Source organism: Callorhinus ursinus, unplaced genomic scaffold (assembly GCF_003265705.2).
Source record: "Callorhinus ursinus isolate GAN/ISIS: 27379988/994484 unplaced genomic scaffold, GSC_fseal_2.0 scaffold36, whole genome shotgun sequence".
Classification (NCBI taxonomy): Eukaryota; Metazoa; Chordata; class Mammalia; order Carnivora; family Otariidae; genus Callorhinus; species Callorhinus ursinus.
In genome coordinates, this window is record NW_027397098.1 from 6,251,308 (window position 1) to 6,323,396 (window position 72,089).

Consider the following 72,089-nt stretch of genomic DNA (forward strand, 5'->3'; position numbering starts at 1 on the left):
CACGTTTGCTATTTCCTAAGTTCTCTCCATGTATTTTTTTTCTCTCCATGTATTTCTTTTTATAATCAGAGATCTATGACCTCCTCTTGTATTACTGTATCTATTTAGTAATCCTTTTGGGAGATATAGAGTAGTTTAAAAAACGTGCCTGGCCCTATTTTGAAGTTTGTCTCCGATCTTACATTTCTAGGTATGTCCACACACCTATGTGGTTGTAGATCATGTTCTTATTCATGAAATCATTACTTCTAAGCTGTCAGAAGCTTCTTCGAAAAACAGGGGTCTAAAAATTTGTCTCTCTTTTTTTTTTTTTACTCTATGTGGCTTACTCCTGTGATTTTCTGCTTAAATTCAGCTGCATTTTTCTTTTCTTCTTCAAATCACATCCAACCTTCTCAATTATAGCCAGGTGATGTTAAGCTATTTTCTAATCTAGTGGTGGAGACCTTTGATGGTAACATTTTGGCAGTTTACTGGCCAAAGTGCCTTTTATTTTTTAAATGATTAGGACATTCCATAGCTGTTTGGACAGACGTGGCTTTGGGAACAGAAAAGACAGCTTTAAGGTTTAAGTTAGCACTGCCACCTTTCTGATGGATGCTTCTCTAGACAGTCACCTCAACAAAAGGGGATTAAAAAAAGAAAAAGGAATGTAGCCAATAAGTACAGTACTCAGTCTAGGAAAAAATAGAATGTAACAGGCTCAGGCAATTGAGGGTTAGGATGAAGTAACCAGTGAAAACGACAAAGCCCTCTCTTTCTGTCGGACAAAGCATGTTTTTCACAAAGCTCAAAATGAATTAATTACGGAATTATGGCTGCACACATACGGTAAACTTTATTCGCCCCCCACCCCCTCTGGGTGTCTTCTGTTTAAAGGGTGAGGCTTCTTGGAAACAAGCTTGTTTGACCATTTCTCTTGTTTATAGAGCATGCATTTTACGAAAATTGGGAACACAGAGAAAAATCTGGATTTCATTTTTAACCAGCCATTGTTTTTCTAATTTCTCTATTTTCCTGAAAGCATATTGTATTTTTAAAGTATTAAATAAAAAGAGAAAATGAAAATTGCTCACATTATTATAGAATAAAAACAAGTGTATCCTAGCCATTAGGCTAACATTATTCGATCAGGAAATAGAGTAAGTCATTCTCAAAGAAAGGCTTGATAGAATCTTTAAAATGAGGTGTGTGTGTGTGTGTGTGTGTGTGTGTGTGTGTGTGTGTGTGATATCAAACCTTAAGGGCTTTCTTTCCACCGAAGCATTAAAAAGTGAGAATTCTGATTTCTTGTTGACAATGTTTAAATGAATATGTCAATTTATAATTACAAATGCAAAGGGAAACTTTTTCTAACTGAATATTTAACATCGATTACAGTTATAACACAAACTACATAACGTGGTTCTTGCCCCATTTTGGCCATGCTTCTTTTCGAAAAAGGAGGCCTCTCAAATCACTCACCTTAAAACTTGAAAATAGTTCTCTGAGATGGTGAGTTCTCTATGAAAATGGGGGTAGATTATTCTATGGCCTTTCCTTTAATGTCTGTGTGTGTGTTTTAATAACATAATCCTTACAGGCAAATGAAGATCAAAAGGAGTCAAAGGCAAGTATTTCCCGTAGGGGCATAGGGTGCAGAGAGGTTAAATGCACTATGTCTGTGATTTTCACTTTGTTTAATTGTAAAAGGCTTCTCGTTCCTATAGCACCTTTGACCTCCTGTGACCCCCTGAAAATAAGGCTAGGCCATTTATTTCCTGTTAACTTGATTTCCATTCTTGGAGTTGAATCACAGAGTGTTGAAAACTTGTCAGAGCAGACTGAGAAATATAGAAATATTTCAAGGGTTTTTGCTCTAACTTCCTTTTAAAAGAATTAAGCTTTTACCGTTTTTTTTTCTTTTTCCAGATGAATCACAAGCTGTGACTCAAGACTTCTCATCATCCAGATGATGTTTATTTATTTATTATTATTATCACCCCTGTTTCACAAATGAGGAAGTGCACAGCCATTACATGGCGGACCACAATCCCAGCTCATGTGTGGCTGACTCCAGAACCTATACTTTCCCAGTGGTTTTCAATCTTGGCTTGGAGCTTTCACATCTCAACGTCCAGGACATCCTCCAGATGAAATCGAAATGGAATCTCTGAGGGCGGTATCACCCAGGCATTATCAGTATTTCTAAAAACTTCCAGGTGATGCAAATGCGCAGGGTGGGTTGATACCATTGCCCTACAGGGATATTTCCTTCCTTCCCTTCTTCCTCCCTCCCTCCCTCCCTCCTTCCAAGAGAATGTGCAAGAGCACAAGCGGTGGGGGAGGGGCAGAGGCAGAGGGAGAGACAGAATCTCAAGCAGGCTCCATGCCCAGCATGTAGCCCAACACCGGGCTCAGTCTCATGACCCTGAGATCATTACCTGAACCGAAATCAAGAGTCAGACGGACTCTTAACCCACGGAGCCACCCAGACACCCCTAGGGATTTCTTTATTGATCACCACAAAAAAAACAAGAGTTGGCTGTAATTCAAACTTGAGCCACATGCATAGGGAAGTTTTATGAATCTTCATTTTATATTTGAGAGTAACCCTTCATAATGGTTTTGGCGTGCAAATACGGTGGAATTTGACTTGAAAATTTTAAACTTATATAACTAGGCACTTTCAAATTCCGCTGTAAGTATTCACGGATCCAAGCCTGCCAATATGAAATTAGGCAGTGGAGGTGAGGGTCCAAGGAGGACAGGTACCCACACATCAGCCTCCCATACAGGTGATGCGGGTCCACGTGTGTCCAGCTGGGTATAGCAAGCCATCTAAACCCCAGAAACCTCCCCAAAGGCCGCAAGTTTGAGATCATGACCTCCCATTCTTATTTTGATTGAGAACAACCCCTGCTGGGGTTGAAAAGATTCTTGCTCAGAACTTCAGCTGGAGGGCATTTCAGGTCTTCCAGAAATAATAATGTATTAGTTTCCTGGGGCTGCCATAACAAAATACCACAAACTGAGTAGCTTAAACAACAGACATTTATTGTCTCACAGTTCTGGAGGCTAGAAGTCTGAGATCAAAGTGTCAGCAGGGCTGGTTCCTTCTGAGAGCTGTGAGGGAGAGGCCTGTTCCAGGCCTCTCTCCACCTTCTGGTAGCCTCAGGCAATTCTTGGCTTATAGATGGCTGTCTTCTTTCTTTACGTGTCTCTGCCTCTGTGTTCAAATTCCCCCTTTTCATAAGGCCATAGTCATACTGGATTAGGGGCCCACCCTAATGACCTCATCTTCACTTGATCACCTACCAAGACTCTATTTCCACAGGTCCTGGGTGTTAGGAACTTCACTATCTTTCAGAGGGACACAGTTCAGCCTGCAACAAATCCTGTCTGCCAATGGAAAGAAGATATCACTAACTAGAAATTGTGAAAATCCCCAATGAGAGGAAATTTCTTAATTTTTCCGAAAGAAGATAAGAACTATACCTTAAACATGTATAGCACTTTAAAGCTTAGAAAACATATTCTTAGACACTAACTCATGACCCTCACAGACGCCCTTTAGATTTACTAAATAAATGAAAATCAGAGAATTTGATTAAACACTTTGGGGCCACACTACTAATAAGGGTGGTGGGAGAGTTGGGGGTCTATGGTTGAAGCTGTCATCCAACTCCACAATCTTCTGCTTTCCCCAAATAAATTAGGGGTCCAGCCTGACTCATCACAGACCATGAAGCATGATGGCTGAGAAACCTCACATAGACCGAGCTGATGTCACAAAGAACCTGAATGGTCTGACCATGAGAAGGCAAAAGAAGGTGAATATATTCTCCCTCATGGAGCAGAGCATTCAAGATGAGACACAGGGGAAATAAGGAAACGCAATGCTTCCCATAAATACTGGTTATTGACAAGGGGAAAAAGGACACTGAAGACTCGCTCTTTCAGTAAGTGGGTTCATTTTCACAAAATGCTTTCTTTGATGGAATGCTTGATTTCTTAGTGTTTCTGTGATGAGTCAAGATACTCATTGTTTTATCAACAATGCATGTTGCTTCTTGAAACATGCTGAGCCCCCAGTGGAAGAGTTACTCAGAGTCTATAATAACCCCAACTTAATACTCATTGACAGGGGCACCTGGGTGGCTCAGTCGTTAAGCGTCTGCTTTTGGCTCAGGTCATGATCCCAGAGTCCTGGGATCGAGCCCCACATCAGGCTCCCTGCTCTGCAGGAAGCCTGCTTCTCCCTCTCCCACTCCCACTGCTTGTGTTCCCTCTCTCGCTGTCTTTCTCTCTGTCAAATAAATAAAATCTTAAAAAAAAATCTTTTATTCTTATTCTTGACAGATATTCATATGTACAGAATTTGGGTGGGACGCGGGGAGCTCCACAAAATGGCTCTTTGGCTGTAGACTCTATATTAAAATACAACAAAACAAACAACAAACAAAAGAGCCAGAGTATTCAAATCATATCAGTATATGTGCAACGGTAGGATTTAAAAGGCACTTTTCCTTAAAGAAAGTGTGCTTTTCCCTCGTGAGAAAAACAAAACAAAGCAAAATAAAACAAAAACACAAAACCCTCTCCTATCAGAGACACCAGGACTAACCAGGTATGGAAGGGTCAGAACTTACCCCTCTCTTCCTCTCTTTGCATCTTATCTGCAACCAGCTTCCCCTCTCTTCCTCTGTAACTCCCGATCCTGACCAGAATTTTCCTCCAGGGATCCACCAATATGGGCCTTTGAGTGGGATATCAGAGACTAGAAAGTTGTCAGTTTTCTTAAAAATCGTTCAGGCCAACGACCACTTTAAGAAAACAAACAACAACAACAACAACAACAACAAAAATCTCACAAAAACCAAAACCTAATATGGAGGGACAGCCTAGATGAGTGATTCTCCACCCTGACTATACTTTAGAATTTCTTGGGGAAGCATTTGAAATACCCGTGCCTGGACTTCACGCTAGAATATTTAAATTCCAAGATCTTGAAATGAGGCCATGAGCACTGGCTTAAAAAAAGAAAAATCTCAGATGAATCTGATGAAGAGTGACATGTTGGAACCCCTGGGCTAGATGGCCTCAATTGTTCAATTTGTAGCAAGAGAGCTGGGACCAGTGCTTGCTAACAGAAAGCTTCCTACTGCCATGCTCCGTGCTGGAGCAAGGGGTCAGAGTCTAGAGAAAGGACAAGAGGAAGAGGAAGAAAAGAAGAAATCAGAAGGAGAAGGAAGGAGAGACTGGAAGTTTTGTAAAGGTGGAATGGAAGGGTCCAAAGAATAGAGGAGCCCACTGCTCCTCAGGTCAGGCCCTGGCTTGAATAAGGATTTGACATTTGCAAAGCACGTGGCCCCATTTTCTCCCTCCATACTGACCATATATAGCATTTGCTTAACTGACTGTGTAGGAAAAGATTATGGCAGAGGAAATAGGGCAAAACTAGACCCAAAATATCTGGCTCCTGAATTTCAAACCTACTTTTAACTTTAAACCTTAGCACTATTCTACAACATGGCAGAGACACGGAACACAGTTTGTGAACCCACAATACGAATGTAAGGTGCAGAGATGACACAAACATTGGTAGGTGAAAAAAAGGTGAAGGAAGAATGAACGACTCACACGTGGTCAAGTGCACACTATCCCATTACCTTTCCAAATGCCTCTTCCTAGGATCTGCACTCAGTGCCCTCCTTGATGCATCTTTACACTTTTTGTGTTGACCCTCAGTGGAAATAGTGTGTATCCAAATAATAAATGGGGGAAATGATTAGCTAGGCCTGATGCAGCACCCAACTGGTTATCAGACCTGTTGTCTACCTTTACATCTAAGCGCAAATGTCATCTCCTCCATGAAGCCTTCCTGGACCTCCAGCAAGAATTTTAGTTGTTCACTCCAGTGCTCCCATTGCCCCATATATGTATCTCCACTAGAACCCACTGCTCCATAGTTCCTTGTATCTTTGTCTCTCTCCCCAGCAGACTGAGATTCGCAGAGTTCTTAATTGTGACTCATTTTTTTAATTCTAAAACATGTGTTCATTTATTTATTCTTCTCACATATATTTATTGATCACCATTATTAGTCAGACTCTATGGTCTGAGCAAGGCATCTTATGATCTAGTTAGAGAGATAAACAAATAAATAGGTGATTACTCTTCAGAATAAGTGGAGCAATACAAATCTCAGTTCATAACTCAGATGTGGAAGAAATATGTCTTTATTTTTTCTTTAACTTGGCTCTATTTTTTTGAGTTCCTATGTCACCAGGGAAGCTTAGCTCTCAGTTAATGTATAATTTCTCCCCCCTTTCCTAGCTTTGGTTTGGGAGCTTATAATTTACTAAGGTTTTGGAGGCAGGAGGGTCACCTGATGCTTAAGCATCTGTGTAGACATGTGCTTGTTTGGACATCCATGCAGAAAGGTAACAAGACATCTCACATTGTCACCTACCTGGCCTCTCTAGGTTGTATGGCTTTTTCTCTCAGGTCATTGTAGTGCTTAAGATTCCTGTTGAATCTGCCCTGGGAACTTGACCTCACCAGGCACTATGCCCAAGAAATTAGGATAGATCCTTCATGCCCCAACACACTTGATCCCTCTCTCTTCTCATAAACTCAATCATAGTTTTGCTGCTACTATGCTGGGATATTTTCAAAAAATCGGGTCTAGTGTCCCTTTCTGCTGGACCCAGATGTGCCAACATCTACTCTCATCAGGAAGCAGATTTTTTGGGTGGTGGTCTAAATAGGGAGCGGGATGCTTTCTTCTCTATTTCACTAAAAAAAAAAAAAAAATGGTGGTTGGTGCTACAATAGGAGCATATGAGAGGGGAAAACTGGGATTGGAAGTAGGGCATAATTTGGTGAATTCTTGCAGGAGGTAATTCTAGGCTGAGACCTGAAGTTGTCAAAGAGAAAAGAGGTGTAACCCAAAGACTGGTGTGCAGGCAGAGAGAAGAGCTTTGAGTGAAGTGAGAGGAGGGTTGGCCAAGGGACTGCCAATAGTTTGTTACGATCAGGGCATGGACCTGGAGGCAGGGAGTGATAATCAATTTGGAGGAGGGTAGGCAGCAGCCAAATCATGGAGGGTTTTGAAGTCATGCTTAGGGGTATTGGTTCGTCCTCAAGGAAAAGGGGCCTGGGGTGGAGGGCCACTCACAGATTTTTAAGTAGGAGATTGTGTGATTGATTGGCATGTTAAAAATATCAGCCTGAGTGCAGTTGAGAGAAACAAGACCTAGGGAAGTGAGACTGGTTAGGTAGCATGACACTGACAGAGGCAGGAGATGAGAGAGGGTCAAATCAGGACAGTTGTGGAGCAGGTAGAGGAGAGTGGGCATAACAGAAAGATGCTATGAAGGGAGAATCAGATTGAACTGAGCCGGTCATCAGATGTTGAGGGTGATGGAGAGAGAGGAGTCAGGTATGACGTCTCTGATTCTAGCTTGAGCAACTTGTTAGATTGGGTGGTATTCTTTAAGATAGGAAGTGTAGAAGGAGGCGCTGCTTTGGAGAATGCTTACAAATTCAGTTTGGGATACGGTAAGTTTTTAGTACCTGGGGACATCCATGTGAGGATGCGAAGGGGCCGGTTGGACACATAAGCTCAGAGCCTGGAAAAAAGATCTGGGCTAAAGGCATCATTATCACAGAGTTGTATTTGAAGCATGTGCAATAGAAGATATTTTCCTGGTTGGGTGTGTAAAGTAAGGAGGAATTAGGGCCCAGAATACAATACTGAAGAATAGCAACCATTAAGAGTAAATGGAAAAGAGAATCCCACAAAAGGGACTGAGGAGTCAGGAAAGGGCAGAGACAAGGAATAAAATTCTAGAGAGAGGGTGTCATGGAACTCAAGGGAAGAGAGGATTTTTAAGGAAGAAGAGACTGGGTGATTGGGCCAAGTGCCATGGAGAAGAAGAGAAGAGAATGGGTAACCTTCGCCGTATCACTGTCAGAAGAATGATGGAAACAGCCAGAGGCCAAGGAGCAAGTGGAACAGAAAGAAGACATCATCAGATCATCTGAAGCCCCTGCTTAAAACTCTTCATTGGGCTCCCATCACATTTAGGACAAAACCTGAAATCCTCTACAGGACCTAAAAGGCCCCCATGATCTGTTCTTTGCCCATCTCTACGACTATATTGTTCCTACTTTCTCCCTTGACCACTCCTAGAGGACCCAGGCCTCCTTCCTGCCCTTCAAACACACCAAGCTCATTCCTGTTCCAGGACTTTTGCATTTTCTCCTCCTTTGCTCTAATGCGCTCCCCCAGATACTTTCAGGCTTGCCTCCTTACATTTTAGGTCTCAAGTCAAAAGTCACCTCACCCCAAGAGCTCTTCCCTGAGCAATCTAGAGGGCACGTCACCACCACCCCACTCATTGCCCCCCTTACCACACAATCCTATTTTAGCTTCTTTATATTATGTATCAATTCTCCACATTTGAATATTCATTTATTTGTCTGTATTTATTTTATGTTTCCTTCCATGAAATGTACATTCCTTAAAGTCAGGGACTCCATCTACTGTGTCTGAAATTATATTTCCAGCACTTAAAGCAGTGCTGAGTAAATATTCAATGACTATTTCTGGGTTCATTGGAAGTGTTAGTGACATATGAAGAACACTTTTAAAAAATTACCAGGCAGGAGCTCAGGAAGATAGTAGAGTGGGAGTAGGAGGACGCTGAGCTCACCTGGCCCCACATTTACAACAAGAAAGCACCCACATCCAGGTAATAAGCTAGAGAGTGATCCAAAGACTCGCAGAACAGACTCCACAACTAAATACAGAGAAGAAGCTACATCTGAAAGGTTAGGAAGTTCAAAAACCAGAGGGGCTGAATTCTCAAAGTTTGTAAAATCAGGGGGACATGGAGCCTGGAGCTTTAAAAGTCAGCTGACTCAGCACCCGATGAGACAGGAAGGCAAGTTGTAGCTGGGTTACTGCCCTTAAAGAGACAGCAGCCTGCCCAGAGAGGCAGCATAAAAACGGCAGTTTACATACACAATGCCAGAACAAATGGGTGACAGACCTGTTCATATTGATTTTGGATCATGTTGAGGGTTCTCTGAAAACAAGGGAGCTGGTAGGTGCCATTTTCTTTCTTTCTTTCTTTCTTTCTTTTAGATTTTATTTATTTATTTGACAGAGAGAGACAGTGAGAGAGGGAACACAAGCAGGGGGAGTGTGAGAGGGAGAAGCAGGCTTCCCGTGGAGCAGGGAGCCCAATGCGGGGCTCGATCCCAGGACCCTGGGATCATGACCTGAGCTGAAGGCAGACGCTTAACTGAGCCACTCAGGTGCCCCTGGTAGGTGCCACTTTCCTTCCCTGACCCCCAGCATAAACACAGAGCCACCTGCGGGAGGTGGTGCTGCCCAGATACTTGCTACCTAACGTGCTAACAGTGACCACATGCACAAGTTCTACTGAGGACTCGCCCACTCCAAGCCAGCTGGCCTCAGCGCTGGGCTCAGGCGAATTTTGTTAAGGCCACTCATGTACCCCACTCAGCCACCAGGTGAACAGTTACTACCCCACATGTTGTGCTCAGCCTCATGCCCCTGGCCACCCTGGCACACATCCCCCGGCTGCCATAGCACCTCCAGGGATCCAGCATAGGACTTGTGGCCCAGTGAAAATTTTGCTAACACCACCACCCTGCTCTCAAGTTCCCCAGTGGGCATGCCCCCTCACAACTGGCCTGCCTGGATCTCACTAACACAACAGAGAGCAAGTACAGCCCCCAACAGGTAGAGTCAGTGCAGATGACCATGCTGAAAGGAAAAGTGACTCAGACACAACACCCATAGGATACTCTCCTGAATGCCAGGTTCTGGTGAACAGGGCACACTGCACTGAAGGGCACCTCTTCTTCATAAAATCACTACTTTCAAGAGCAAAGGACACTTTCCTAACACACAGACTTCCTTAACACACAGAAACAGACACAGAGAGGCAGACAAAATGAGACGACAGAGAAATGTATGCCAAATGAAAGAACAGGACAAAGCCACAGCCAGAGATCTAAGGGAATTTAAACAATGATCATAAGGTTATTCACCAGACCTGAGAAAACAGTGGAAGGCATGAGTGTGACCCTTAACACAGAGATGAGGAGTAACAGCAGAGATAAATGGCTCAATAAATGAAATGAAAGCAGGATGGAGGAAGCACAGGAATGAATTAGTGATCTAGAAGACATACTAATGAAAGTAATCAAGCTGAACAAAAGAGAGAGAAAAGAATTATGCAAAATAAGAACAGACTTAGGAAACTCAGTGATTCCATCAAATGTAGTAACTTTCATATTATAGGAGTCCCAGAAGAAGAGAGAGAAAAGAAGGCAGAAAATTTATTTGAAGAAATAATAGCTGAAAAGTTCTCCAGTGTGGGGATATCCAGATCCAGGAGGCACAGAGAATGCCCAACAAAATCAACAAAAGCAGACCAAACCAAGACATATTGTAATTAAGTTTGCAAAATATAGTGATAAAGAAAAAAATTTAAAGCACAAGACAAAAAAGTTATTAATTTATAAGGGAAAAATCATAAGGCTAGCAGGAGATTTTTCAACAGAAACTTTGCAGGCCAGAAGGGAGTGGCATGATATATTCAAAGCACTGAATGGGAACACTCTGCTGTTAAGAATATACTCTATCCAGTTAGGTGATCATTCAGAATAGGAGGATGGAGTTTTTCAGACAAACAAGAACTGAAGGCATTCATGACCACTACACCAACTCTGTAAGAAATATTAAAAGGAACTCTCGGAGTGGAAAGGATAAACCAAAAGTGACAATATAGAAGTAGGAAACACAAAAGCAGTAAAAAAAAAATATTTCTGTAAAACACCAGTTAAGGAACTCTCAAAAAAAGGATATAAAATATAACATATATCTAAAATGTGGAGAAGAGAGAAGAGTGGATTCAAACTTAAATGACCATCAACTTAATATAGACTGCTATATATAGAAGAGATTATACACAAACACATTGGCTTTGAATGACATACTGGACCAGATGGACTTAACAGGTATATTCAGAACATTCCATCCGAAAACAGTAGATTACATAGTCTTTTCAAGCGTACATGGCACATTTTCCAGAATAGATCACATATTAGCCCACAAAACAAACCTCAACAAATTGAAGAAGATTGAAATCATACTATGCATATTTTCTGACCACAATGTTATGAAACTAGAAGTCAACCACAAGAAAAAATCTGGAAAGACCACAAATAAATTACTTACTAAACAATGAATGGGTCAACCAGGAAATAAAAAAAGAAATAAAAAAGTCTATGGAAACAAATGGAAATGAAAACACAAAGATCCAAAACCTCTGGGTTGCGGCAAAAGTGGTTCTAACAGGGAAGTTTACAGCAATACCTCAATACCTTCTTGCTACCTTACGAAGCAAGAAAAACCTCAAATAAGGAACCTAATGTAACACCTAAAGAAACTGGAATAAGAACAACAAACAAAACCTGAAACCAGCAGAAGGAAGAAAATAATAAGGATTAGAGCAGAAAGAAATGATGCAGAAACTAAAAAAACAATAGAACAGATCAATGAAATCAGGAGCTGCTTCTTTGAAAAAAATCAGTACAATTGATAAACCTCTAGTCAGACTTATCAAGAACAAAAGAGAAAGGGCTCAAATAAAATTACAAACGAGACAGAAGAAATAACAACCAACACTACAGAAATACAAACAGTCATAAGAGAATATTATATGAAACTATATGTCAGCAACTTGGACAATCTAGAAGAAATGGATAAATTCCTAGAAACATATAAACTACCAAAACTGAAACAGGAAGAAATAGAAAATTCGAGTAAAGCAAAGAAATTGAGTCAGTAGTCAAAGAACTCCCAGCAAACAAAAGTCCAGGACTAAAGGGCTTCACAGGTGAATTCTACCAAACATTCTACCAAAACCTACTCTTCTCAAACTATCCCAAAAAATAGAAAATGAAGGAAAACTTCCAAATTCATTCTATGAGGACAGCATTACCCTGACACCAAAACCAGATAAAGTCACCAGGCCAATAAATCACTGATGAGCATGGATGCCAAAATTCTCAGTAAAATACTAGTGAGCTAAATTTAACAATACATTAAAAAAATCATTTGTCACACTCAAGTGGGATTTCTTCCTGGGTTGCAAGGATGGTCCAATATTTGCAAATCAATCAATATGATACATCATATCCATAAAAAAAGGATAAGTACAATATGATCATTTCGATAGATGCAGAAAAGGCATGTGACAAAGTACAACATGTATTCATGATAAAAATCCTCGACAAAGGTTTATAGGGAACATACCTCAACATAATAAAGGCCATCTATAAAAAACCCACAGTGAACACTATCCTTAATAGGGAGAGAAAGGGAGAGCTTGTCCCCTAAGGTCAGGAATAAGGCAAGGATGTCCACTCTCACTACTTTTATTCAACATAGTACTGGAAGTCCTAGCCACAGCAATCAGACAAGAACAAGAAATAAATGGCATCCAAATCGGTGAGGAAGAAGTAAAACTTTCACTATTTGCAGATGTCATGATACTATACATAGAAATCCGGAAAAACTCCACCAAAAAACTGCCAGAACTAATAAACATGGGGTGCCTGGGTGGCTCAGTTGGTTGGGCATCTGACACTTGGTTTCATCTCAGGTCATGATCTTGTGGTTGTGGGATTAATCCCCACATTGGGCTCTGCACTCAGTGTGGAGTCTGCTTTGTATTCTTTCCCTCTGTTTCTTTCTGCCCCTCTCCCTCCCACTCATACATGGGCATGCTTTCTCTTTCTCTAAAGTAAATAAATAAATAAATAAATAAATAAATAAATAAATAAATCTATCTTAAAAAAAACCCTAATAAATGAATTCAGTAAATTATAGGACACAAAACTGATGTACAGAAATCTGTTGCATTTCTATACACTGATAATGAAATGGCAGAAAGAAAAATTAAGAAAACAATCCCATTTACAACTGCACCACAATTAATAAGATACCTAGGAATCAAACCTAACCAAGACATGCAAGACCTGTAATCTGAAAACTATAAAACACTGATGAAAGAAATTGAAGACAATGCAAAGAAATCGAAGGACATTCCACATTCATGTATTTGAAGAACAAATGTTGTTAACATGTCTATGCTACCCAAAGCAATCTATATGCTTATTGCAATCCCTATCAAAACACCAACAGCATTTTTCACAGAGCTAGAACAAACAGTCCTAAAGTTTGTATGGAAACTGAATAGCCAAAGCAAACTTGGGGGGGGGGGAGCAAAGCTAGAAGCATCACAATTCTAGACTTTAAGTTATATAACATAGCTGTAGTAATCAAAACAGTATGGTACTGGCACAACAATAGACACATAGATCAAAAGAACAGAATAGAAAATCCAGGAATAAACCCACAATTATATCATCACTTAATCTTTGACAAAGGAGGCAAGAATATTCAATGGGAAAAAGACATCCTCTTCAACAAGTGGTGTTGGGAAAACTGGACAGCAACATGCAAAGAATGAAACTGGACCACTTTCTGACATTGTACACAAAAATAAGTTCAAAATGGATTAAAGACCTAAATGTGAGAACTGAAACCATAAAAATTCTAGAGGAGAACACAGGTAGTAATTTCTCTGACATTGGCCATAGCAACTTCTTTCTAGATATGTCTCCTGAGGTATGGGAAACAAAAGCAACAATAAACTATTGAGACTACATCAAAATAAAAAGCTTCTGCATGGTGAAAGAAACAATCAACAAAACTCAAAGGCAACCTATGGAACGGGAGAAGATATTTTCAAATGACATATCCAATAAAGGGTTAGGATACAAAATATATAAGAAACCTTATACAACTCAACACTCAAAAAGCAACAAATCCAATTAATAAATGGGCAGAAGGCATGAACAGACATTTCTCCAAAGAAGACATACAAATGGCCAAAAGATACATGAAGAGATGCTCATCATCACTTATCATCAGGGAAATGCAAATCATAACTACAATGAGGTATCTCACACCTGTCAGAATGGCTAAAATCAACAACACAAGAAACAACAGGTGTTGGCAAGGATGTGGAAAAAAAGGAACCCTCATGTACTCTTGGTGGGAATGCAATGTGGAAAACAGTATGGAGGTGCCTTAAAACGTTGAAAATAGAATTACCATATGATCCAGCAATCGCACTACAGGGTATTTACCCAAAGGATACAAAAACACTAATTCAAAGGGATACCTGCATACCAATGTTTATAGCAGCATTATTTACAATAGCCAAAATATGGAATCAGCCCAAGTGTCCATCGATACACACACACACAAAACACACACAGAGGAATATTATTCAGCCATAAAAAAGCATGAAATCTTGCCATTTGCAATAACGTGGATGGAGCTAGAGAATATAATGCGAAGTGAAATAAGACAAGTACCATATGATTTCACTCATATGTAGATTTAAGAAACAAAACAAAGGGGAAAAGAAAAGAGAGAGAGAGAGACAAACCAAGGAACAGACTCTTAACTATAGAGAACAAACGGCTGGTCACCAGAGGGGAGAGGGGTGGGGGGATGGGTGAAATGAGGGGTTAAGGAGTGCACTTACTGTGATGAGCACAATGTGGTGTGTGGAATGGTTGAACTGCTATATTGCATATCCAGTGCTCACTTTGGCAGCACATATGCTATATTGCATATCCATAACTAATATAACCCTGTATGCTAACTAACTGGAATTAAAATAAAAACTTAAAAAAAAAAGTTACCAGGCAGTATTGAAGACCTGGCTTAGATTTGGGACTTTGAGTCTCTGGTAGCACCAATCTTGGCTGATTCTATGAGGGTAGAAAGTGGTGAGTATGGCACTGACCCGCAGTCGTAGTTTTACTGTGACTCTTGGGAGGAAAATGATGGAACAGATGGGGGGTGTGGTCTGGGCTACATGGGGAAGGAAGTAGAGAGAAGGGCACTCCTCTACAGGGGAAAGGTCAAAGTCAAAGATGAAGAATCACAGAATGGGGGTCCTGGGGGCTGGACTTTAAAACATATAGTGATGTCTGCACTCCCACTCAATTCTAATATACAGCCAGGGTTGAAAACCCCTGAAGGCAGAGAACAAATGTATCAGATTGACCAAATTAAAACTTGGCACGCTGCTCAAATAGTGAGCCTTAAGTTGTTCCAAAGGCTCATTTTTCTGATGCAACACACTAAGCTTTACATTGAAGGAATAAGCTCATATATGTCTAAATGCCTAAAAGAATCTTCAATGTCATAATTAAACCAAACCACCAAAAATAATGCAGGACCTGGAACTACAAAATGAAGCAAAAGGCTTTCAGGTGAAGTGCTTCAGTTTGGAAAGTTATAGGAAAATTTCTCATTTTCAGTTTTTATACCTCTATTTTATGTATTTTAATGCCCATAGCGATGGGCTCCTAGAGATTTGCTCAGGCACACACACACACACACACACACACACACACAGCGCAACAGCCCCTTGACCAAGAGCAGTCTAAAAGGTAGGGTTTTTTTCTTCCCCCTCTCTTGTTCCATATTCCTTTGAAATCTACACCATATTTGGGTTGAAAGAGATGTTCTATATATTTTTCAGTAAGCGGTAGATCCTGTTTGCTAAATAAATGCTCAATCAGCATGTGTCAGTTTAAACTTCCTCATGCTATCTCCCCGATTCAAATTTGATAATACAGATCTTTAAAGATATACCTTTTAATGAAGTGTTATCATGCTGCTAAATTTTCTTCTACTGTATAGAAATTAAAAGCAACATTTCTCTGGCCTAGAGCTAACTTTTTATGACTCCCTTGGTATTCTCTTTTTTTATCTTGATTTTTTAAGATGTTCAAATAAGTGATTTTTCTTTTTGCTTTACACATTTTCACATATGTTGCCTTGATCTTTCACATCTTTTACCCATATGGGAGACTGCCTAAGAAATAAAGGATCTGTGTTTAATTATCTCATGGGGACAATTTAAAGGGAAATCCAGAGCTTCTCCTCTGTAGTTCTACCTTAAAGAGGAATAAGAAGCAATGGTGAGTTTATAGCTTTTGGCTGTTGATAGAGATTTCTCAGAATTCCCTCTGTGAGAGTACTAATCCCACCTGTTCACTTGGGTACGTCCCAAGCTCATTGATTCAGACCTTAATTTGTGAACATTCACATCAGGGCTGGGCTGACATATATGGCATCCATTTCACAAAGGTTTGCTTAGCAAATTTGCAAGATATAAAAAAAGATAAAAGAGAGAGTTTGAATTGAGACCAAACTAATTTTATGCAACTTTGCACACTTAACAATTATGTAATATTTCTATAATTTAGCTTTAATAATTTTAAAGCTGAGTTTTTAAAAGTCTAGAATCAGAGAGTTGACATTTTACAGTTAAAACTGGACCGAGAGAGCTCAAATGGTTGACCCAAGATCATGCGTCTGGTTGGGGGAAAGCCAAGGGTAGGAGGCAAGTTCACAGACTCACTAATACACCATCTTGCCTTTGCATTTAATCACCAAAAACAGGTCCCCAGGAAACTTCCACTAGTTCGAGTTGTTTTTGTTCTTGGATATAATAATGCTTCTCATAAAACACATTCTACCATCTAGAACTTTCCCCCCCAAATCCCTTCCTGTTGGCCAGTCACATTAATGAGGGTCTACTCTATTCTGCTCTAGTATCAAATGTATCATTGTAAAAGGTTTTCTTGTCCACGTGAATAAATGAATCCAGAGAAATGAATAACAGGTTGATGTTCTTAGGAAAAATTCACCTTCCATGTATATGTATTAATCAGGTCCTTTTCTGTGGTAAGAGACTGAAATTGATATTTTTGGCTCCCATCAGTGGGGAGGATACTGGGGCAGCACACAGGATTGAAGGAAGAATTCCAGGAACCAGGGACAGGAATAGGCACTCATATGTCATTTCTGCTTACCTTTGCTTGGCTTCATTCTATAGACAGACTCCTGCCAATATCTGGGAAGATGACCGCCAGTGGCTGGAGATTTATACTGAATTAGCAACACCACTATAAATGATGGCTTCCAAATCCGTTTCTTGAAGCTCAAAAAAAGTCTCTGATGGGTTCTTCCTAGGTCATAAATCCCACTGTGTCCAGAGGAAAATGACACCAAAGTCGTCTCAGATATCGCAAGATGGATCAGAAGTGAATACAAAAGTGCAAAGAGGGGGCACGAAAAAGCTTCATAGAGAGACAGCAACGACAACCACCAAAGTCAACTATAGAACATATAGAAGGAGTTACTGATTTGAGGAGCTGGAAGAAGGCTCATCTAGTCCCTGGGCATTATTCCACTGACTTACCTCTTTAATGGAGATATTTGCAAAAATTCAGATGTTCAGTTCCCATCCCAGAGTGACTGAATCAGAATTTCTTAAGTTGGAGGCCAGGGGGAGCTAATTATTGAAATAGCACAGCAGGGGACTCTGCCACGTCTCTAGTTAAGAACCACTGTTTTTCAGTCATTATCATCAGGAGTCTATTTTCCGGGATGGATAACATATCAAGTATTCATCAGCCATCAATATCTTATCATGATTAGTTCAACAGATTAGCCTAATTCATTTAGCTGAATTTCAAAAGCATGAAATGTAGGATGAATACAATTTGATGAGGATGAAAAGAGGAACTGGGGCTGGCACTAATGGGGCTTGGCCTGGGCTACAGAGAGGTGGGATGTGGCATTACAGTGGGGCCCTGCACAGTTAGAAATGATCTTAAACTCATATTCCAATTCTGACCACAGTCCATTATTCTAACTCCCTCACATCCTCATTGTTTGCAACTTCTCCTCAGTCTTAAACTTCCAGTTCACGATTTCTCAGTTTTGTTTTCTAAATTTATACTGGCCTCATTCTACTCTCCCACTAGCCTAGACTGTAGAGCTGATTCAACTCCTTTGTAACTTCCTCCTTTTAGGACCCCCAGCCCACCAGACCTCAGTCCTTGATCGGTGCCATATTTTGCTTTATTCCCTCCTTCTTGCCAGGTGAGGCTCACTGTTGAGGAAATCGTACAATGACACTCCAAGGTTTTGATTTATTATGCTACCTCTTTATCTTATTATCATTAGGGACTAGGTCATACCTGCCCTGTTCTCATCAAGCCACCACTCAAGGTCCATCCACCGCAGGTCCATCATATCCTTCCTTCCCTACTTCACTGAGAAAATTGGGGCCATCCAGCCCACCAACTTGAACATCAAATTTCTCTGAATCTAGATGTGGACCCTTACTTATCACTTTCTCTTTATTCGCAGAGAATGAAGCATTCCTCTTTTTGTTCATGGTAGCATCTCTACACGCTCCTGACCAGCAGAACTCTTCTGTGGGTCCTGTTTTCTCTCTCTCTCTATTCCTTCTCTTTCTCTTTGTGGGGTACGTGTTGTTTGCCTTCTACTTACACATTGGACCTCGTTAGGGGTCTATTCATGGTCCACTCATCTCCTCCCTTTAGATTATTGCCTTGGGTGATCTCATATATTCTTATATTTTTAACCACCAATTTCAGACTGATGATTCACACATATTTTCAGCCCTAGCTTCCTTCTAGATAGTCCTTGGATGTTCCATGGGCATGTCAATCTTAACATATCTAGAACTGACTGTATCATCTTTTCTGCCAAAGCTTTAGATTCTTAATCCCAGCTAATTGTACCACACTCTCTCAGGAATTCAAGTTCAGAAAACTTCAAGTTACCCACTGTATCTCTGTCAATCGCCTCTGCTCACCTCAACCTCTATATCTAATTGGTTATGAAGTCTTACTGATATCACCACTTAAATATATCTCTAACTTCTTTCCTTCTCTCTGACCCTCTGTAACCACATTACTGGTTCAGACCTTCATCGCCTTTGCTTGGACAACTGCAGTAACATTACAATTAGTCTCCCTGCTGTTATAAATCGATCCTCTATTCTTCAGCCAGAGTGATGTATGTAAGAGGTAATTCTGATTTTTATTCTTTCTGTTTAAAATTTTACAGTGGATTGACATTACCTACTGAATCACCATCTGGTTCCTGATTATGACATAAAAGATCTCCCATGATGTACTAGTCCCCAGCCAGCCACTGTATCACATTTTATGTGCAAGTAACATACAACTGATTGCAGTTCTCTCTATACCCTGTGCTAGCCTTCATGCCTTGATCAGATGATTCTCTCTTCCTGGAATTCCTTTCCCATGATTTGCTGGACCAATTCCTACTCATCCTTTATGACTTAGCTCAGGAGTCATCTTTTTCAGGAAAATGTGGTTAGTCCTCCAGGTTAGGAGAAGTGCCCCAGTTCTGCAGTGTCTCTCTTGATAGATCGTAAGCTTTATCAGGACAAGAGTCACTTCTTTAACCTCTGTCTATGTTCTTACTCTGTAGTACAGATGCCAAGCTTATAATAAATATCTGTTTTACTGAGTTGAGGATAACTTGCTGAAACAATTCCAAAAGGAAGTAGTAAGAAGTAAGAAAACAAAAACTCCCTGTGCTTACTTTATAATTTTGTTTAGAGTAGAGCATATACTTGGTGAGTGGAAGGAATGATGGAGAGGAGAGGGCATGATTAGCACCACAGATGACAGCTCTGTGTATAGATACAGACTCTAATAGAAAACAAAAATTAGAAAAGAAGAATCAGGACCTGGACAAGGGGAATGGCAGAGGTAGAAAGCTTGTATCAGACAGTCACCTGCTTCAAATCCTCTTGACTTTACTGGTTTCCGGGGCCTTCGGCCACTTCTTCCTGCCTGGTTGTTGCTTCAGCAAACTCTTAAGAGCTCCAACCTGCCAGCACTTTGCATCATGTTCCTACCACATTACTTCTTATCCCCTACCCTCCGGCTTTGCTTTTGATGCTGAGGGGTGAGATGCCCCCATGCATCAAGGATTCGTGATTGCCCCATGGGTATTCGTGATTGCCCCATGGGTATTCGTGATTGTCCCATGCCCCACGCATGTGTAGCCCTGGAAGATTGGGGGCAACTGCTGCATGGACCAAATATTTGACCAATTGGTTATGGGAGCTGGCACACAAATTTTTACTCCCTACTTCCCACAGAAGTAGGATGGATTGTTTGAAGATGAAACTATTCATACAGCACTTTCAAAAACACCCCCAGGAGACTGAATAATCAATCATGCTGAATACCAAGCAGCAGTCTGCTTACTAACACACTCTGCATGGGCTCTCTTTTTTTCTGCCTCACTTCCTCTTTCCCTCATCTTGCTTCCCTTGCACTGTACTCCCTAATACAGCAGCATATACTTTTTTATTTATTTTATTATTATTGTTTTAATCCTAGGCTCTGCTCCCTGGGGAACCCAGGATAAGCAAGTTGCTACCAGGTATGGCCCTTGAAAACACACCCTAAGGATAGCGTTTTGGAAACTCTTGATTTGGAATTAGCCCTAAGGAGATCCAGAAGAAATGAATAAATTACATGAACAAGTGGCTTGATCTACCTTGTCATCTACTTCTAAAGTGCTAATACTTGTCCTTCAATTCACACCTATAGCATCATGGTGGTGGTGGTAGGGTTTTGTATGATCAGTTGAATGTGTTGGGGCTGTTTTATACTTCATTGATAGGTCAGCATGATATATTGATACTAGTATAAATTAGACTAGTCTTACATTTTAGCTCCAATCAAGCATAACCCCAAAAGACAGTGATGAAGGGAAATACTTTCATTGAGCAGACCTTCTGGCAGTATATTTAGTTGTTCCTGTTAGATTGATGGAGAAGTGGTCTGAGATAGGGACAGCCCTTCCATCTTTGGTAGCCCTGGTGCAGGTGTAATGGATCCATGAACAGAGTAGCCATGGTGGCAGGGATGGAAGTTAAACATGAGCCCAACAGCATGCCCGCCCCCCCCCACCAAGATGTATCTAGATATTGCTAGTGCTGACTACCCAGCCTCCCAGAAGCAGAGCTTGATGCTGAGCCTTCCTATGCACCATTCCTTGAGGAGCCAGGTCAGATACTAGTGCAGGTCCCTTACACCAGACCCTTCCATCCTGATAGACATAGCAGTTTGTGGTTCACCTTCCTTCCTGTCAGGGCCTCAACCTATTGACCTATCTTATATAAGAACATCTTAGACATGTTTTCTGACAAAGGAAGTGCAACCATGAGCACACAGCAAGAGAATTCTCCCATTATTCTATCTTAATCCTTATCTAGAAAGAGCTGCTCTTATGGAGCAAAGGACTGGCCTGTCAAAGGCTCAGCTAAGGCACCAGCTTAGGGAAAACATCCTACAGGTCAGTGTGTGATACTATATATATTAGTATACATGCAGTTCTTACTAACCAGTGTCTGATATGTTATGTTCTTAGTAGCTAGAATATATGAGCCTGGGAACCAAAAAGACAGAAATAGGATTGGCCCCTCTTGCCATCGTCCAAAGGCCAAGTTATCACATTTATGGTTCTGGCCCCTGTAATCTTAGTTTCTACTAGCTTAGATGCTCTGGTTTCCAGGATTGGTGGCTGGGACACGTCCACCGGGGTCCTTGGTTTCTCAGGCCAGTATGTCAAAAGCCAAGAAAGCAGTCCTTGTAAATTGGTAGCTCGATCCTATCATGTGGTACCAGAAGGGGCAGGGAGAGTATGTCTGGAATCCAGGGATAAACTGTAGTGTCTCCTGGTGCTTTCGTGTTGAGTGGGGAGAGAAATGGACAGTTATAGCAACTACAGCCCAACAAGGAAAAGACAACCAGTGCCTCAGCCACGAAGCTTTGGTCAGCCCTCCAGGTAAGCAACACAGACCAGCCGTAGTGCTGGTTGAGCATAAGGGGAATCCAGAACGGGGGGTGGGGAATGATCTATCACAGCTTCAAGACCAACTGCAAGAATGGGGTTGTAGTTACTTCTGATAGACTCATCTATCTCCGGGGCCCTTGGCCCCTGGCTCTGGCTTAGCCACTGCTGCATAACCAGCCCTGCTTGGGTTCTGGCCAATTTCCTGCAGGCACCACCCAAGAGCAGACTTTGTTACTGCAGCAAGCATCCCTGCCATCATGCCCTGGGCCTTCTATTTTTATAAGAACTGAAGCAAGAGAGGCCTTGAGACTTGCTCATTGCCACGTTTGTGCACTCAGATGTATGGGGCAGTTATCCCATGAAGTGGAACTTGACCAGTGAGAGATGGGAACTGGCAGAGAACGTCTTCCTCTCTCCTTCCCCAGACACATGGTCTGAAGTTACACTTGTTCACATGGCTCCTTGGATGACAGTCCTACCAGATCAAGCAACCAGTGACACTCAGTCCCAAAGTGGTCAGCTTGGTAATGATAACCTGCCCTATATTGGGTCTCACATCCCCTTCTTATTCCCCTTTTCCCTTAATCCCACTTTCCTGGGATTGTATTCTCTAATAAAATATTACACATAAGCTTTTGCCTCAGGCTTTACTTTCTGAGAAGCCCAGCCAAGGCTGAATTAAGAACGTAGAGATTTGAGGTAGAGTGAGTTTGTACAGAGGAGCTAGAAGCAGATGTTTAGCCGGACAGCGGGGGAGAGGGGAGATGTGTTGGGGAAGTGGGGGAGGGGCCTTTTCTCTTCTGGACTGTTTTCCAATTCGAGACATTTTGAAATATTGGCATGAGGATTTATAATATTATTAAAAAGGCATTAGGAAGAGTGGAAAGTAAGATTATGAGACACGTAAAGAAGGGGAACATTTCCTTTGTGCTTTGGCCTTGACCCGTCTCAGAAGACACTTTGTGCAGAGCACATGTGCAGTGCAATGTAGTGCCACTCTATTGTTTGATTAGGGTTTATTTATTTTTATTTTTTAAAGGTTTCATTTCTTTTTGAGAGAGAGAGCACAAGTAGAGGGGAGGGGGCAGAGGGACAAGCAGACTTCCTGCTGAGCGGGGAGCCTGACGGGGCTCCATAGGGATCCCAGGACCCTGAGATCATGACCTGAGCCAAAGTCAGACACTTAACTGACTGAGCCACCCAAGCGCCCCTTTGATTAGGTTTTAATGAGCAATTGTGTCGGAGCCTTGAAATGTTCTGCCACAAGCCTGTGTGTTTATCCCTCTTATGTGGAAGCCCAGCTTAGGCGTGTGGAAATGGCTAAGTGTGAAGGCATGGCATGGGATCTGTGCCAATTTGTCAAATGGAATTTGTATGGAAAGTGTGCCTTTTAAAAACTCCTGTTTGAAAGACAGTTTGATTTGTAATTTTTAAAGGACATATGATTTCCCTTTCAAATGTGAACTATTGGGGTTTTATTGTCATTGTACCCAAGAAAGTGTAGCATAAACAACCTCACAGCAAAACATGTTAATCTTCCTGAAGAGTCCCACTGACATCTACTTTCCTTTTCTTCCCTTTTGAATTTTTACATGACCCCAGAGTGGCTCTGTTACTAATAGGCACGAATGGCTGAATGCACACTAAAAGCATGGGGCGCTGCTAGTCTGTGGGTTACCATTTAAAACTCTTTCAGATAGTAGCACAGCATGAAATGCTAATTCATTACATCCACAATACCATCCATTAGTGCTTTCTCATCCTGGAATTTAAATAGTCCAAAGCTCAGAGAGTCACTAAAGAGAGTAATTAATACAATAGCACAATTCTCCATGGTTCAGGTGATATGATGGACTGACTTACCTGTCACAAATAAGTATTATAGGAGCCAGTCTCCTTCTGGTTTGCATTTTTAATCAGCCTCCTCCTTCTCCATGTTCCACTGTTCTTTTTCTGGCTGGATTTTATATTTTTGCTGAGTGAGGGTACATTTGACCCTCTGTTCCCATGATCATGCTTCATGCTATTTAAAATAGCTCCACAGTTTGAATGGCGGCACCATTGCAAAAACTATGCACAAAAGGGACATTGTGTATAGGTTTGGGTCTCACCTGTCATTATCTACCTTTCTACCTGCTCTCCCTTGAAGGGGAGCAGAATTTGTCACCCCCAAATATGCCTGTTTGGCATAAGGATTATTTTGGGCTGATTATTTTTAAGAACTAGCAGACGCAGGGAACACTCTGACAACCAAGTGACCTTCTTGCAAGAGCTTTTAGATTTATAAGGGAAATCTCCATTTGTCAGGCTGTCTTCCTCTCTGTACTAGGAAGGGAAGGATGACTAAGTCCCTAGAAACTTCTCAATGGACAAGGCAACGATTTAGATCTCTGCAACAACCTTACTCTTGTTACTTGTTATTTCCTGGTAACATCCCAGTGACAGGCCTTGCCCACTGGCAACATCTGTCCTTTGTCTCTAGCTGAAACTGGTGTGAAGGTGATGGCTTGGGCCATTTTTGGGGAGTTCCTGTTTTCCTGGGTCTGTCCCATGTATACAGGAAGTATGCATGTTATTAAAGTTTTGTTTGTTTTTCTCTAGTTCATCTGTCTTTTTATTACAGAGGAGTCTCAGCCGAGGACCTAAAAGGAAAATTATTTTTCCTCCTCTTCCAATCTGCTTCATCTTCTTTCATATTCAGGGTACAGATTCCTTATAAAGGAGCTATTCAGTCCTAAGACCCTTTAGAGATAGTTTTCTTGACCTAGGAAGCCTGCCAGTTTGTGTGAGCTGCACGGCCTCCCTATCATACTCAAAGACTCTGACTCTTTGGGATCTAATTTCTATGCCCATTATCAAATATATCTCATAAGCAACTTCACACAGCTCACTACAAGGGGTATGGTTGCTTTTGTGCAGAGTAAGTGGGGGGTTAAAAATCTTTTGCAAATGGTTGGAACTGTTCAAGTGACTTATTTGCATAGGAGAGAAACAGGTGCCCCATAAATACAAGTTTGGCCAGCATTTTAAACTTAGCAACACACCTTCCCATGCCTTATCTCATTTGATTCCCACAACTGTTCTCTGAGTTCAACAGGGCAAGTATCATCAGGTATATTTTTTAACAGACAAACTGAAGCTCAGAGACATTAGGAGATTGCATATAGAAAATCTTGGATTAAATCTAGGACTTCTAACATGAAGTTTTAATTTCTAATCTGAAGGCCTAAGGCTAACCAGAAATGACAGCTCTAAAAACACGGCTGTTTTTCACATCGTTGCTTTATCCTTCTGGTCCCTACATCTCTGGTCATTCCTCCTCTGTCTCTTGTTGGATCATCATCCTTCTCTACCCAACCTCTAATGTTGAAATGCCTCGGAGCTCAGTTTTAGAATCTCTCCTTTCACTCCTGATTTTAGGCTGTCTCATCAGTCTCAATGGCTCCATTTATTATCTATATGCTCAGAATTCTCAATTTATATCACACACTCAGATACCTTTAATATTAGAGTTCTCCAGAGAAACAGAATTCAAAAGATACATATGTACACACACACACACACACACACACACACACACACACACACACAGGGGAAGACATTTATTATAAGGAACTGGCTCATGGAATTATGGAGGCTGAGAAGCCCACATCTGCCATTGGGAAGCTGGAGACCTGAAAGAACCAATGGCATAGGTCCAGTTCCAGTCTGAAGACCTGAAAACCAGGAAAGTCAGTGGTGTAAGCTCTGGTCTGAAAGCCAACAGGCTCCAGAGCCAACATGATGTTTTGGTTCAAAAGTCCAAAGTCATGAAAAAGACCGAGATCCAGTTCAAACCATCAGGCAGGAGGAGGTACTCTGGCTCATGGTGGGGGGGATCAACCTGCTTATTCTAGTCAGACCTCCCATGGATTAGATGGGGCCAGTTCACATTTGGGAAGGCAATTTGCTTGACTCAATTTACCGATTCAAATGTTAATCTCAAACAGAAAACATCCCTACATACACACTCAGAATAACATTTGAACAGATATCTGGGTGCTTAAAGGTCCAGTCAGGTCTACACACAGAATTAACCATCACAACTTTTCAGAAACTTATACATCTGACTACCTAATTACCAGGGCTACTTGGATTTCACATAGGTAGGTACCTAAGATTTCACCTGTCGAAAAAATCATGTATAGGCTTTTTCTTCAAATTTATTCCCCCCTCAAATAGTCCTAAAAACCGTAAAATGACACCGCCACCCTTTCAACTACTTAGGTCAGAACCCGAGAGCTGCCTTTCACACCCTTTTCGTCACATTTCCCTGAATCTTCAATTTCAGCCAATTCCAATTCTGAGGTTTTTGTTGAAGCTCTCTACTTTTTCCCGTTTCTGTTGTTACTTAATTCAGGTATCATAATATGTTGTAAGAACTATTGACCAAAATGATGATCTGCAGACTGTGAAATTCCCACCACCCAAATCCAGACTCCATAAAGCACTGAGGGATTGCTTAAAATGCTCATTAAATCATGTTACCACCCAGCTTAAAATTCTTCTATGGCTTCCCATTGCCCATATGATAAATCCAAACTCCTTAACAAGCCCTACAAAGCCTTGCATGATGTGACCTTTGCCAACATCATTAGCCATATCTTGTCGATCTTTTTCATTCGCTATGCCCTGCTGGGAGTTTTTTTTCAATTCCTCTCACACAGAGCGTTCTTTTCCGCCTCGAGAATATTACAGATACTGTTCTTTCTGCCAGAAACACTCTTGGCCTTTTACTGACTTTGCCCGGACAAGTTCTGTACAGCCTTCAGGACAAAGCTGGCATGTCGCTTCCCCTGGGAAATCTTCCCGAGTCCCCTGATTAGGTGTATGTGTACTTAAAGCACCTTGTGCTTCTCCATTCCCATCTCCCCTAGCAGACTCTAAGTTTTATCCATCTGAATTATATGCATCTTGTAAGTGATGCAGGGCTCATATAAAGTATGAGTCATTTAATGAATAAATGAATAATGATTTTGTGAGTAAATGAATGGATGAACCATTGAAATGACGGGCTCTTCTAACACAATCGGCTACCAAACCAAGTAACAGTAGCGGAATCTCTTCCCCATCCAAGTGTCGGTCTGGATCATGTAGGGGGTCCAAAAGGCAGTCACAGGTAACTCCTAGCATCCCACATCCTTAGAGATAAAGGGGAGAATTGTGGGAGGTAAAGAGGAGGCCTGGATGTACCAGGGCAGGAAGAGTGAGAGTCAGAACAGTAATAAAAAATGTAAAACCCTGGCTAGTTTAGCTACTATTTCTATCAGGAATAGCACTCTTAGAGCCCCTGGGTGGCTTCGTTGGTTGAGCGTCTGACTCTTGATTTTGGCTCAGGTTATGATCTCAGGGTCGTGGGATCGAGCCCCATGCTGGGCTCTGTGCTCAGTGGGGAGTCTGCTTCTCTCTCTACCTCTCTCTCTCCCAAATGAATAAATCTTTGCCCCTCCCCACTCTTGCACCCTTTCTCTAAAATAAATAAATAAATCTTAAAAAATAGAAGAAATAGCACCCTCTTTTCTAGAATATAATTTATCTTCTCTGTGGTTTTCCAAAGGCATACATATCCAGGAAAAACATGGCATCTGATACTGATACTCATTTTTTGGTGAGAAGGGAAAGGTAAACATTTAGACTTTTAAAACCACTGGAAGGACCTTCTATCACAGTGGTGATTCTCCTATCTGTTGCTAGGGCCACATGGCTCAACTTGGGGGTGACTCCTTGTGTGAGCCATTGTTGGCTGCTGAATCAGATCACTGAGTTCAGGTAATATTCACTGCTTTATGGAGGATGGGTGTGTTAGGCTTGGCTTCTCCATCTATGAGTTCCTATTTCATCTTGATTTCATGGAGTATTACTCTTTGAGATTTGGCTTCAGTGATGAATTTATATGTTGTGCTCAGGCTCAGAGAATGGATGGCAAGAACAGTATTATGAGGCAATCAAGGATTAGATGTCTCCTATCACTATGAAGCAAAGATCCATGTCAACTAAAGAGAACTCCAGCTTTTGCCAAGGTTAAAAACATTCAGAGGACTGTCTGACAGGGAGGCAATAGAGAGAGCTATCCAAGTAGTTTTGTTCAACAACGGCAGTTGTAATCAAAAGACAAATGAAGTTAGAGGACACATTGCATTGATCTTAGGGAAACAGAGACACATATGCCAGGGGAGCAAGAAATGTATAAAACAAAGGAAGAAAAAAGGAGAGGCTCTTATTTTGGACTGGGTGGCTTATTGCATTCCACCTTATTAAAACATGCTCGAGTCTGTCAATTATGCAGTGGATGCTGTATTATAATTTTTTGTTTACCACCATGCAATGTCTGAACTATCTTTTCCCATTAAGGTACCAAGGTCAATGATACAGATAATTAACCAACTGATTTAGTGCATTAATTTTCCTTGAAGTTCGAGCATGAGTGTCACTATCCAGCCTTGAGATTCCTACTCCACATAGACACCGGCACAAGGGCTGGCTCCATATGGAACACTGAGGCAATCCACGGCTCAAGTGCTGTCTAGCAGCATCGTGTGTCTACTTAGATGATGATGAATGCTATCTTTGTTCCAGGCAGGAAGATGTCATTACGCTGGCTCATATTGCTGACCTCCCAGGGCTTCCCACTAAGTGTTGCCAAAGGGTTGTGGTGCCGATAATTCCTTACAGAGCTCTGAAGAGAATAAAGTGGAGAGGTAAACCTGATGAAAATTGGATAAAGAACCCAAGGTGAATTGAAGCTTAATATACCAAACAGCAGAGAGTGTGGCGGCTTTCTTTTCCCACCTCTTGTTTTCCCTTCCACAATTGTAGGCAGCACTCCAGCTGTTATTTCTGCCCTCTCAAAGCATTCTTCAGTCACTCATATCCAGTCCTGCACTTCACCTATCAGTAAAAGGAACTTGCAATCTTTCAACACAGAGATATTATTTCTGCTTCAACTGATTCCGGGATGCCACAGTTCACAATGAAAATCTGCAGATTGCTGATAGCTCTGTCAATATCATTCAACTGCTAACAACACTTTATTTGTGGTACCTGTAGATAGAGTGTAGGCATCTGAACCCATCAATAAATGGAAAGAAAGTCCTGGGGCTCAAAACAATTTGGTTTTACAAGGAGCCAGGTTTACAAACTTTGCTGCTTCGTTACAGAAGAATTCTTTACAAGTTTTAAAGGATGTACGATGTAATCATCTTCTAACAACTTCAATGGTAGGATAGTAAGGGCAAGACCTGTATGCCAAGAGGAGTGTTTGCTGTAATGTATTACTGTTTTGTATCACAGGTGTATATTCAATCCCTTCAAACTATATATTTCACAATAAGCTTCTTATGGTTTTAGAAAGTAGTTCATAGTCGATCTCACTAGTATTTTTATTCTTAGGCTTTTGAATATCTTTTATGTTTCTTCATCATTTCTTTTTCTTTTTCAGCCATTTGCCTCTTTGATTTTATGGCCTTTCATATACACAGATACATACACACATACATGCTTGTGTCTTCATTGCCATTGCTGAATTCAATGAATTCAGAGAAGTTTTGTTTTTATTACAGATACTGACCTTTTGTCTAATGATTAACAAAACTATTGATTCTTTAAGTCAATCTGATTTATAGGGTCTTGATATTCACACTGTTCTAGGATGATGATTCTTAGAAAATTACTAATCATGAATGAATTTCAGTGAAGTGGTAGTACAAGAAAAGAAATATGAAAGAATCAATAAAAATATCATTTTTATCACTGGTTAATGTAATTGAATCAATATCACTGAGCCATTGAAAGTCAACATATCAGAGAGATATATTCAATAGAAATCTACTTTCTGTGAGATGCCTCTGATGTTCAGTGAAAAATGATTAAACAAGTAGAAAATAAACCTATTTGATACAGTATGGATTTTATAAATCAAGATTTAATATTACTTTAGGAGAAGTCAAAATAAATTCTCTATCTGAAAACTATGAGGGTACTATTATTTTCAGGAGACAAAAAAAAAAAAACAACCCAAAAAAACGAAAAACAACTCTACCCCAAACATGATGACTCCATCCTGAATATCTCATGGTAGGTCTATTAGATATTATGGGCCAATGCTCACAAGCAGAGGTATTGTCTTACTGTATTCCTTATGAATGAAATGATGAAGATAAAATTTCCTTACTATCAAATGTTGTCATGGCAATAGTGACCTAACTACCATCATTAATAATCAGTGAGCTAAATTTTCTTAAATATTTTTAAATATACATTGAGCACCTTGAAAGATCTTCACCATCAGAATATTAAGTGACCTGAGAAGTATAGCTTTTTTCCAAAAGAAACTACATAGAAATGGAAAGAAACAGCATCAATATTTTTGGTGAAACACCATGTTCCTGGCACGATTTTTAGGTACACAGCATAGAGGGAAAAAAAATTATTCTTGATGTTCTATGAAATGGACTCTTCCCAAATAAATATTTACTAGTTTTCTCCAATAATATATCTGTAAAATTATTGTTGGAAATAGACTCTTTGTCCAGGGAGCATTTTATATTTAACAGAGTTAACACATCTTAATACTGAACAACAGAGAGACGATCATTAGAATGGTAGCCTTTGGTTCTACTGGTTCCTTTGAAAAGCTGAAGTAGTGGTTGTTCTTAGTTGCCTACTTAGCATCTTTTCTCTCATTTCTTTTTCCCCAGAGAACCCCAGTTTTGTTTATGTATCTTCTTCCTTTCCAGTCAACTCAGGCGTCTCAGGTGAGTCTGAACCCACCCACAGTTCCAAGAGTGAGTGTGACTGGTTTGGTTAAGTTTGTAGGAGGGGGTCATGTGATAGAATTTGGCAACAAAGGCTCATGGACATCATGCACGTGCAGGATCATCTTAGGAGAGCTCTTCCCTGCTGTCCTGGGAAAGGTTACAAAGATGACCCTTTCTCTTTTCCCTTTGAATAATCTGTCCTGTGCAAACATTGGGTGTGGAACTATTGCTCCATCTCAAGACCAGCTGGAGGAGAAAGCTAGCAGACACAAGAAGGCATAACCAAATGAATTGCAGGAAAATGACGTGGCACCAGAAGATTCAGGCAAATCTTGAAGCCTGTCCTATCCCTGCATTTCCAAAGTTTTGGGCCAATAAATGCCCTTACTGTTGAAGCCAATTTGAACTGGATTTTCTGTTACTTTCAACCAGCATCATCCTAAATAATACCTAATATTATCTAAATAATTGGAGTATTAGTAACTATGAAGAAGAGGCAATAGGAGATAAATACCAGTATGGAAGAAATGCATGCTCTAAGTCCAAGTATCTGGTGAAAATGATCAACAGTTGTATTGATTATCTGCTAATCACCTACTGATTCTTCATATGTCCTAATATGAAGATTTTTAAGACATTTTGAGATTTTATGCCTATCTTTTATCATTCTTTATTTTTTCTTCATTTTTCTTTCAAGTTTTCACCCCAGTATTGGTCTTTTGTAGACATGATCTTGGAATAAATTGGAAGTGACTGATTAGTGTCATTTCTGAACTCAAAGAAGATGGTCTCTGTTCACAGGAAGGAAGTAATCTATTTAAGGAAAGAAATAATCTAAGTTTTAAAACACAATAATAACTAACGTGATACATGAAAAATATCCTTATTGTCAACTGATTGAAGCAGATAGTGTGTGCCTCAGGAACTTGGGATTGTGTGACTTAAGGCTTTGTGGAGAGGAGAGGGAGACAGAGAGGCTTGGGAATGACAGAGAGTTATTTGGGTCTTCAAAGAACAAGTAGAATTCAAATCTACATTTGGCAAGATGGTTGAAGTCTAAGAAAAGACATCTAAAGAATCTAGACTTGAACCTAGGAGCAACAAAAATAGACCTGGGACCAGGCACCCTTATAGCATCAAATTCCGAGATAGCAGAGTTCACTCTGAAGTCATTTTTTTATTGATTATGCGCACTCGTGTTTATCACTTGAAGCTGGTCTGCTGTCTTCATGTCTCCTCTAGGACCTTAAGGAACATGAATAAGAATACTTTTGCCTCACCAGTGAAATGGTTAATTTAAAATGTTTTTCAAGTCGAATGTTAAAAAAGGCATAAATATCCAAACAACCTTTGTTTATATTTACTTCTAATAAGAGCTATAAAACATGTCTCAACAAGCAGCAATTTAATTACATCCATGCATTTGATCTGCAGAACATCCTGTTCATAATAAACCCTTACCTATAAATATACACTGAAAATACAAATTAAGCATTCATGTTAAGCAGTGTGGTCTGTTTTCTAGATGCCCTAAGTTTTGCTCTGGAATTGTTTGTATAACCTCAGGGAGGCCCTATATTCTTTGCATGGTCCATTGCATAAAACTTCAGTTTTAATTTGGGAAGTCAGGGGCATGTGACTACTTTCCCAAGGTAGGAATATCACAAAGAATTTTGTAGCTGCAAGTCACCTGCTCATCCTAGTTTTTCCAAAAGACTTGTGAATTTCTTTATATAAGAAAGAGGAATGCTACTCTTGATCAGTTGCCCAGGAATAAAAGCTATAATCAATCACATGGTGGGCTTCCCCATCGCTGATCACATTTCATTTTGGGGGGTGTGTTCACTTTTCATAAGACACTGTTTGTTAGCAAATTTCCATAATGTTACCAGTGAGCAAGAGAAGAGCATGTTCTACTACCTCTTCTTCTTTTTTTTTTTTTTAAGATTTTATTTATTTGACAGAAAGAGCACAAGCAGAGGGAGAGGGAGGGAGAAGCAGGCTCCTTGCTGAGCAAGGAGCCCGATGTGGGACTCGATCCCAGGACCGTGGGATCATCACCCAGGCCGAAGGCAGCCGCTTAACCGACTGAGCCACCCAGGTGTCCCGGATGTTCTACTACTTCTAAGTGGATAGGATAGGGAGGAATGGTGGAGAGAGTTGGAATTCTGTGGTAAAGTGTTTATTGACTTTTTTTGTGAATTGCTCTTTTGTTGTAGAATCACATGCACACACATACATACCCATGGATGCATAAAAACCCAAGCATTCTCTTGTTCTTTGCCCTTGTGTGCACATTCATACACACAGAGCTTTGAAAATTGGAATTCAGTTTAGTAAGGAATTTTAAAAAGTGTGACCCTCTATTTCCAGAGACATAAACTTCCTATGATATTGGATTTAAATTTTGTTTCACATTGTGACATTATACACAAACCCACTAAATATGCACAAATATGCACAAAGTCAGATATTTCACTAAGCCATACTTGCCTTTTGAATATGAGATGCAGTCAGATAATTTTTTATTTTATAGTATCGCTCATTGAAAAATAAACAAGGAAAGGTTACAACCCATAACACTGATGGGTCATATCAGTTGAAAAACACTGTCTTTAGGTACATTATGTAATGTTTACGGACAATTGTAATGCATGTTAACATATTTATGTGTTGGTTTGTTAATATGTTAACTAGATTCTCCTGAGTCAGGGATTACTACTAGAATAATTCTGAGACTCAGTATTTCTCAGTGTTTCATTTTTAATGTCATCATGGTAGAAATATTTTTGGGCCAGCACTTTTTCCTCCTGGGTAGTATCAGTGAATTTTATAGCCTAAATTCTTTTGGATCTCCAGAAATCTCTTGAAACACAAAGAAACACCAAAGCAGCTCACTTCTGCCACGTCATATTTCTAGAACCAACTTTATTTAAGAGCTCCAGCTGTTCAGATGTTCCTAGTGGCATTTTCCAGTGCAAAGAATATTCCACAACATGATGAATAGATTAGCAATTGTTGATAGTGACGGAAAACCTCCAGGGAATATCCATGGGCTGGATTACAGGACTAGACTCTCTCCCATAAGGAGTACAAGTCAAGTGGAACCAGGATTTGGCTTTGGCACAAGCCCTGTTGTTGTAAATGCTGAAAAGCAACACTTCTCTGCATCCACTTGTCTGTTTTCAGTTAGCACATCAGTAGGTTAGGTAAAACTTCACCTTCATCAATTCAATGACCTAAGCAGGTCATAATTTGTTGTTATATGCACATTTTTTGCAGAAAGGATATTGGTCCGCTTGACTTGGGAATGCATTTTAAACTTTAATCAAACAAGAAGAGGTCAGTAGTGCTTGGCAACAAATGAATACATTAGTGCTGGAAACCACACTGGAGTATTTAACTTCTCACTCAATTTTTAAAAAATTTCCACTCACAAATTGGAAATGATACATACATTAATATATATACATATATCTGTGTATATATATATATATATATATAAAATCTCCAATGATATATAAGTCAAACTCATTAAAGCATAATATTAAGCTATGTTTCCAAAACCAGTACAAGATTTGTGCTGATTCATCTCTGTTTTCACCTTACTCCTTCGTGAGCATAGGGTAATAACTAATAAAGCTTAGTCATGAAATTTACAGCCCCAAGGAAAGGTAATTTGACAGATCAATATTAAGACTGAGTACAATGCTTTGCCTCATCAGCATGAAGCTCTATTCAAAGGAACTGTGGAAGAAAAAGGCAAAAGGCACCATCTGGATGGAATTACAAAGTGGCTGATACGTATAATGGCTTTGTTAATGGTGGTCTATTTTGCCCTGAAGGAGTTACATTATAATTCTGTGACTCTCAGAGGCAAATTTGATTCTGCCTCAGATGCAGGTCTATATCTGAATCAGAATTTTGTTCTTTTACTTTTCAGAACGTTCACTCCTCTATCTCTGGACTAGAGTCCACTGACCATGCTTTAAAGCAAACATCCTCATAGGACACTGGACAGTCACTCCATTTGATAGAATTGGCAGTGATACTTTTTTTGGGGGGGTGGAGGGGCAGAGGAAGAGAGAGAGAGAGAGAGAGAATCCCAAGCAGGCTCCACACCCAGCATGTGAGCCTGGTGTGGGGCTGGATCCCTCAACCCAGAGATCACAACCTGAGCCAAAGTCAAGAGTCAGATGCTTAACCGATTGAGCCACCCAGGCGCCCCAACAGTGATAGTTATTTTTAAACAAAAGGACAGGGGGAGGGGCTACCAGAAAATCTGCTTTATAAACAGACGCCCAAACCAAGATTATGGAAAGATTTGGCACAAGCCCAACACTCCAATATGTCTCAGAGAAGGAGATATTGTTAGAACAATGGGATCTTAAGCCTACTGGATTCTACTAAGAGCATAAGGAATATTCAGGGATTTCTAGACATCTCTGAAACATTTTGAAATCCTGGAACAATTATTTTGAGAAGTGACGTTTGTTATTTTCGTAGGTCTTTAGATCTGCTTTAACAAAGGGATTTGGATTTTACAGATGCTAGTGTCTAAGTTGGAATAAGAATGGACTGGATTTGGTGACTCTGGGGACCTCACTATCTGCACCCATGGCAACTACATTGGAGCAGTGTCTCACCACATCAGTTTCAAGGACACCTTTACCAGCTGAGCTTTAATTAATGATAAGTCAACAGACAGGTGACAACCGTTATATTCTTTCACCTTATCACTGGGGCTAGAATTAGTGACAAAAAGTTTTAATTAAATTTTGTTTTGTTTTGTTTTAATTAAATTTTAACTTCATCTAACTTAATTGACTTTATATGAAGATGGAACATACATACATGCATGCACACACATATATTTGCATGTATGTATTTGTTTAGTAATTAAAGTTTTCCAACTTCTTAATTTATATTAGAGCATTTAAGGGGAAAGTGATAGTATTTAACCCAAATTAATCCAGTATAAATTTAACCTTCTGCAAGTGTCATTCTTAAATGTAAAATACTTAAGAGTGCCTGACACATAGTAAGTGCGCAATAAATGTTTGTTAACAAGAACAATTTTACTTGTCTCATTTGCCTGCCTTTGCTCAGAATCTCTCTCCACTCTTCTGCACATTTTCCCCATGAGCCTGTCCATGTGATACACTGGCTACAAATAATAAAAGTATTGATCTTTTCAGCGACTTAAGAGAAAGTAATGGCCCTGTTTTTCATAGATCCATTCTATACATTTCACTTAGGGATAGGGGTCATATGTACATGCTCCTCCTAATTCCCCAACGCTCCTGTCATGGTCCCCTTTTCTTGTAGGGAATTACCACCACCTTTAATTTAGAACTGTGGGGGAGGTTCTTTATAAAACATTTAAAAACACTTAAAAGCATAGAGAAAATATGAAACTCACTTTAAGTCTCATCATTTACTGATAGCCATAACTGACATATTTACTAATTTCCTTCGTCTTTTTTTAGATGCATGGATTACTTTCAGTCTTTAAAGAATGCTAGGGTTGGGGCATCTGGGTGGCTCAGTCGTTAAGCGTCTGCCTTCGGCTCAGGTCATGATCCCAGGGTCCTGGGATCGAGTCCCACATCGGGCTCCCAGCTCAGCGGGAAGCCTGCTTCTCCCTCTCCCACTCCCCCTGCTTGTATTCCCTCTCTTGCTATCTCTCTCTCTGTCAAACAAATAAATAAAATCTTTAAAAAAAAGTAAAGAATACTAGGGTTATCCTACCAATGTGCCCTGGTGGCCTACTTTTCACTTAGACATTTCAAATACTATTTCATGTCATTAGATATTTTTCAAAACCATTATTTACAATGACCACTTAACATTCCTTTCTGTGACTATATCCTATTCAACCTTTTCTTCGGGGTCAGACATGTAGATTGTATCAATATTTTGCTATTATAAATAAATGGTAATATTCTTTGCACACGGATTATTAGTAAACATTGTTGATGGATTCCTCTCACTCCGGTGACATCCACAATTTGATGGATAGGATATGAAGCTGTAATTTAATTCCTTCCTTAGGAGCACTGTCAGCTTGTCGTGATGTGTCTGTCTCATGATACAGCCTCGTGGAGGACAGTGGAAGGCAACGCACCTTCTGTAACGAAGCCAGCTCTGAGAGCAGCTCCAAGTCGATTTTATATCCAGCCCAAACTTCCCCTAGATCCAGAATCACTTATATTCTATAATAGAACAGCACTTGGCACTGAGTGGGCCGTCAATAAATCCTTGTAAACTGAGTATCCAAGCATCTGTTGGACATTTCACTTGGTTGTCCTACAGGCATTTCAAACTTAACACGCCCACATGCTAAACTCATCATAACTGCCATGAATCTCCCATAAAACCAACAAAACACCACCTATATCTCTCTCCCTCCTCCCCATCTCAGCAAATCGGACCATGACTCACATGTTGTGTCAAACCAGAAAGTGGGGAACCATCCTCCACACGTTCATCTCCCCCACCCCCCCACCCCCCAGTAAGTCTCGTTGCTTCCTGTCCAGAACCAGCCCTTCCAACCCATCTTCTAGCCACCGCTGCAGCCACCACCCTGGTCCGAGCCACCATCGCTTCATGGTGAGCCCTTCTTTCTGGTCTTCCCACTTCTACTACTGACCTCTTTCACACAGACATGTTTTAAAATACATTTGCAGCCCTTTGAACATAACATGCAAACTCAGACGCCTTTACCAGGATTCACAAGGCACTACCTGAACTTCCCCCTGCCACAGACCCTTTTGTAGGTTCTGTGGAGAGTCCAACGTGTCTCGTCCTCAGGGTATCCGCTTCCACTGTCCCTTCGTGTTCTGTATTTGTCTCCCCTTCCCTGTTGCCCTTCACAAAGCTGGGTTCTTCGTACACTTCAGCTCTGAGCCTATCCCACCTGCTCTAACACTCACCACTCTCTGTCAATGTGCCTTTTGTATTTCCTTCACCGCATGGACCATCATTTACAAATACATTTATTTTTATTTTTCCTTTGTCTTTCTCACTCAATGAAGACTACAAGAAAACAAAGGCCATACTACCTATTTTATTTATAGGGTTTTACTCACTGCCTAGCACAGTGTGTGGCACATAGTGGACCCTTCAGGGATATTTGAAAGGAGAGATATGACCTTAGGATCCATCACTCTGGGATGGTTTGGGGATAACTTAGAATAATCTCCATTTACAGGTCCCCCGGCTTACAGGATCCCAAAGAATGCATCTTTTCCTAGCTGGGCAATCCCAGGAACCAGTTCAGTATTTTTTCAAAGCTCCCTGAAAGAATTCTATCCCTGAGAAAACTCTTGATGAGTGTTTGTTTTCTTTTAAGATTTTATTTGTTTATTTGAGAGAGAGAGAGAGAGAGCACAAAGCAGGGGAAGCAGCAGGCAGAGGGAGAAGCTGGCTCCCCGCTGAGCAGGGAGCCCAATGTGGGGCTTGATCCCAGGACCCTGGGATCATGACCTGAGCCAAAGGCAGATGCTTAACCGACTAAGCCACCCAGGCATGCCTTGATGAGTGTTTAATAAGTTCAACAAATGGTTTCTAAGCTCTTTCTTCAAGGTGGCCATATCCTACAGCCTATGTTACACTTCGACCACCCAGCTCTCCCTTAGACATGAACCTAACTGTTGACTTCTCTCCTACTTCTCATCGCACACCTGGCCATACTGCCAAGGCAGGGCTCTGCTTATAATGATCCTAAGGAGCATGGTTCTGTGGTGATAGCGCACTTATCTACTTTGTTGCCCTTGAGGTGTTTCAATTATCATTGTAATCATTTCATGATATAATTATTTTATTTTATTAATTTTTACTAAGAATAGCAACTCTAAAGCCAATACCATCCAAATCTCCAGTTTTGAGGCCTAAGAGATTTAGTAACAGGTGTAAGAAAATCAAGAAATGGACTCACAGTGATTGCTGGTTTCTGCTGAGTGTTCAACACAGAGAGGACAGAAAGACAGTAAGGATTCTCTCTGACAATACGCACTGGGACTTATTTCTTGGGTTTAGCCTCATTCAGAAGCTAAAGTTAAGATAATTCACTTAAACGTCTACAATTTTTGATTTAGAACTCTTATCAGATGGCTAATCAATTCCAAAGCGAGGTCACTCTCTCTCTCTCTCTCTTTTTTTTTTTTTTTGGCTGAGCCGATTTAACACAACCTCTTTCTGAGAGGCTGCTAGCACCAGTGAAATTTTTAAATTCTCCATATGCAGAGAGAGTGATTATAGCACATTTTGCCAAATAAATGCATAATTGAACATTAAACATCTGGTTTTTAAAGTCTGTGTCAATATTGTCCACGTTCTCTGATTTTCTGCAGATTTACTTGTTGCCCTCAAAGAACACAGACTATTCGGTTTTCATAATAACAAATCCTGCTGCAGGATTTAAAAGTAAGACAGTGAACGAAAGCAGTGAAAGGCAGGACAGCTGATTTGCCTTAGATGAATGGTGAAGATTTAGGCAACGCAAGAATTCATGCCCTGGACTGGCCATCTAATTAAAATGAGAAATGACACAGGCCGCAGCTAAGCAGTTTGGGGAATTACTAATCAGGCAAAAATGCAAATAGGGACACTATCGTTTAGAATGTTCGTTTGCATCTCTATGTCACCCAGTCCAAATGACAGGCAGGAAATAATATCAACAAGATGCAGACAACATTAAAAAATGTTTAACCCTCCTGTAGCACAACATGGATGGGAAGAACAGATTATCAGTCTCGTTCAAGTACGGGAGTATTGAGGATTTACCAAGGAGTATGCGACTTACCCAAAGATACCTACGTCAAGGTGGAAGATAGGGAGTGTTGATGATCAGCTAGTTCCCTGGTCTCTTTAGAGGGGTCATCCTCCATTAGACAGACACGAGCAAAAAAGAATCCACAAGTAGTGAAGCAGAATGAAGGTAGGTGGTCTTTGCGGGGATAGATAGACCCGCTGGAGGGGAATGGAACTGGTTTACAATTATACTAACTATTGGCAAGCAGGCCAGTTAAGAGGAGGTTAAACACAACACACAACTCAAACCCCCAGGAGGAAGCATGCTGCTTTCCCGGGAAGGATCTGCCAAGTTCTCCACTTCAAAGACAGCTCAGTAGGGGTGCGGACGAAGGGAAGAATTTGGATGAACATGTGAAAATGTTTACATGGATCTAGGAGAAGAGATTGAACAAATTCACATGGACTAGAAAACTGCCTTGAAAATCATACAAAGAGATATGAGTCAAGAAAGGAAAATGATTCAGTGAGCGAGCCAGGTGCTGAAGCAGCAGTTTTGACCAACAGAATGTTATCGTGCACATGAGTCCTAACGCCGGTCCTCTAACTTCTTGCTTGTTGAGTGATGATGGAAAAAAGAATCACAAGTAGGCCATGTCTGCAAAACAGGCCTCTTTGCAAATGTCTCTTCAGTTTTTATCAGAGGTTTTTTTTTTTTTTTTTCCCCTATAGCTTTACATGGCATAGTTTTGACGGATTTGACAGCAAGCACATTCCGCGTATCTTTTAGGGAAGGAGCTTTTCCCACAGGAATAAACTAACAGTCATGTCTCTGAGTTGGCTTTTCTGAGCCTTGGTGCTCTGGTTACGTCCAGGATGTCTGGCTCTGCATGGGCTGTTTTGCAAATCTCATTTGTGAACCTCACATGCCAGGAAAGTTTGGTAAAATGGAAACAGGGGAAGGTTGCTAACTGGCTTCTGGTTTAGAGTGGATTTAGGCAGGAAGAGATCCTGCCTCTTCACACAGAGCTTCCCTGTGACTTAACAGATCTTGATCCTATAGTCAGAATACGAGGGAGAAAAAAATTAATGGCAGTATTGGCTAATTTAATGTCAGATTGGAAAGGGCCCAACTCAGATACTCAATGGATGCTTGCTGAAAAAAAATAGGAGAATAATTTTTCTAGTATAACAGGCACAGATATAAACATATGTTTTGAAGTAAAAAAATGCAACGTCTTTTCATTGCAGAGGCTTTTGGTAATTGACATGGAGGGTGGGACATTCTTGGTTGGACACGACAAGGTATGTGGGCCACCCACAGTGGTGTTCACTTGCTAGAGAAGTCTGGTATGGCATAGGATCAATATAATCACTTGTGTCAACTTTTCCTTAATTGGGAACAAGTAGATATTATAGGGAATTGCTTTGTAAAAGTACTAGTTAAACACTTTAGAAATGCGCTAATATAAATAAATACTAAACTGCATGTCCTATTACTGCTAATTTATGACCAAAAGATTTCTCCTTGTTTTTGCAAATGTGAATAATTACACCTAACATCTCCAGGCACTGAAATTATATGCATTTGAATGATTTAGGATGCAAAATAACACTGATCTTTTTAAAGCTCAATGGGAGAGAAAATATGTGTTTAGAAGAGATTGTGACTTCTAATGCTATTCTCATGATACAGGTGGTAGAGTGAGCTAATAACATTTGCACTTCCTTATGTGGACTTGAGATTTTAGAGCTTCTTTGAGCAGTTTTGGATCATTTTCACTGCATCAGATATTTGTAAAACAGTCTCACCAAATTACTTGGGAAAAGTCCACTTACGAACAAATAGATTAAAAAAAAAAAAACTGTGTGGAACCCAATGAGTGTGAAGAAGGAAAAGGGATACTAAGAAAAATTTTACCTCTGTATTTCACATCTTTAACTATCAAAGATGACCAACGATGCTGAACTGGAGTCATTTCACTTCCAGTAGAACCCCTTATCCCCTGTTTTGATTTCCAGGGTTTCAGTTATCCCTGGTCAATGGCATTCTTGAAGTGGATGACCCTCCTTCTGATGTATGGTCAGAGGGTCAATAGTAGCCTAATGCTACATCACAATGCTTGCATCATTCATCTCACTTCATCTCATCATGTAGGCATTTTATCATGATGCATCTTCACAAAAAGGGTGAGTGCAGTACAATTATATACTTCAAGTGAGAGAGATTCCACATAACTTGTATTCGTATATTGTTTTAATTGTTCTATCTTGTTATTACTTATTGTTTTAATCTCTTACTGCATCTAGTTTATAAATTAAACTCTATCATAGGTATGTATAGTATATATAGGGTTTGGTATTATTTGTCACTTCAGGCATTCATTGGGGGTCTTGGAATGTATCCCCCAGGGATAAGGGGGGACTACTGTATATCTATATATTTATGCTTCTAGAAATCTATTTTTTCCCTAGTTTCTCACTGGAACATTTGCCTTAAATAGTGCCTTTTAAGAGTTTATATGGTCTGAATGGTACCTAACCAAAGGTAATTATCCTTTGTGTGTGTGACATTCTAATCATTTCCATAGCAACCACTTATGGGTTAAGATGTCACAAAGAGGATTAAGACTTCATTTGTGGAATAAACAACAGGAATGAAACATCACTAAGATATAGATGCTGCTTTTGCATTAAATAAATGAGCGGGAAATAGACAAAATGGAATAGCAGTATTTTCCAATTAAAAAATTCATTGCACTTATAAGTTGCCTGTGAGTGAGGGAATCCTCAAATGTGAGTTTGAGCAGATGGTGTCTTCTCATCAGGGGTGATAAAGACCCAACTGTACGTAGCCATTTAGAGATTAGAGCTATTCTCTGTTTCTCAAAGGGCAGTCCTTTATCTAGCTGCATAGCATGAAACACTTTGCAGAAAAAGTGTATTATTGTGTATAACCTGCAACTTGTCATTTTAGGTTTTCATCAAAAATGCTCCAATTTCTCCTAATCCAAAGAAGCTTGCTTTGCTTCTAAAGACCGCCCCTCATTCCAATGGAGAGAGCCAGCTGCATTCACACAATAAATCACAGGGAGCATCCTTGGGTACTTTCCAAGTTTGGAGGAACTGTTTTTGGGTAAAGACTAAGGCTATTATGGGATCACAGGGATCTATAGACTGTGGACATATTTTCTAAAGTAGGAGGTAAACTCCCTGAAAAACAAGACTATTTTCTTCACCATTTACCCAGAAATGGAAGCAGTCTTGGGCACAGAGTAGGTACTCAAAAAGTATTAAGTTGATGAATAAATGCAAGTAGCAATGGCTACCATGAGAGCAAAGTCAGAAATGCCTATGATGTAACTTTTAGAAGGCTTCACCACGAAGTTAAGATTCCAGCTTCAAAGAACACAAACTTGAATCTCCCCTTTGTAGGAAGTTGCCACACTCCTGTTCTTTTGTTTTGTTTCGTTTCTGTTCTTTTTTTTGCTAAAGCAGATCATAAATCCTGTCTTAATGTACATTTGCAGTGAGATACAAGACCCTGGCTAGGGGAGAGAACATTTAGCCCTGGTTGTGGAGAGATGAAGCTACAGCGGCAGGTGGAGACCAAGCCATACCGGAAACCATGACAAGAACTGGCTGTGCCTCCCGCCATTTCTAGTTAAAGCTTTCCTCTTTCTCCGTGGATAACTGAATGCTACCTCTTTCCTCCAACCTGATTTATTCCTAGTTGACTTCACCTGAGTGAAAATGTTCTTGCAAAGAGATGGTAGAGAGAAGCGGGTGTGTGGCCATACATAGGAATAAACATTAACTTGATTAAGGACCTAAGTGTAAGAAGGAAACCATACAAGCACTGGAAGAAAATATGGGTGAATTCCTCCTTAACCTTGGGGCAGGGAAAGGCTTTTAAACTATGTCTTAAAATCCGGAGGTAATAAGAGATTAACATCTCTTACATAACAATGGAAATATTTTACATGGTAGAAACCTCTTATAAATAGTATCAAAAAAAACCCTGATAAACCTGGAGACAATATTTATAACATATATCATAGACAAAGGGCAAATGTCCCTAATATATAAAGCACTTTTAAAAACTTGAGAGACAAAGGATAAAAAACAGTAGAAAAATGGGAAAAGATCCAGAGAATTCATGAAATGTATATGAAAAGGTTCTTAAACATATGGAAAAACATCAGTATCTTTAGAGTGTAATCTTAAATTTTAATGAAAAAATAAATATATTTCTCACCTATCAAATTAGCAGAGATTAAAAAACATAATAACACAGCCTGTTGTCACACATTACGAGTAGGAATGTAAACTGAAAAAAAAAGTTCTACACGGGATTTGGCAATACCTATCAAAGCTACATATGCACTTTTATCTTTTGACCCAAGGGTTTAACTTTCTAGGCAGATGCATCTAAAACAATAGGTAAATAGATGTGTGCGTAAGATTATTCCTTATAGCATTGCTTGCAGTTGCAAAATAATGAAAAAAAAAAAACCCTAAATACACATACATAGGAGAATCATTGAATAAACTATTGTATAGCAGCACAAGAGAGAAAACGAGGGGGATTTCTGTGAACTGGTATGAGGAAATTTCCAGAATATATTGTTAAGTGAAAAGAACAAAACGCAAAATAGAATCTATAGTATGCCACCACCATGTAAGAAAATGCACATGTATTTGCTTATTTGTGCACAAGAAATACAGAAAAGAAACTGAAGAGACTGGTTTCCCAGCAGAGGGTGGGTGGGAAAGGGTGAGGGAGAATGGGAATGGAGCAGTCTGATAAGGAGGGATTAACACTTTTCTGAGCATACCTTGTTGTATAGCTCTAACTCTCAGAACTGCAGTTTCATTTCACATAGCCAAGAAAATCAAGAATAAGAAAACAAGATGTGTGGAAAGCCCAAAATTAAATATTAACAAAACCAAGTGAACCTAAAAATGGATTATGAATTGGTGACAGAACAACACTGAAGGGGGTAGGGAAGAAAAAAAACTAACCAAAATAACTTCGGGAAACAATATTATGATTAAATGCTATAAATCCAAAGACAAAACACATACACACAGACAACTGTATACAAATTCAATTATTAAATTTGTCACAGGGTTATGGGTTATAACTACTTTATATGTATATTAGGATTGAAAAAATAAGTAAATACATCATAGATAACGAAGACTAGGTTCTTCACTGCTAGAAAGAAGTCATAAGGAAGGTGAAAATGAACCTATGGTATTGGATTGGAATCTCTTTCTCTCTCTCTCTGAAAACAGATGGATATAGAATTACAGCTGTTAGTGTGTATGTGTGGGTTGATATACGTACATATATTTACTAGCCCCTTCTGCTCAGAGGTCCTAGATACAATGATTTTTCAGTAGTAATTGCATACCTTGGGTCTAGATTTTGGTTTCTAAACACTATTTTCCAATGAAAGAGACCAGGGCTCCTTGGAGATGTGGTTCGTTCCAGGGTTGGAGTAGAGAAATACGAGAAGAACCTGAAACATCTTGTGGTGTCATAAGTGGCAATTGCTCCAAAACAGATGGGGGCATGTTTGGAGGACCAATGAGTCCACCCTAAGAAGTTCCTCATGGCAAAGTCTGGAACAATTTGATATATTTATACTTTTTATATATTTTATTTAAAAATAAATAATGATAGTGTTGGCTATAATGGCATAAGTTCATACTGATATGAACACATAAATAAGGAAGAAGGAATGCCTTTTTCTTAAGGATTCCAACTAATAAATATAGAAAGAATGAAATAGAAAAATCACCATTGGACAAACAACCCAGTGATAAGTGTTACAGACAAGAGCCACAAAGTGGATGCCAAAATTAGGAGACAAAGGCTTGATCAGGAATCAGGATATTTGCATAGTCTCAAAGTCCTACAAAAGATAAGGAATTTTAAGAGAAAAATAGTAACTTCATAAATGGAAATATCCAGTATACAAACTGTAACCAAGTGGACAAAGTCAGCTTCCCCAGTAATAAGGCATATCAGCCTCATGAACGCCCAGAGGTGATGCACTGAGAAGGGCAATGTCATTTCTAGGGTGTTCTTGCCAAAATGAGTAACCTCCTCTAATTAGGGGAAAATATCAGACAAACAGCAAATGAGGGATATGCTACAAAATAACAAAATAACTCTTCAAAAATGTCAAGTTCACAGACAACGAGGGAAGACTAAGCAACCCTCACAAATTGGAGGAAACCAAGAGATAAAGGGCAACAGTGGAAAAACTGGTGAAATTTGAATATGGTCTACAGTTTTGTTAACAGTTCTGTATCAATTTTTAATTTCCCAGTTGTGATCATTTTATAGTGATCATGTAAGATGTCAACATTAGGGGAAGCTGGATGATGAGTATGCAGGAACTCTTCTATTTTTACAACTTTTCTGTAAGTCTAAGATTATTTCAAAATAACAAGGTAAAAAGGGGCACCTGGGTGGCTCAGTCAGTTAAGCATCTGACTCATGATTTCAGCTCAGGTCATGACGTCATGGGTTGTGGGACTGAGCTCTGCGTGGGGCTCTGTGCTCAGTGGGGAGTCTGCTTGAGAGGCTCTACCTTTGCCCCTCCCCCCTTCTCTCTTTCAAACAAATTAATAAGTCTTAAAAAAAACAAAAATAAAAAAATAAAAAGGTGGAAAAAAAAGGAATACAAGGTGCAATAAAATTTGTTCCCATTTCCGTGTCCCCATATGGTACAGTTTTTAGGAGCTTGCATTGATCATTGGTTAGCAGTGGTAAAACTAACATTTGGTAGGTTTGAATAGAAAAATAAAGAAAAATCAACTTCACAATTATTTAATACTTAAATAAAAATTGTGAAAAAATAGAAAATAAGCAAAAAGAAAAAAATAATCTGTCACCTCACTATTAATCTGCCCAGATTTTCCTATGGACATGTATATGCATTAAAATATGAATATATGTGCATGTATATAATTTTTGTTATAATCAGATTGTTTGGTAATCTGCTTTTTTCACTTAAACTAGTCACATATTTTGTGTAAATACATATACACCTATAGCCTCACTTTTTTCCCTTTTAAGTAGACTTCAATTTTTAGTAGGGCTTTAGATTTATAGAAAAATTGAGAATTTTAATACAAAGAATTTCCATTTACTTCACACTCAATTTTTCCTACTATTAACATGTTATATTAGTATGATAAATGTGTCAAAATTAATGAGCTAATACTGATACATTGTTATTAAGTAGAGTCCATATTTTATTCAGAGTTTTTTTTTTTTAGTTTTTACCTAATTTCCTTTTTCTGCTCTAAGATCCCATTCAGGACACCAAATTGCATTTACTTGTCATGTCTCCTTAGGCTTCTCCAGCTTGTGACAGTTTCTCAGATTTTGCTTATTTTTGATGACCTTGACAGTTTTGAGAAGTACTGGTCAGGTATTTTGTAGGATGCACTTCTATTGGAATTTGATGTTTTTCTATTGGAATTTGATGGGAGTTTTGGGAGGAAGACCACAGAGCCAAAGTGCTATTATAAAATATTGAGGGTCTATACCATCAATATGATTTATATTAATATGCTGATATCAGTGTTGATCACCGGTCTGAGGATTGTTAATCAGCCTTCACTATAAAGTTACTCTTTTTGCCATTTTTCCATACTATACTCTTTAAAAAGAGGTCACTATATACACCCCACATTTAATGATAGAGTCTAATTTTAATGGCTTCAGAAATATGAATGTTGCAGTATATTCAACCAATTTAATTTTTGGTGGACATAGAGAGGGTTTTCAACTTTTAATTACTATAGAGAAACTTTGCAATTCGTCCTAACCAGAAACATTTATCTGTTCACGTATCATTGATTATTTCTTTAGAATAAAAACTAAGAATGAAATTTCTGGGTCAAAAATATATGTGGCAAGGCATGTGACACATAGTGCAAAGTAGATTCCAGAATTTTTGTAGGAATAATCCCACCAGCATGCATTAGTAAGAGCATGCCATTTCTTTATACCGCCTGTGGACAGATGGTGTGAGTGAGTGTGATATAAGAAGATGTCGGAGGTACGCGTGGGTGGCTCAGTCAGTTAAGCATCTACCTTTTGCTCAGGTCATGATCTCAGGGTCCTGGGATCTAGTCCCATGTTGGTCTCTCTGCTCAGCAGGGAGTCTGCTTCTCCCTCTCCCTCTTCCTGCCACTCCCCCTAGTTGTGCTCTCTCTCTCTCTCTCTCTCTCTGTCAAATAAATAAATAAAAAATCTTAAAGAAAAAAAGATGTTGGAGTGCTGGAGAGAAGCCCAATTGTGCAGGACATACAAAGAGTTTGCATTTTATTCTCAGTGTAATGGGAAGCCATCAAAGACTTGTTAGTAGGGGAGAGACCTGATCTGCTTAATGTAATGTATGTCATGCCTTCATTTCTTAAAATGGCCAATTAGATTATGGCTGGGTGTTTCTCTTCGACCTTGGCTCGAGGTCATAAAAAAAAGGCAATGTGACAGATGACCTGCCATTCTGTCTTATGCCGATCTAACTTGCCATCGAGAGGGGAAACACGGAATGTAGGGCTGGAAAGAGAAAAGGAAGTGCCAAGAGGATTTATTCAGAGGGAGGGTCTCGGGTGGAAGGGTGGGCTGGGGCAAAGAATGGGGAGAGCCTCCCCACTGCTGAAGGTCTTCCGAATGGCTGCTAACGAATTCCACCTTGCCAGGTGCGCATCGTGTACTGCATCGAAATGAAGAGCAATGGGGAGATGAGGGGAACAACTCCCAGACAGCTGACAGTTTTCTGCTCCTTTTGAATCCTGGCAGAAAACACCTTACCCAGCATGAGAACATAAGGTAGCATCAGAAAGAGCTGTTCAGGGATAATTCTGTGTGAGACACTACATCTATCCTTTGGTGTGACTTAGTAATTCCTCATGCAAAGATGTTTGTCACACTTGGGATGACAAAAGGCTGATAGAAAGCACTAGAATCTCCTAAATCTTCATAGCGTTTCAAAAATGAGGGTTAAGAGAATGATAGGAACAGTAAATGGGCAATTAAGCAGACCCATCAGAAAACTTTTGAAACATTTAGAGAAATGTTAGACAGGACCAATAAATATATTAAAGAACAAAATGCTAAAACTTTTCACACGTTTTCTCTCTAAAAGTTCCTGCCATTGATTGGGATGTATAAGTACCAACGTTCTTTAAACATCTCAGGAACAACCAGATGGCACATCCATCATAGGGCCTACTGAGATTTAGAATTAATCTTTAATTACTTATTTATAATTTATAATTACCCAGATAGGGGCAGCTCATCCTACTTGAGTAATTTTCTCTCTGGGATTAAGCTGTGCCATTTGGAAGGCAGGTTGACTCTTTCAATCCCTAGAGTTTTAGAAACATGTATGTCAGGGCACCACATCATCACGCGCAAGATTATCAGTCAATACTCGTACAAAACTACTGAACAAATTGGTCTTAGTGGCTGACTTTTTAAAAAATGATGAAATCATCTTAATAACTGAATCCTGAAAAATTGATGGTCAGCACATTTGGGCCACTAAGAAGGCTGAAGAGACTGTGCTTGAACTTTTTCTTTTTCTTTCCACCCCTAACTCAGTCATCTCACCCCATGGGGATGACTTTGTGAGCCAAGACAAGCAAGAGAGCAAACAAAAATAAAGACCCAATCTACTTCTCTTAAGTTGCATTATTTTAAACTATAGAGTATTTTATCAAGTGCTGATCTACAGATATTCAAATTTGGCCAGTTTGATATGCTTGATACATCTCTGTAACCAGGTATGTAAAACAGTTTGGAGAAGGGCAAAAAAGGAATAGAAAGATCTCAGCAGCAAGAAATTTCTGAGTGAGAGAGTGGGCTACATTCCTAGCACCTTTATTTTAGAGGCAAGCAGGCTATCATGAGCATTTATGGGAAAATAACAAAAGAGGCAAGGAGGAAGCCCTACCAGTATGTTGGGTCAGATCCTTTGTTAGGGTCTCGTGTCTTGCTTGGGATGTGCAGAAAGAATCCAAGACAAAGAATGAAAATATAGATTCTAAGATGGCAGAATTTCAGGACTGGACTGGTGCTCAAGAAAATCTAGTTTAATTATTTTATTTTATTTTATTTTTTAAAGATTTACTTATTTGTCAGAGAGAGAGAGAGAGAGAGCACACAAGCAGGGGGAGTGGGCGAGGGAGAAGCAGGCTCCCCACTGAGCAGGGAGCCTGATATGGGACTCAAGCCCAGGACTCTGGGATCATGACCTGAGCTGAAGGCAAGACGCTTAACTGACTGAGCCACCCAGGCATACTTAATTTCCTTATTTTAAAGATGAAAATGAGTTAGCCCATGGAGGTTTGTTGACTGATCTAAATTCATACATTGAGTCGTTGGCAAGCTTATTCATTTAGCATGTGTTTATTGGCTGTATATATATATATATGTATATATATATATTAAAGTTTATTTTTTTAAAAGATTTTATTTATTTATTCATGAGAGACAGAGAGAGAGAGAGAGAGAGAGAGAGAGAGGCAGAGGGAGAAGCAGGCTCCCAAGGAGCAGGGAGCCCGATGCGGGACTCGATCCCAGGACCCTGGGATCATGACCTGAGCCGAAGGCAGACGCTTAACCATCTGAGCCACCCAGGCGCCCCTTATTGGCTATATATTGACTGTATTGAGTATTATTGCATTTTAGGCACAGAAAAGAAGGCGGCAAGTAAGCTGTCATTCAGTTTACCTTCCTACCACCACACCGCTTCTCTCAAAAGTGACAACAGGACACACTACTGTTTGATTTAACCTAAGAAAGACTAAGGCACAATAATTGTCCACAAGATTATGAAATATTCCGAGGAAGAGGTTGGCCATTTATTATCACCATAGGGATGCAAACAAGACAAATGGGTTCATGTTATAGTGGAATAGAATTCAGTTAAAAATGAGGAACCACTTCTTGGATGCCATGGTGATTAAGCATTGCAATTATTGAGGGAATTTGTTGATAGTATAAAATGAAAGAGATATTCATGTTTCCAACTCTAGTTTTCTTGCAAATTATTCATTTTGTTTCTCATGAGGTTCTGTTTCAAATGACTAATTCCATGGGTTTTAGTTACAAAGTTGTTTTTGATATAAAGCATATCATTGTTGCTCTCTCCAAGATGTTAAAATTCATAAAGACAGTTGAGCTATTGTGCTACTGTGTTCATGCCCTTTTTCTTTTCACATCATACTGCTACATAGAAATAATCCATGAGATATGATGGGGATGGGATTCAAAAAAGTCAGCTGTAAAGTTAAATTCTGGATTTAACTTTTTAATTTTTTATCACTGACTTCACACTAAAATATGGAAGCCATGTATCCATGGAAATCTTTTGGTTCCTGATGTTAATAATCGTCTGTAATAATAATTCCCAAGGGTTGAATTCCCACTTTGTGCCAGACACTTTATACTTATAAATCATATAATACTCTCAAGCAACCCTCTTTTATTCCTGTTACAAGACAAGGAGACTCAGAAGTTGCAGTATATTGCCCAACATCTTGCCATAATGGCTGGTGGGACGAGGCTTGGAATCACAGGCTGACCATGAAGGTAGTGAAATCTGAGTTTCAGGACCCCTCATTCACACAGGCCCCTTCAAGGCCCTGGAAGGTGCCCTAGGAATCGTGCTTATGAGACACTGCATCCAACTTCCTAGTTGGCCTGGGACAAAGTATTTATTGGGGTACAGGGCTTCCTGTGCTAAAACTCGGACTGTCCTGGCAAACTGGAATGGTTGGCCATACTGTTATAAAAGGGCATATATATATATTTTTTTTAGATTAAAAAGTGAGATATCCAGTGATCACAGTGGACTGAAACAGCTGTCGTCTCCCACTCATATTTCCTTCTCTTTTGTCTCATCTCCCTTTGTGTTACTGGAATAGCCCTATACACTTGGGTTCTAGCAAACGGGAGACGAAGCTGAAATCAGTGGGATACATTTATGTGGTCTGCAGTTCCTTCTGTGGACAGTTAATTGTTTGTCAATGATTCCAGGTTAGGAATGGCTTCCAGGACTATTCCTATTCCCACTTGGCCAGACCACCTAGCCCTGGAACAAAATGATGCAGGGGCAGAGGTCCAATCGCGACATAACTGTATCCTAATTAGCAACCTGCGCTGGGAACATGTGGGAGGTGGAGGAACACAGGATGTGAAACGTACAGATCACGAAGCTCTGCTGTAGAAAATTCTTTCAAATTTCAAAGCTCATCAGGAAAGAAACTTGAAAAGGGTCTCCCAAATTTAACAACAATCCTAAATATGTACATCCTACTACCAGTGACAAGTTGTGAAGTTTGGAAGAACTCACAGTAATGGTAATAATCACCACCAGTTTCTGGTCATTCTGGAAGACTGAATTACCTTTCTGTTTTTTCATAAAAAAGAACACAAGATTGTTATCATATCAAAAGGTAATCAAAGACTATGAAGCCAAAAATGATACGGAAAAAATCACATTATTGAGGTATGTTAAACAGCTATTAATATATTTATGTGATTTTTCTGGATTTTTATATTTCACAAATTTGTAATTTCCTGTAATTTCTCATCCTAAATAGATACTTCTGTGCTGATTTTTTGTCATTTTGTATCATTCTTAAAGAAGCTGTACCAATTTAAGTTTTAGGTCCCACAAAACCTGGGAACCATCCCTGAATGGGCCTATGGTCTTAGGTGAGCCAGATTCCGCAGGATGTCCTCTCTCTGCTGTCTCCCCTGGGCACACCTTCCATTTCTTTACATGCTTAAAGTCTGTTCCTCTGATCACTGCAGTTGGAACATTTATCAGTATCAACAGATAGACAAAGGGAAAGTTCGAAGAAAAAATACGAATTATGGGTGCGAATATATGAAATGAGAAAAGCAAATCTCTTAGAGAAACAGACAGGTGGAACAGACCCTGGCATAGACTTCTACTCTGTAGAATCAGCACCGAAATATGCATTAGGCACTCTGCTTCTCCCTAACGAGTGTGGTCTCCATCGCTTGATTCATTGCTAGTAGATTGCACTCCGATGCTCCTTTTAATGACAAGCTCTTTTTTGTGTGTGCATGCCATACACTGGTGAGCCACTTGGCATGACTAGGAAATTAGATATTCTCGCTAATTAGAATTCTCGCTAATATATTCAGGAATAATAAAATAAGTTATTTGGGGCTACAAAATTTAAGAATTGAAATTAACTTCAAGAATCATGTAACTCTACCCCCTTATTTTAGGGACATGGATATGGAGGGGCAAGGAAAACAAATGTTCTTGCAGTGTTCAAGGTTCCTCTGGAATCAGTGATCGGCCCGTTTAAATTTTTTCCCCATCAATTTAAATAAAATTAAATATACGTAATAATAAAATATCATACTTACATTGTACTCCTTTTAAAATGATTTTGAAATAACTTTGGGATCTTCATGCCTGAGATTCATCTTAAGGAATACAAGTCTACGTTACGTTTAAATGCACATGAATCTTACCTATCCAGTGAAAGGTATGAGTCCTACGTCTTTCCAAGATTTCCTTTTCACTTTTCTAAGTACTGTTTGCCACCACTGATCTGAGTTGCAGACTAAACTCATCAAATATATGCTTAATATTAATATTATTAGTATCAATGATAGTGACTATTTATTGAATATGTATGATGTACTCATCATGGAGCTTACGATTTATTCACTCATGACAACAATCAGATAAATGCCATTAATTGAAAAGTGAGGGGGTACCTGGGTGGCTCATCAGTTAAGCATCTGACTCTTGATCTCAGCTCAGGTCTTGATCTCAGGGTCGTGAGTTCAAGCCCCGTGTTGTGCTCCACGCTGGGTGTGGAGGCTACTTAAAAAAATGTAAAAAATGAGAAGGCTGGATGTAGGAGCAAATGCCTTGCCCTGGACACATAGCTGGGAAGTAATCCAGATGGGGCTTCAACTCATCTTTCTGTGCTTTTTTAAAAATAAAGAAAATTGTCCATCAGTTAACTTCCAGAAAATAACTACTCTATGCTCCACCATTGCCTGATATTTTCTTTGTAATTTCCATTGCTTAGCTAATGACCCCTATTATAAGTTTCTCTTCACGGGGAGTTTGGGGGTAGTTTTTCTAATTCCAACCTGCCTCCTGAAATATGGCTTCTTTCACACCGTCTGGAGGTTGCCTATTTGTACAGGTACATTCCTTCTTCTGTTCCTTCTGAGTCGTCTTGGGGTTGTACATTTCTTGTGCTGAATGTTGTATGGATATATTAAATAAACCACTTATTCAAAGTAGGACGGTTGGTAGCAGTATTCCGAAGGGTAATCTTTCTAAATAATTTTCTCTTTGGAAGTGTTGTTTTGACAAGCAAGGATCCTCAAATATGGACTAACCACATTTTATCTCTTATTTTACATTTCACACTGCATTTAAAAATACCAGTTTCCATATTTCCATAACAGATGCTGGAGAAGTTTTCTATCCACAACTTTCAGAAGGGAATGTCATTTATGTTAGATCCTCATTTTTCCCACTTTATATAATTATGTCATTTTTTCTATTAATTATGTGTGTGCAATATAATGGAACCATCAGTTCAATAACATTAGTCATGGAAACTCAGAAAATTAGTACCTACCTGAATGACCATGCTAATCTAGCTATTTATGTCAAGTCCATTCTTCTATATTGGTTAAGAAGATAGTGACTGAAGTTACTTAGGGGTGTGTATGTGTGTGTGTGTGTGTGTGTGTGTGTGTGTGTGTATGTAATTTTCTGCACCCATCTTTGTCTCCTTAGCATTTACACCCACTTTGGAAAGAGATTTTCCACTGGAGGAAAACCTTCAGGTGTGGCCAATACAGTATTTATGGCTCAGTCTCCCTTGCCTCTTTGGGAATGGGATGGAGATTGGGAGCAAGGTTAAATTTTAAAGATGCATACCATGTGTGGCATGTTAGTAGGAAAAGCAATGTTTCTCGGGAAATATTAGTAGCCACTCTATCCTTGTACTACTGAGGATAATCTGAGGGACTGAGAACAACAAAAGGTTATTTTCCCTCATGTATTACGCCCACAAGTTAGCTGAGGACTCTGCTCATTATAAGTAACCTGGGATTCAGGTTGACAAAGCAGCTGGTACAAACATTGAGAAAGGGGGAAAACACTGCGCTGGATCTCACACCAGCAACTAGAGGGTCCAAGCCCGGAAATGACCCAGATTACTTCCCTTCACAACTGATTGGTAGAAGCACTTCTCACGTGGCCGCACTGAACTTTGTGGGGACCAAGATTCCAACCCTCCCAAGTATCTGGAATGCACAGAGGCAAAATTACTTTATGAACAGGATTGACAGTGGTCATGTGGGGTATATTTTAACCTTCCTTCTTTTGATCTCTGCATCTAGCGATCTGTACATTACTTCAACATGTGCTTATTTGGTCCCTAGTATGTGCAAGCTACTGTGCTAAGTGCTAGGGCACAGAATGATGAACCCACTCTTGGTTCCCAAGATCGGTGGGTGGAGTGGAGGAAGAAAGCGGAAGACTTACAAAAGATTGAAGAATTCCCCCATAAAGTTCATTGATGTTGAACTGTTCCCATACTTCTATAATCACAGGATGTGGCACTTTTCCTGTCTTAACCTATAGGTGATGCTGAAGATTTATGAATCATCAAGTATTTTCTACTGCTTATAATCCATTACTTGTCCCAGGCGGCAATGTTGAAAAATGTGTGTGTCTATCTACTTTTCCAGCTATGGGTGTTAAAAGTTTGAGACCCACCAGGAATAACCAATATAGTTGGGAGTATAAAAGAAGATTAATTTTAATTTGTTTTACTATCCAAGTAGTAATGCACAGCTTTCATGGTAATAATAATAAGCTTATCATCAATAATTGTGTTGGTTATTTTTACACTTATCTTTAAGACTCTTACATAATTCTGCAATGCTGTTACTTTTTGGGAGAATTAACTACAACTAGAAATATGTTAGAACCTGTGGTTTTTTTGGCTTGTTGCTTTCTAAGAAGAGAACCACAAGATAAATCTCACCTGAAGTAGCCCTAGTGAGAAGGAACAGGGTTTTCCAATCTAAACTAATGTATACTCCTTCAAATCAAAGACATGAATTAAATATTTGATTGGATTTATTTCTTTTATCATCACTAGTCTAGTTAATTTGGATTTGAAAACGTTAGGAACTTATCAGTGTACTCATCTGCTAACTAGAGGGCACAGCTAAGGTCTTAGAACATCTGGTCAAAAGATTGGATCTTCCTCTCCCGTGAAGACAGGGATTTTTATCTGGTATCCTCAGGTTGTCTGCATAATTTTTTCCCCCACAAATTGGTATTTAAACCTCAAAACCTTTAGCTAACTACATCTGTCATTGATATTTTATTGTTTAATTTTCTTTTTATGGAGCCAAATTACATCTCTCCCACATACAGCCGGCACTTTACATGTCTAATTTGTCGACATGTTCTATAATGATAATTTCATTGATTTAGAAAGTGACATTATGAGCAACATATGTTCAGTTTAGCAGTAGACCTTGTTATGGCAATCAATTTTTTCCCCTCCAGAACTCAACTATATTCCACATTTAGAGGCGGCAAAATAATTTAACCAGTTCATGTTCTTAGGGTTTAAAAAAAGAGAAAGAAACCCGTTTTCCTAAGAGAATAAATTTTCACTTGGTGCAGTTTGCAATGTGCATATATTATCACTATAGACCAGAGGCAGGTGAAGGGAAATAAAGCCATAAAGGCATTTAGTAAAATGGAAAATGACAGAAAAAAATGTTTCACGAAATTCCTTTGACTGTCTCCTACCCTCTCCTGTTCACCCCACAACCTTAATCAACAGTTCTGCAACCCTCCAGAGCAGCAAGTGCAATGCCAACCACTGGGTTTCCCTGGACGCTTTCATGCCCCTTTCATGCTCTTGAATGAATTTTTTTCCTTATCCCTATACTTAATGGAAACAAAAAAATAAAATCTCATATTTCAAGATCCAGCTCAAAGGTCACCTCCACTCAGAGGCTCTTCCCAACCTCCTTCTCTAAGTAAGCGTGAATCACGCCCTGTCCACCTGTTGTTCGTGTATGTGACTCCCTCCTCACTCTCCTGTAAGCAACTTGGGGGAGGATCTTATTCATCTTTGTGTCCCTAGCAGCTCAGTGGCTGGCTTATTGTAGTGTTCAATAAAAATGAATTGGATTACATAGAAAATATTTTCCATTTGACAAAGTTACTGTACACCATAAAGGAATCTTTAAGATGGCATCCTGTTTTTTCTTTATCAAGTAATCAAAGGCAGGTATTCTGTGTTGTTGCTGATGGCGATTTATAAAGCCAGCTAGGAGTTTAGTTCAATATCAAGACAAAGTGGAGTAGTTTAGAAATGATGTGGAAAAGAGCTGGAAGGAGGTATGAAAACCTCTAATAACGCTAGAATATGTGGCTGCATTAAAAAAGGAAAAGTGGCATAGGAAAACAGAAGCAAGTAGACCTCTTATATAAACCGTATTTTTGCCCAAAAAGAATTTTCAGGCTTTAACTTATAGTAGAGGCTAACGTCCTATAGCATTGAGATCAACTCTACTATGTAATTATGATAGCCAATGTAGCGTTATTCTTAATTATAAAAGATTAAATTATGTTTTGTATAGGACGCTTGTAAAGGTAGGAAACTGGGCAAATACATTAGAAATGTTTGTTTTTTTTTTTAAACCACTAAAACAGAAAATCTGTGTCCCAAGTTCACGACCAAGGTGGAATAAACACATCCATTTCTCCTGTTAAGTAGAGCTAAACAGTTGGAACGGTATATATATGAAACTCACATGAAAAGATTTGGAAAATGTGGTAAGACAAAGACAACCCAGGGAAGTTCCCTGGGACCTGGTTAACAGCAGGGTGGTGAATTCCCTGGATTTTCTTTGTGCCTCAAGTATCCCCAACTGGGGACCACAGAAGGTGACAACCTAGACACTTCAATGAGTATAGACAAAAGACGTCAGACCAAAAGTCGGCTCTCTACCAGGAAAGGGATGTGAACCCGCAAGACAGAAAACTTGCAGACAATAACCAGACAGACGTGATGGCAAAACTCCTGAGTCCTACTCTCAGCCCTGGATGCCAATTCTGTGCTTTCTTCCCTGAGGAATGATCATATCTGGTGTATCAAAGCATACCCCAGGCAACCAGACTAGTGTACATCACTTAACTGGTGATAACATCCCACCGAGAGAACCATCATCACATTCTACATTTACCACATGGGGACGTGCTACTCACAGAACAAGTTGTTTTCTCTGGCCCACGTTGGCAAGCTCATAAATGGAAGAAACAGAAATAGAGACAGGTCCATCTGGCTCTAAGCCATGCTTGTCCCAGTTCAACACACTGTCGTAAAACTTCATCCAAGCAAATTACAAGAGGTGAAATTTATTACAAGCAAGTTGGGATTTTCACTGGCAGTCCAAGGAGGACCACCAGCAGTGAACATACATTCCATAAGGCCATAAAGAAAGAAATCCTTTTTGTTCTTCCCCCTTCAATCCTGTACTGCTATAGACTATTTAATAGGTACTACATTCCACCCCAGGTGATTGAATCGATCACTTTGAGTTTGTTTATCACCTTGTCAAACGGGAGAAGTGCTCCATTCTCCTTTGATAAAAAAATATCCTATATAAATGTAAACACTTACCAGTAGAGTTATTATTATTATTTCTGTTAGTGGCAGCTAATTAGAGTCACTTTTCAATTCAGATCCAGAAACAAAAAAATTGATTTTTCAGTAATACAGAAAGAAAGCTACCCTTAGGGAAATTACAGTCGATAACTGAGCTATGAATTGGAATTCTGGTAAAAGCAAAAGTAAATCCAGGAATAATTCACAAAAGTTAGTGCTGAAATTGAGCATGTTTTCAAAGCAGCACAAAACTAGGATTGAAAAGTAGTTATACTCATCAGGATGAAATATTTCAAGCAGAGCTGCCATCTTGTACATTTTATTTATTTGCTTGTTTGTCTGTTTATTTATAAGTAGGCTCGATGCCCAGCATGGAGCCCAGTGCAGGGTTTGAACTCACGACCCGGAAATCAAGACCTGAGCTGAGATCAAGAGTCGGTTGCTTTACTCACTGAGCCACCCAGGCGCCCCTTGTACATTTTAGAATTGAACTAAAAATCATAGTCCCTTTGGAGCTTTCTGAATTTATATGAAAATTACTGTCACTTATAAACATCCCAACAGATAGACACAAAGTCAATTCCACTGGGCCCTTTGGAGTCATTTATATGGAAACTCATGGGCTAGAAACATGTAGAGGAGGTGAGGATTTGAGAAAGAGATGAATGGTTACTATCTTTTCAGTAGGAATGCCAGGCTAAAGAGTGAACCCACAACAATGTTGCAGTGTACCTTGCACTTTAAATCACAAAGGAATCAAACAACCCATGATTAAACTCTAAATTCAATCTTTAGTTGAGAAAACTGAAGCCAGGAGAAGGGAACTGACCCAAATTTGTACAACCTAGCAGAGATGGCCCTGGGATTAATGTCATGATTACTACATGGGCGTTTCTGGTTTTCACTAAAAATAAAAGGAACGGAGCTTTTATTGAAAACGCACAGAGGTGACTTACCATGGTTGTGTCCACGGGAGGGGGCCTCGACTTCTCTGCAGCTCTAAGTCATCCATCACAGGGCTAGGCTTGGGACACAAATGTGAGGAACTCAAATTTTCATTTACTGAATATATCAATCACTGATTCTAGATTGCTTTGATGAAAGAGATCCCTATGTAGTGTTACTGGCCTTTTAAAGGTTAAATATGGTGTTTGCTTTAAAAAAAAAAAAAGCCGTAGTCCTTCCCTTAAAATGATATCTAAAGAAACTATTCAACCAAGATGTAAAGAATACAGACAATGAGATGTGATTTTTAATAAGTATAAGAAATCATTTTCAAATGCATTGGTGGTTCTTGGGATATATATGGCCACTTTTAATTTTCATCTCCTCCAGAATTCTCTTTCTCTTCCTCCCCAGGATGGCACAGGAATTCTCTACTTTATTCTTTCAGCCTCCCTAACATCGGTTCTCTCGTCCATGTAAGTAGGGTGGTCTCATGGTTAAAAAAATGAGGGGCTATGTAGCACTTTAGATGGTTTCAACACACTTCAGAAAACTGGCTTACACCTCAAGGTAAATGCTAATTGGTGAACTGTTTGGAATTTCTGGAAGAATTTCCAGCAACGCAAATGATATTCAAATGATAATTAACGAAGAGCTGAAAATGTATTTGGAGTCGCCAAACACCAGAGGAGTCTTTAGCAGTTTCTGATACAGCCGCACTTTTCACTGGATCTGTTTGAGTAGCTCCTGGGAATTTCCTTTTTAGGAGGCTGGGGTCACTGCTTAGAAAGACTTTTAAACCAAAAGCTCTGGTACGTCAGCTTGCCAAAAGCCAAGATATATTTGACCTTTTTTGAGAGAGTGACACTCACTTTTATACAGACCCAGGCAGATGGTCACGTAATCCAAAGATGAATTTAGGGGGTGTTTAGTATTTCCAATTGACTACAACTGGATCAAAAGTCTTGTTCCTCATAGATACCACTGAATTAAAATTCAGAGAAAAGACAAAACACAAGAATATCAGAGTGCACATGGATTCATAAGGAATAAATTTTGCAGTGAAGACTTTAGCATTTCCTTTCAGAAGAATCAAAATAAGATTAATATCAACATCTGAAATTGAGGAAGAGATCATTTCCTTGTCAAAACAGGAAGGGTCTTGCTTCATGATCTTTAACTTGTCCAGCCCTTAAATCCCAGTTGTTGTCACCTTGCCCAAGTCAAGGTAGCCAAGAAGGTACTGTAAAAGGAAATGCTGAAGTGTGCTTCTGGAAAAGAGTGAGGACTTCTTCTTTTTTTTTTTTTTTAATTTTTTATTGTTATGTTAATCACCATATATTACATCATTAGTTTTTGGTGCAGTGTTCCATGATTCATTGTTTGTTCATAACACCCAGTGCTCCATGCAGAACGTGCCCTCCTCAATACCCATCACCAGGATAACCCATCCCCCTCCCCCCCCTCCCCTCTAGAACCCTCAGTTTGTTTTTCAGAGTCCATCATCTCTCATGGTTTGTCTCCCAAGAGTGAGGACTTCTAATTCACTCATGCGAGTTATTCTTAATTTCTCTGGTCCCCATTGGACGGCTGGTCATGGCAATTCAGGTGTCATTTATAGTTCATGAACAGCAGGCTCTTTCCCTGTTGAAACTCACATGTTGATACCTTTTAAGCATTAAGCTACACAATTCTTTTCTTGAATTTTTTTTAAACAACTTATTTATTTATTTGAGAGAGAGAGAGAGAGAGAGCACGAGCTCAAGAGGGGCAGAGGGCAGAGGGCAAAGGGAGAAAGAATCTCAAGCAGACTCCCTGCTGAACATGGAGTCTGACGTGGGGCTCGATCCCACAACCCTGAGATCCTGACCTGAGCCGAAATCAAGAGTCCAACGCAAGAGCTATCCAGGTGCCCTGACAAAATTCTGTTCTTGAAAAAAACATTTTAATTACAAAAATGATTTTGTTGTTAGAGGTTGGCTTTCAGAGTTGAGAGGAGGAAGGAGAAGGGCATAGCTTTGTTTTCCATTTTGCAATACAGGCTTTAAGGAACCGTGCTAACTTATTTAATTTATTTTAGGGAACAAAGTTATTTAAGCTATGCAAATTTGTATGAGCCTACAGGTATGTCATACCCTTCAACTTCTTTCAAATATTTCTTACTCTGCGCTATTCAAAGGCCTGCAATTTTAATACAACTGCATGTACATACATCATTTTACTATTTTAAAAATGTTTCCCTACACTATGTCTTGTTTAATCACTGTAACAGCCTGCTCAATGGGCAGGGTGGACTCCATTATCCTCAGTAAGCATGGAGGGACGCTCATTAATTCCTTCGTGGAACCCTGAACCTAGAGCACATGCTAGGGTTGTGCTGCCCCCAGAGATGACAGCATTCACCTGAAGTAATGCAAGGGGAAGGGACCAGGGCAGGGGAGATGCTGCTCTTTGCTATAACCGACTGTGGTTAGTGATTTTTGAAGAGAAGGCAAGTATGCAGTGAGAGGTGAATACTATTAGCTTATCTCGAGTGAATTTTGAAAAGGTGATAGATACATCTGTTGTCCACAAGAAATGCAGATTCTTGACAGAGATTAAAATTTAAGTCAAGAAAATATTCATTGTGCTCCATTTTCAAAGGACGATGCCAAGAAGGATCAGGAGACAGGGTATTGATAAGCAGAAGAAGCATCAGTGAGGGTGAGACACTGATGTATTATTTGGCTCCAAAACTTTCACTTGGTAAACATTAATCAAACAGAACAAATAGTAGCTTTGAGTTCTACCGATTACTTTTCCTAAACAGACACTAAATATTTGATGGTTGGGTATAGATTGCTGTTAAATTCTGAGTGAGATTTCCATGTAGATTAACAGGGGTAAAATGCATTAAGTGTGGGTAAACACATGATTAATATTTCAAGCTAGATCCACTTGGCTACTTCTAAAGATTGACCTTACCCTACTTCAAGACCTCTGCCCAAACCACGTATTTGGCTTCTATTTTCCAAGTGGTGCCCGAGTAACTTTTCACCAAATGCAGTTGTATATGACATTAAGGTTCTGAATGTGTCATATGACCTCACTGATAGGAGGAATTCTTAATCTCAGGAAACAAACTGAGGGTTGCTGGACTGGTGGGGGGTGGGAGGGAGGGGGTGGCTGGGTGATAGACATTGGGAGGGTATGTGCTATGGTGAGTGCTGTGAATTGTACAAGACTGTTGAATCACAGATCTGTACCTCTGAAGCAAATAATGCAACATATGTTAAGAAAAAAAAAGGAAGAAGAAGATAGCAGGAGGGGAAGAATGAAGGGGAGTAAGTCGGAGGTGGAGACGAACCATGAGAGATGATGGACTCTGAAAAACAAACGGAGGGTTCTAGAGGGGAGGGGGGTGGGGGGATGGGTTAGCCTGGTGATGGGTATTAAGGAGGGCACGTTCTGCGTGGAGCACTGGGTGTTATGCACAAACAATGAATCATGGAACACTACATCAAAAACTAATGATGGAATGTATGGTGATGAACATAACAATAAAAAATTATAAAAAAACCCCTCATAAAATGCAAATGTTTATAGTCTCTGAGCAGAAGTTGCAATCTGTGCGAGAGTGCTTTACCTACACTAAATTGACTAAAACATTACCTAACATGGCTTAATTATTTTATTAATCTGTGTTAGCAGGCAGAACATTTTGTTTTATATCTGGCGGTGGGGGGGGGTTGCCTAAAGGATGGTTTTAGGATTTGCATCCGTGTTTGTCCCAACTGACTTTCTTAAGATGTTATTTCTGCTCACCTTACTGGGCATGAGATGCTGAATTCAGTTGTGGAGAGGGAGCCTATCAGTAGGTTTGCAACCTCATCTCAGGCAAGAACCCAGCTGGGTTACATGCAATAGTTGCTCATGGGTCCGACACAGTGGAAGATCTGCGGCATCGGGGAAGAGGGTGCGTTTCTGTGCCCAAGATTTGAATCCAGACTGCTACTCATCACCTGCGTGAGCTTGGGCAGGCTATTGAACCTGCCCAAGCTCATGTCTTTCTCTATGGGCCAGGGACAATATGCAATCCCAAGTGCAATTTTGAGGATGAGAAATATATGCAAAGAGTCTTGTGTGGTACCCAGCTCATGGTAAGTTTTCAATAAATTGTAACTAGTTAAAAAATATCACTTGAGTCTTGATCAAATGACTGGACTCATGATTAAACAGTTGTGTTGGACAGGGGCGCCAGGGTGGCTCAGTCGGTGAGGCGTCTGGCTCTTGATCTCAGCTCAGGTCTTGACCTCAGGGTGGTGAGTTCAAGCTCTGAGTTGGGCTCCACACTGGGCATGGATCCTACTTAAAAAGACAAAAAAGTTATGTGGGATAAAAAAGTTTAGATAGGCAGACCTCAATGGAACTCTTAGGCTTCTCAAATTATCTCCAAATTTCTCTATTTTTTAACCAAGAACGTCCAGTCAACATGTACCTCATATATATTAGGTACATTTACTCCAGCATTTACTACTATCCTGCATACATAATGTATGTATGTAAAGTATCCTTTACTATATCTTACAAACATAATATAGGATAATCTAATCCTTGGCATTGCCCCTTTCTTCTCAAAACCCTTGTGCCTCAGATTCTTTATGTAGGGGAACAGGTGCAGGTAGAGAAATGAATTAGGGAAGGGATGTACTATCTAAGGAAACTATCCTATTGTTTGTTACCTGTTTTACGTAAGTGATCTCACGCAATAATTTCTACTATCAATTTGTGGGCTTTCCAAGAGAGGGTGCTGGTGGTGAAGACTATCTTGAGCCATTAGATATTGATGGCAGCATCAAAGCAGCCAGGAGGAAATAGGCAAATTAACTGATGGCAGGGAACAGGCCATTGATGAGGGTAATAGTTTCTTATATTTGCCTGGCATTCTATAGTTAATATAGCCAGGTTTTTAAATTTGTTTATTTCACTAAACCTATGAGACAAGTAGTGTCACTATTATCCCTATCTATAAATGAGTTACTTGCCAAATGCCCTACCCAGCAGTAAGTCAGAGCTGGGGCCTTCGGGGCCTCTGACTCCAACCCAGTACTCACCATGACATTTCCCTGCCTTGCTTCATGAAAAGAAGCCCATCTGATTCACTCCATTGGATTAAGCTGTAGCCTTTTAGGACTGAATGAGAAATCTTGAACTTTAGGCAGATGAAGGGGCTAATAACCAGTCGGGACCTGTGACTAACTGGATGGCTGTCACCGGACTGAAAACTGCTTCTGTCCTTGTCACATTTGGTTATGTGTTGCTCCGACCCCCACCACCAAAGTCGGAATCAATAGCTAGCGTTTATTGGTGCTTGCTACGTGCTGCATGCTCTGCTAACTGTTTTACCTCTGTCAATCTTTATAATCACCCTATGGAATAGGTACTATTTTAATTCCTCCTTTACAGATTAGATGAGGCACAGAAAGGGTAAGGTTACCCAGCTAGGTCAAGGTCAGGAAAGAAGCCCAGATAATTTGGCCCCAGTGCTATTATGCAGTTCATAGAGTTGAGGGGGGCACTTGACCACTGTCACGCAACCTACGAAAGCAATACAAAGCTTCCAGTAATTAGTTATCCTGGAGGGAAGTTAGTTAGGCTTCCTCAGAATCAATGGGGACATTTCAATAATTATTTATCTTTGCTTCTTAAAAATGTTCAGGCTAAAGAAGTCTGGAGTATTGGGAGAGAGGGCAATCAGGTTCACTACCATAGGGGGACAAGTTCACTGCCACTGATGGGACATCTGCTGGTCTGGATCCTTCCCTAGGTGTGAGGAGGGTACAACAGCTGTGCAGGGTATGGTGTTCGGTGGCCTGATTTTGGTCGGCTTGCTGAAGGAGATCTCCTCATGACACCTAGGTCTCAGCCAAATTGTTGAGCAAGAGGGTGGGGAACCTCCCATGTAGCTGTTTGTTCATTAAGTGAATTGAGGGAAGGAAAACAAACTTATTTCCCCGGAGCAAGGAGCTGTTGAGTTCTTGCGTGACGATGACTTGTGTTTGCTGCGGCATGTTGTCAGCACTCCAGCTCTGTTTGCACATTGAACATTGTGTTAATTGTGCAAACACAGTGAGGCAGAGCTGTTCCTACCCTACCTCTGAGGGCTCTGCAAACATGACCAGCTGGTGTGTGGGGCTTTCCATGTTCTATCCCCTTGGTGTGGTGGTGGTCTGAGGGTGAAACTCACTCTGGAACCAGCCAGTGAAAGACGGAGAAATGCCAGTAGGACTGGACATGAGAAAAGCAGAACAAAATTTACCAGGAGTGTGGTGTTGATTAGCACCACACAATATAGTATAGTGTGACGGGGGCATCCTCACGATCTATGCTGTGGGGCACGTAAAGCTTTTCCATCCCATGAAAATGACTGTAAAAAAATCTCAGACTTGCAGGTAGTGAAGTCACCAGAAGGACAAAAGAATAGACAAAATGATGTGTCTTTGGTTCAATTTTCCTAGTATTCTTTGGCTTCCTGTTCAGGACAAAATAGCACCCACTTTTTCAAATATGGCTCTCAGATGTGTTTATTTAAAACCTGAGGAATTTAAAGAAAACTGGATTGGTTTGTTAGGCAAGAAAACATTTATAAGTGGTTTCTTCTCCCTTTGAGACTTCATTTCTTATATTCTAGGGATAAAAATGATCTTCTCTCCCTGTCTTTAACACCAAATACAAAGTCGTATAATTTGAATGAATGCATCTTGTCACTGGAAGAGAATAATCATGGTTCATGAATTTGACAGTATAGCCTCAGTGGGAACTAGGATTCTGCCATTATTTTAATTATTTATAATAATTTAGGAACACTGGGGGTAAAGTGGGGGTGAAGAAAGTTTTCCTAGAAAATTAATATCCACAACGACACTAACCTATAGCGTAGCATTCCCTCTGGAGAAGGCTGGGGATAAATCTATTAGATAGAACATACTCTGATGGGTCAAACAGAACATCTTATCACTTTTGCCCTCTTCCTTCAGATGACCATGATTCCTTTTTCCTCTGGTTTTTTTTTTTTTGGTTTTAATTTAAATCATCACATAAAATGGTGATTCATTCTTTTCATTCTTTTTGCATTTTACTGCCCAGAGGTCAAGCTGTGACTTAAAAGGTAGTGAAAACTCTCAATTTGGGAGGCATGAGGTTAACTATTTTACACATAAAATGGTTCATTCCCATTTACATGAAAGGAGAGAATCAAATATAAATTTATTCTTCACATAATGGGCTGAAATTTTCTTTCATGAATAAAAGTAATGGCCTATAAAGTAGTTTAAAAAGCCATTCAAGAGGCTGTTTTGATTAGGTGTCTGTTTTTGACTAAGATACATTATTTTCTTAATAAGTTTCATTGCCTTTGGTGACTCCTCTCTCAAAGGGGGAAAAAAAAAACCCTAGTAAATTAAAGGTACATGCTAGCACATTAAAAAAAGTTCCAATGGCAGGACACAAATTATTTTATTACCACACCAACTGAGCCACTGATACTTCACAATTCATGAACAAATTTTCCATTACTATAGAGTCATGCTTTTATTGACTGTTATAAAATCATCATTTGTATCTTTTTTATCCTGCTGTGTTTCTATTTTATTGGAAAAGTCCTATAACAGGTATAACATCAGCTCAGATTACCAAGAAATCTATAAAATAGCTTCTTGCTACTACCTTTGGTACAGATTGAAAGAATACATTATGATCCCACTGAGTCTCTGATAAAAACTGTGATTCATATGCCCACATGATTTATTCTTATCTATTAGACATCCAGGCTTTATCTGCTCTATTAAATTATGGGAGCATTTCACTGGTATTGATTAGCTAGGTTAGGCATAATTATAGCATCTGGGTCATGAAATTTAGGTACAAACTTTGGGCATGGTAATAAAAACAAAACAAAACAAAACAAAACAAAACAAAACAAAAGCCAAAAATGCTGCAGTGAATAGGAGAGTTGTAAAGGTAGGTGATTCTTGCCCGTGCTTTGGTTGACTCTGTCCACGTCGGTCTCTGATACTCTGATATGCTGACCACTTAGTGTTAAAATAAAAACCAGGATAAAAGCATGACAATAAGCTGAAAGTAGCTCTAATTGGCTCATTTAAAACAAAATTGCAAAAAAATGAACAGAAGAGAACCAAAGGAATTCATTTTTAAGGATCAATCTCAATAATTTTTACAAAGAGTGTGTATAATATGCTAGAACTTTCATAAACCATTTGACCCGCATCTCTTGAATATTAATAGAAGAGCATTACTGATCAAATTGCTCTTGTGTGCCAGTGGTGATAGAATTTCTATCCATGATTATGTCTACGGGCCAGCTAGGAAGATCAGCTGGATACCTTCTCATTTCCTTCCACATGGTTTTGCTTGATGTTCACAGAGAACTCTTCTAGCAAATGGGGAATGGATACCATATCTGGACTGTACCCGCTTCAGCTGACTTCAAAAGAACAGGTCACATGGTAGAGGGAGCGATCCTTCATGACAGATGAGGACATGCCAGAAGGTTCGATCTTTCCTGGACATCTTGGAAAGACTTTCTAATCATCTGGTGCTCATAAATGCAAATGGCACACCAGGGTTACATAGCACTGTTTCTACTAGCTTTGTGTGTAGCTAGGTATGCATCTCAAAGAGGTTTCGGAGAGCTCAGCCCATCTTGTCCTTATAACAATCCTCTATCAGGCAAGCAGATAGAGGGGTTATTTTACTGGTGAGGAAAATGTTGGTTATGTAACGGAATCAAAACTCGGTCCCATGACCTGCTCTTCTGCCGGAGTTTTTGGCCCATGTGTCAGGAGTATTTGGTTTCATAGTGAAATGCTGTGGTAATTTTTACCCATGATCTGAACCCACAATGTAATGTAACATAGATTAATAAAGGGAACTGATGTGAAACTTTTCTTTTCCTTATAAAGGTAGTGAACCGTAAATACTATAAACAAGGCTTTCATAAAAGAGTAGAAAATATCCTTTGGCCAAGAATAATGTTTAGTGACTTGAAAGTAAAAGGCAGTTACTAGACACGGAGCATAAGAGTTTTGGTATATGAACACTTATTTCATATATGCAGTTTGATTGTCTAGCTTACGGGTGGAGGCTGGACTCATGAAAATTCTATGGAGATAGTGTAGAACAAGGATATTTTTGTTCCAGTTACTGAAAAAGCAAAGGGTCCATTTTCTCTCCTTCACGCCTTTTGATTAAATACCAACGTCCTGTTTTATATCATGTTTTTGTTCTTTAAAATGATCCATGGAGTTCTTAAAATGTTAACTTACTTTCCTATCGACACATTTAATGATTTCAGAGTTGCTTTATTTTTTTTTTTCTGATAGCTCTCGAATTGGTTATGGCTTCTAGAATGTGAACTTTAAATTTCCATCTTTCTGTCATTCTTGGTCCAGTAATAATCTCTAAGCAAACACTTAAAAACACAGGAGAGCTCTCTATGAAGTCATCCAGTGATGAATCTTGCGTACGATAGAAATAAAAGCCCTTTGTAATATAAACTATTTCCAATAAGTCAGATTTTTTTTTTTTTATTATATGGCTTTTTAAATGTTTATGTTTGTATGGTGCAGGGATGAGAAGAGGCAGGGCACATTGTGGATCTAAGCTAACATAATTATTTGTCAATTAAAATATAAGCATGTGGATGCAAAAGGAAGCATTTCACCATACCCGCTTTTATATTTTGGAGGAGTCATTTTCCCTATGATTAAAAGATATCCCTTGTAAGGAACTCATCAAAAATTCCCTGTCCTTCCAGCACTGAAATGATTGTAATTCTGTCAACATGTCGTAGGGGCATATATAACCTTCTTTTATTGTGGCAGCCACAGGCATCCTTGATCTCAATTGGTGTGAATTTCATTTAATTGACAAACTGTGGGAAGATGCAAGGTAGATTCTGTGATTTTTATCCCTAGTTCACACTTTCTTATCCTCTTGAAGCTGAACATGTCTAACCAGCAGAGCTCCCTAATTCTGATGGCTAGCCTCTAATTAGTTATAATTCAGCTACCATCCTGCTTTAAGTTTCAGGTCAATATTGGTAATTGTACCACATGCTTTCTTTATTTTTCCAAATGGAAATTTCTTTACCAATGATAGTGCTGATGACATTGGCCATAACAAAGTAATTATAGACAAAATAATAGTGGTATAAATGCAAAAAGAAAAAAATGAGCCTCAGAAAGTTGCCTCAATTTAAGGGTTGCTCTTGAAGGAAATTTCATATTTTCTAGTGGCCAGAAAACTGATATCTTTGGAGGGGGGTTACATTTTTAATTACCATCTAAGCATTGCCTGAAAGTAGACCACTCAGTGGAGTGGTCCAGGCTGTGGAAATAGATTACTGATCTATGGGTTGCATTTGAAACAGTGGAACCGGGTGAGATCACCCAGGAGTAGGGGGTATAAGGAAAGGAGGGCTGAGGGCAGGGTCCTGTAAACACTGAAATATTTCACAGGTTTTATAGAAGGATCCAGTAAAGGAGCTTAGAAAAAAATTGTGACATAGGAGGACAACGAGGCAAAGGTAGAGCGTGGAACTCAAGAGAATAAAATGATGAGAGAAGAAGAGTGTACTCAGCCATGACAGGTGCTACTGGATGTTAAATCAGCCCTGTCCACTCTGAAAATTCCTCCCTCTTGTGAGGAGGCAGACCTCTGACGGGTTCACGCGGCGGTGAGCTATGACATAAGCCTGAGCGGACCTGTCGCCAGGTGACCGATGTACCTTTCCTGTTATGGTAGATTAGTTCTTCGTCTTTATACCCTACCAATCTCCATGAAACTTCATCAGACTACATAGATATGCTAAAATCTTTTAAGGGGAGAAAAGTCAGAGGGAGAAAGGGCTCCTCAACTATTTTAGAAACAGGAAAATGAAGGGTTTGAAAACCTGAGGATTGTTTGAGCTCAATGCGGCTCTCATGGCCTCCTCGTTGCAAACCCAGAGGCAAGCAGTTTGCCACCCTCCTGTGAGGAAAACAGGTAGCAGGATAAATGTATTCATATTTCCCTCTATTCTCATAGTACACATGGTTAGTCATTAGAATTAAGTCTGAGGCGTGCAGAATTGGAGGGAACGCTAGTGGGTGTCTCTGCTCAGTGGAGTTTGAGGAATGGACTCTGGACACCGGGCAGCCAAGGTTACACTGTGACTCAGAAAGACAGCCCTGGGACCAGGACATCCCAACGTCTTTCATCTTTTTCTTAAGAAAAGAAAACCCCGAGTCACAGGATAAAAGTATAAATTCCATAGTGTCATGGTTCCCGGCCTGTGTGATTTCTTGGTTTAACTTAGAGCAACTGTGAGTCTTGATGGAGAGAATCTGGAAAGGCCTCTGAGATACTCAGTTTTAAAGATAAGTCTTATTGTCTAAGCTCCTCTGTTTCCTAGGGTTGGTGAGCCGGTTCCTTTTGTCCTATCTGATCATTGTTTAATAGGAAAGGGGCAAGACTATGGCTGAACATCTTATGTCCAAAGGAAACCAATTAACCAAGTTACATCCATCAAGAAATAAATAATAGTTATTATAAGAAAATTTAAAAATCAAGCACGCAGGTTTAGAAAAAAAAAATCCCAACAGTTGGGATCAATTTGTTATCTCTTACTCCTTTTACTGGCTTGGAACGCTCTTGCTTGATAGAGCGTTGGGAGGTCCTCAATTTCCCCTCTAAGTCACACTGGTGTAGAAGGAAGCTCAGTCTCCCCAAGGGAAGCTCATGGCTTGGTGCTTGGGTGAATAACACAGCTAATAACATTTGCTTTGTCCATTCTTTCCCTTCATGGCTTCTGGCTCCATCCTGGGTGGTCCCTTGATCCCATAACGATGTTCTGACTGAGGATTCCACAATACAGTCAGGAAAACTCACAGAGCCCTGCCTGCCATTTTGCAAGGACTCCAATCCTGTCACACTAAATGAATGCTCTAAGCAGCAAATGAAAAACAATTTTCTTCCTAGGGTATGGGGCACAGGCACAATACCTTTGCAAAAAAAACAAGGAGGAAAATGCATTTCTCAAAGTAAAATCTGCAGGCAGGTTAAAGTTGTTGCAATCATACAGTGGGCTGAAGAAACAGCTTTGAACTAAGAGACTCCATCATCTGGAGATAATCAGTATCCCAGGCAAAAATTTCCTAAGGCCAGGATTTCATATGTCTAAGTAGGAATAATTACATGGAAGCAAGAAGCACCATTTAATGAGTGGGCATTGCTTACTCAGGAAGCATAAACCAAGCACATGCTGCGTGCGGTGTACTGTCTTAGAAGCATCACTGAGTCCAGCAGACGTAGGTTTTTGATCTGATAATATGATTAGGGAAAGAATCATTTGGTTGAAAATCAATTGCATTGGCTACCTGTTACTTGGTGAGCTTAAAATCTGAAAAGTAATTTTTTTTATTTCTGTTCCTCTCTTGGAACAACTTTAAATGTCAAATTTAGTTTCAGGAGCAGCGGGGGTTTCATCTGCAGTCTCAGTGACACAAAAACTTCACAAGAAATGCTAAAATGAACTAATACAATCAGTAGAACGCTGTGAGCATTTTTGTGTCCTTCTAATGGAATACCGTTCTCGTTCCCTTTTTCCAAAAGTGAAACAAATGGCATAAAATGGAGACATTGATATTGTTATATAATGGTCGAAGAGTCAGGAGAATGAATGAACAAGATTGTACTAGCCATCCATTTTAAAATTAAGTCTCACGCTGAGAGTTAACTGCGGTTTTTTGCATTTCCTTTGCATCAGAGTTTTTCAACCTTGACACTACTGACATTTTGGTTCAGACAATTCTCTGTTGCGGGGATTGTCCTGTGGGTGGCGGGGTATTCAGCAGTGTCTCTGGCCTCCCCCCACCTGGTGCAGGAGCAGCCCACCCATGAAAGCCAAAGTGCCCCCTACTGTCCCTGGGGATACCATCGTGCGCCTGTCCCCAGTCCCC

General features: G+C 39.8%; 2 long non-coding RNA genes across 2 annotated transcripts; one reads left to right on the top strand and one right to left on the bottom strand.

The window, feature by feature from the left end:
* The first annotated feature begins 3,832 nt into the window (after nt 1–3,832).
* LOC141370486 (uncharacterized) lies at nt 3,833–20,521 on the top strand. The gene is made up of 3 exons (XR_012374543.1): nt 3,833–3,941; nt 17,156–17,320; nt 20,380–20,521. It is a non-coding gene; the product is annotated as an uncharacterized lncRNA (long non-coding RNA).
* A 19,528-nt stretch (nt 20,522–40,049) lies between these two features.
* LOC112810003 (uncharacterized) lies at nt 40,050–41,420 on the bottom strand. The gene is made up of 2 exons (XR_003204721.1): nt 41,312–41,420; nt 40,050–40,447 (listed from the first exon to the last, which is right to left on the bottom strand). It is a non-coding gene; the product is annotated as an uncharacterized lncRNA (long non-coding RNA).
* Nucleotides 41,421–72,089: the final 30,669 nt, after the last annotated feature.